The 72,089-nt window shown below is 38.5% G+C and overlaps 3 protein-coding genes and 1 long non-coding RNA gene across 9 annotated transcripts; 2 read left to right on the top strand and 2 right to left on the bottom strand.

Moving 5' to 3' along the window:
• The first annotated feature begins 28,031 nt into the window (after positions 1-28,031).
• LOC140789551 (uncharacterized) lies at positions 28,032-38,270 on the top strand. Its single transcript, XR_012109206.1, has 3 exons — positions 28,032-28,306; positions 28,410-28,552; positions 38,084-38,270. It is a non-coding gene; the product is annotated as an uncharacterized lncRNA (long non-coding RNA).
• On the bottom strand, positions 31,748-32,839 carry LOC140789045 (brassinosteroid-responsive RING protein 1-like). The gene has a single exon (XM_073138638.1). It carries the CDS (start codon positions 32,423-32,425, stop codon positions 31,913-31,915), a length of 513 nt encoding a protein of 170 aa, XP_072994739.1. The 5' UTR covers positions 32,426-32,839; the 3' UTR covers positions 31,748-31,912.
• A 16,884-nt stretch (positions 38,271-55,154) lies between the features above and the next one.
• LOC140788049 (phosphoglycerate mutase-like protein AT74) lies at positions 55,155-62,532 on the top strand. Of its 4 annotated transcripts, none has more exons than XM_073137143.1 (5): positions 55,155-55,839; positions 57,057-57,176; positions 57,259-57,502; positions 62,002-62,082; positions 62,205-62,532. In XM_073137143.1, exons 1-5 carry the CDS (start codon positions 55,362-55,364, stop codon positions 62,281-62,283), a joined length of 1,002 nt encoding a protein of 333 aa, XP_072993244.1. In that variant the 5' UTR covers positions 55,155-55,361; the 3' UTR covers positions 62,284-62,532. The 4 variants fall into 4 exon arrangements, with proteins under 4 accessions (XP_072993244.1, XP_072993245.1, XP_072993246.1 ...); XM_073137144.1 differs by having other exon boundaries at positions 55,230-55,839; positions 57,289-57,502; XM_073137145.1 differs by lacking the exon at positions 62,002-62,082 and having other exon boundaries at positions 55,230-55,839.
• Positions 62,533-63,549: 1,017 nt separating this feature from the next.
• Positions 63,550-67,697, bottom strand: LOC140789277 (homeobox protein BEL1 homolog). Of its 3 annotated transcripts, none has more exons than XM_073138918.1 (5): positions 67,445-67,697; positions 66,307-67,035; positions 65,458-65,840; positions 64,722-64,782; positions 63,550-64,561 (listed from the first exon to the last, which is right to left on the bottom strand). In XM_073138918.1, the coding sequence occupies exons 2-5, from the start codon at positions 66,952-66,954 to the stop codon at positions 64,007-64,009; spliced, it is 1,647 nt and encodes a 548-aa protein (XP_072995019.1). In that variant the 5' UTR covers positions 66,955-67,035; positions 67,445-67,697; the 3' UTR covers positions 63,550-64,006. The 3 variants fall into 3 exon arrangements, with proteins under 3 accessions (XP_072995019.1, XP_072995017.1, XP_072995018.1); XM_073138916.1 differs by lacking the exon at positions 67,445-67,697 and adding an exon at positions 67,118-67,301; XM_073138917.1 differs by lacking the exon at positions 67,445-67,697 and adding an exon at positions 67,159-67,269.
• Positions 67,698-72,089: the final 4,392 nt, after the last annotated feature.

Consider the following 72,089-nt stretch of genomic DNA (forward strand, 5'->3'; position numbering starts at 1 on the left):
ATTGTGTGCCTAGTGAAATTGTGCTATTGTGTGCATAGTGAAATCCTTATACTGACAGGTCATGTGATGCACCGCGTGGGGGGATTTACCCACGCGGTTTACACGTGTATTTGGAGGTTTTGGTGTTTCAACTTGGTATCAGAGCCTAGGTTCACCATAAATCCGGCAAGTCTTCCTAGATATCATCCAAATACATAGGAAATGAATAATAATAATGAATAACTAGGAGTAATGAATACTAGAGTCACTCACGACTTTTGATTTGATACGATTCGGACTTCACCGACGTCGTCTCGAGCATGGATTCACTTTAGGAGTGTTTTTGCTTCATGTTTTAGTGTTTAATTTCCATTAAAATAAGTTTTCTGTAAGTCGCGTTCGAACGCGGGTGGAGTGAGTTCGAACGCAGTTTGTGAACGGGGTTGTGAACGTGGAGAAAAGAATGTACTGTGCGTTCGAACGCACTGTGAACGCCTGCATCGCGTTCACAAATACCGACAGGCGCGTTCGATCACGCGTTCGAACGCCTGCATCGCGTTCGCAAATCCAGAAGAGCTAATTCGGTGCATTCGAACGCGGTCGGGCGAGTTCGAACGCGGTCGGCGAAAATTGTGTTTTAGGGTTAATGTGAGTTGTTGGTTAGCCTATAAAAGGATGTGTAGGGCAACCAAGATTATTATTGATTATTGAGATTGAGTTTTGCCTTGCCTCCTTCGTCTTCTTCGCTCCCGTTCTCTCAATCCCCGGTGACACCGCTTCTAACCTCCCTCGTCCGGCTAATCACCCTAGTCCCTTAGGGGTGGCCCTCTTCTCCCCCTTTGTCCAATCTATCCAACACTTGCCCTAATCCTTCCATCAACCACAACCGTTCCACCATCACTTTTCACCGGTGCCACCACATTAACACCGGTCCACCACCATCCACCATTACCTAGGATCTCGTGCCTCCATCCACGAATCCAAAACAGAGTATCCTGACGTTCATCCACTAAACTAACGATATCTCGAGATCCCCAACTCCGATTCGCCTGTAACTAGATTTTTTGGAAAGCTCTTTTACGAGGCTACAACATATCAAAATCTCACGTCGATCCGACGACAGCATATTTTGGGATCTAATTTCAAAGTTCCGTGCCAGATCGTAACAAGCTGGTATGAGAGCCTTATTCCCAAAGAGAAGATCGTATCAATCTGGTATCAGAGCCTTAGCCCCAAAGAGAAGATCGTATCAAGCTGGTATCAGAGCTCCTTAGCCCCAGAGGTGTGATCGTATCATGATTTACTTGTGAATTAAGAACTAAATTGCTTTGAACTTACCAGGAATGCCGCCTAGACGTGCTCGATCTGTCCGTAGGACTGGTCGTGGACGGGCCTTCAGCCCCGTTGACGAACCAGCTGCCGGTACTTCAGCTAGCATTGAGGCTCTGGGACAGCTTATTAGACAGCAAGAAAGGCTCATTGAAGAGTTAGTTCGCGAGCGCACGGCGGCCATGTCTGGGATGCACATATTGAGGGAGCCGTCAGGGCATTTTACTCCAGCTGAGCAGATTGGAGGTGGGTCCGCTTGGTCGCTGAACCGGTTCATGCAGCTTAACCCCCCTTTGTTCAGCGGCACGACGGACCCCATGGAGGCTAATAGGTGGATGGTGGATGTGCGAAAGATCCTGACCGCTTTTGAGTGCCCGGAGAGTCGTCAGGTGACCTTTGCCACTTTCCTTCTCCGTGGGGAGGCGGAAGAGTGGTGGAGAGTCACTGAGCGCATGATGCCGGATTGCCTAGCTGGGGAGTACATCTCTTGGAGGGCTTTTTCGGACTCCTTCGACCATAAATATTTTCTGGCATCCCTACGTTTCGAGCTGACGAGGAAGTTTACCCAGTTGAGGCAGGGGGATATGACAGTGGCATAGTATGAGGACAGATTCAATGCCTTGTCCCGCTTCTGCCCTAGAGTTATACCGGACGATACTGCTAGGGCTGACCAGTTCAAGATGGGCCTCCGAATCGAGATCCACAAGTAGGTGAACATGGTGAAGAACCTGACATATGCAGAGCTGGTAGAGAGTGCGGGGATAGCGGAGAGGGACTTACCTGAGGAGCGCTCACAGCATCAGGAGCGGGCAGCGGGCCGTACCGGCCGCTTTGATGGGCGTCCGCGTGGAGGCCATTCTGGTGGGACCTTCCTGCGACCGAGGTGTCACCCCTATGCGGGTGGCGCAGGATCTAGTGCTACCCCGAGTAGACCCAGCCCTCAGGGTTTAGGCGGGCCAAGTAGGGCTCGACCTTCTATTGGTGGCGGGAGGTCAGTAGCAGTCTCGAACAGTGCGGGCAGTGGTGGTTTTGCACGGCCGTTTGCCCCTGAGGGTCGGATTTGTTTTGCTTGCGGCAAAAGGGGTCACATATCTCGTGACTGCCTCGGTGCTCGCGTTACCTGCTTCTAGTGTGGAGAGTCCGAGCATATCCGCACACAGTGTCCCCTGTTAGGTAGAGCTCCAACCACTCCTACCATGCCTGCTATATCTGGAGCATCGGGAGCCAGTACTGCCGCGAGTAGGGGTCGTGAGGGCACACGATCGAGACCTCCTAGCAGGGGACGGGGCGGACGTACCGGCCGGGTTTTTGCTATGACCCTACGGGATGCTGAAGCATCCAATGACGTGGCCACAGGTAATCGAGTAAATTAATCATGTTTTAAGTTTTACGTATGTCCTGTTCATACATAATATTAGATTCTCGTTCCTAACCATGTGCAAATTTACATATTGTGGAAAATGTGTTTCCTATTTTTAGTTAAGGCTTATATACGTAATGACAGGTACTATGACTTTATTTGCACACACTGCTAGGATTCTATTTGACCCCGGGGCCACCCATTCCTTTATTTCTACATCCTTCCTGGAAAATGCGAATGTGGCGCCGGGACCTCTTGTGGAGCCCTTAGTCATAGCCACCCCCACTTGGAGACTTCCTGGAAGTCCGCCATGTTTATCGTTCTTGCACCTTGACTTTTGGCGAGTGGGACTTTCGGGCGGACCTCCTACCCCTCGAGATGAAGGATTTTGACCTAATCCTGGGGATGGATTGGTTAGCCGCCTACCATGCCAGTATTAACTGCTACAGCAAAGAGGTCATCTTACAGCTTAATGATGGCATTGAGTGTCGATTGTGTAAGGATCGACAGGTGGACCATTTACAGTTGGTGGCGATCATGTCTATCGAGTCAGCTGGGACCCAAAACCTGACTGACTTACTAGTGGTGCAGGAGTTCCCAGATGTTTTTCCTAAGGACATTCTAGGGCTTCCCCCAGATAAAGAAGTTGAGTTCATCATTGACCTGATCCCGGGGGCGGGACCAGTCTCCAAGGCACCCTACCGTATGGTTCCGAAGGAGATGGAAGAACTGAGAGACCAGATTGATGACCTACTAAGTAGGGGACTTATCCGACCTAGCTATCTCCTTGGGGCGCTCTAGTCTTGTTTGTGAAAAAGAAGGATGGTACCCTCCGCCTTTGCATCGATTACTGGCAACTGAACCAGCTGACTGTGAAGAACAAGTATCCATTGCCTCGCATTGAGGACTTGTTTGATCAATTGCGTGGAGCGCGCGTCTTCTCGAAGATTGATTTGAGATCTAGGTATCATCAATTGAGGATTAGGGAAGCAGATGTCCCAAAAACAGCTTTCCGTACTCAGTACGGGTTGTATGAGTTTTTGGTTATGCCTTTCGGCTTGACCAATGCACCAGCTATCTTTATGGACTTGATGAACCGAGTCTTCCGCCCTTTCTTGGATCGGTTCATGGTGGTATTGATTGATGATATCTTGATTTACTCTGCCTCAGAACAGGAGCATGAAGAGCACCTTCGGTTGGTACTGCAGATGCTAAGGAGAGAAAAGTTATTTGCTAAGTTCTCCAAGGGTGAATTTTGGCTGGAGGAAGTGGTATTCCTTGGGCATGTGGTCTTAGGAGAGGGCATCCGGGTTGATCAATCCAAGATCACCGCTGTTCTCAATTGGAGGCAACTGAGTACCATCTCGGAGGTCCGTAGTTTCTTGGGTTTGGCTGGGTATTACCGGCGCTTTGTGGGAGGATTTTCGAAAATTGCCAGTCCCCTCACTAAGCTAACCCGGAAGGATCAGTGTTTTGAATGGACAGCTGATTGTGAGGAGAGCTTCCAAGAGCTGAAGAGGAGACTTACATCTGCACCTGTCCTTGTAGTGCCTCGCAGTGGAGGAGGCTGGCTACCAGGTCTACTATGATGCTTCATACTCGGGCTTGGGCTGTGTCCTCATGCAGGAGGGCGGAGTTGTCACTTATGCATCTAGACAGCTCAAGAACCATGAGCGAAACTACCCTACCCACGACTTGGAGCTAGCAGCGGTAGTGTTCGCCCTGAAGATTTGGAGGCATTATCTTTACGGGGAGAAGTGCGAGATCTTCACTGACCACAAGAGTTTGAAGTACCTGTTCACCCATAGGGAGTTGAACATGAGACAGCGCAGGTGGCTTGAGCTGGTGAATGATTATGACTGCACCATTAACTATCACCCTAGGAAGGCAAATGTGGTGGCGGATGCCTTAAGCAGGAAGTCCATGGGGAACTTGGCTAGTTTGATTACTTAGCAGCAGGACATCCTACGAGATCTGCAGAAGATGGACGCGCACATCATAGCCAAAGATGTGGGTGCTAGACTGCTGGCCCAGTTAATTGTGAGGCCGACTCTAGCAGAGAGGATCAGAGTTGCACAGGCAGAAGACCCCTATTTACTGCAAGTCCTCCAGCAAGTTCGAGACTCAGGTAAAAAGAGTTTTTGCCTTGATGGATTGGGAACCCTGAAGTGCGGAGATAGATTCTGTGTACCTGACGTGGGCAGACTCCATCGGGAGATTTTAGAGGAAGCTCACCAGACATCTTACAGTGTGCACCCTGGGGAGACGAAGATGTACCATGATGTTCATAGATACTTTTGGTGGCCAGGATTGAAGAAGAGCATTGCAGAGTTTGTAGCTCGATGCTTGATTTGTCAGCAGGTCAAAATTGAACATCAGAGGCCGGCTGGGACACTCAGGCCATTACCTATTCCTGAGTGGAAGTGGGAGTATATCACTATGGACTTTGTGGGGGGTCTGCCGAAGACCTTGAAGAAAAAGGACTCTATATGGGTGATTGTGGATTGATTGACCAAGTCAGCTCACTTCCTCCCAGTCAGTACCACTGATTCTATGGATCATCGAGCCACTTTATTCCGGGATGAGATCTTTGCTCGCCATGGGGCACCAGTTTCTATTACTTCTGACCGTGACCCTAGGTTCACTTCTAGGCTGTGGCATCATTTTACTAAGTCACTGGGTACCAAATTGCAATTCAGCACTGCATATCATCCTCAAACTGACGGTCAGTCAAAGCGGACAATCCAGACCTTGGAGGACATGCTACGTGCCTCAGTTGCAGACTTCAGACTCAGTTGGGACTGACACCTTCCCCTAATTGAGTTCGCCTATAATAATAGTCATCACTCCAGCATTGGGATGCCCCCCTATGAAGCTTTATATGGACGGAAATGTCGGACACCTGTCAGTTGGGATGAAGTGGGGGAACGGAAGATAGAGAGCTCAGAGCTGATACAGGAGACCGTGGACAAAGTACGGAAGGTACGGGAACACTTGTAGGTCGCCCAGAGTCGACAGAAGAGTTATGATGACCGTCGACGTTGAGACCTAGAGTTTCTAGTCGGGGATAAAGTCTTCCTCAAGGTCTCGTTGTGGAAAGGGGTATTTCGGTTTGGGAAGAAGGGCAAGCTGAGCCCTCGATATATAGGCCCTTATGAGATCTTGGCACGGATAGGACCGGTTGCTTACCGGGTGGATTTGCCATCAGAGCTATCTCAGATTCATAATGTATTCCATGTGTCAGTGTTGAGGAAGTACCTGTATGACCCATCACATGTTTTGAGGGAAGAACCTATCCAGCTGAGAAAGGACTTGTCCTATGAGGAGCAACCAGTACGGATCATTGATAGATGCGTGAAGACGCTCCGAAGAAGAGTCATACCTCTGGTCAAGGTCCTTTGGTGGTATCATGGAGTAGAGGAAGCTACATGGGAGCCTGAGGAAGAGATTCAATCTACCTACCCTCATTTATTTATCGATTTAGGTGCGTAATTTCGAGGGCGAAATTTCTTGTTGTTGGGGATAGTTGTAACACCCCAAATATTAAAAATAAAATAAAAAAAAATCCTGTGACGCACGTCACAGGCGCGTGCCACTCTGCCCCCCTCATCCTCTTCTTCTTCTTCTTCCCCTTCCCTTGCCGAGCACGCCATCTCTCTCTCATCTTCTTATCTCCTTCCCATCACCGCAGCCACCTCGATCCTCCCCTCCCATTTTTCTTCTCCTCCACCGCATTGCCTCTCTCCCTCTCTCTCGTGGTTGCCGACGCCGGAGCCGACAACCTCGGAACCGCCGAAGCCCGGACCGAGAGCCTTCGAGCTTGCCGACCAACCCCTCTCTTTTTCGTATTAACACCGCGTGAGGAGGATTTTGGGATTCCGGAGGAGCCGGCTAGCTGACGAGTTTTACCATACTGTGGAGACCCCCCAGGAGAGTAGAGTTATACAAATCTAGAATAATATAATTACAGTTATTATACCTATCATGACACTGTAGGAAATGTCGGTATTAATGCATGCAGTTAGTACACCATGTTATATCTTTTGCATATGTAGTTATTGATAACTTGCTCATCATAATATTATGAGAATTTTAATATAGCATAAACATTAGTGTGATAATGCTTTACGTGTGTCCTATATGGTATACCATTGCATAGATGTATGATTGCTGTGAATATAGAATGTAATGATAATGATGACTATAATATGTTTTATACACTCATAAACACTGCACCACTTCCACCTATCATTAGTAGTCGAATTCTGACTAGGCAGTACCCTTACTCACTCAGCCCAGGGTTAAGGGTAGAGTGTATCTTATATGACTATACTATTAGCGACCTACACTTGAGGTCGGGAAGCCTATGTGACATTCAGGTAGTTATACTACATAGTTAGGACTAGATTATGATGATAGAAGAACATGATTGTGAGGCGGGGATATAACTCTAGCGGTACCCGACAACGTAGGGTTAGGGCGTCTGTTGATGAGCTGAGGGCTCCCGATTCTCCCGCTGAGGGCGGTGATGATTTAGAGAGAGTGAGATATGGGCTTACGACCGGGGTCCTTAGTCTGATGGCCACAGACAACCGGTCACATGTAGTGTCGCCATACACGTGTAGGTGACATTACCGCAAGATGTGTATATATCCCCCTCGATGGATGATTATATGATGGATGATTGTTTCTTGAGAGTATTTACCCTATGTGGTGAATAGCTCGGTGAGCGATGATAAGTATGATTAATGCTTTGGTAGGCGTGAGATGACTAAACTGCTATTTTATTGCTATGCATAACATGTAAAACCTATGATTGAGATGTGTACGAATAAGAGATTGTATCAAGCTTTATATCTGTGTGAACTTATCATGATACGTTTAGGAACTAGCACGTTCCAGGATAGTGACTGGTAATCTTTATCGATTGCATTGATTCAGTAAATTGTGGTAAGTCTTTTCAATAAGCATATCGTTATCGTTAGCAAATATAGGCATACATTGGACATACACATGTGATTTCATTATTTTTAGATTATATGGATCCTACTCGCTGGGCTGTAAGCTCACCACCTCGTGGTGGTATTATTTTCAGAGCTAGGGGACGCAGGTGTGGGTAGCGAGAAGTAGCTGTTTTTCCTTTCCAGTAGGTTTGTTAGTTGTGTTAAGCCCGTGCGAGGGCGTGATGATGATGTTGTATTTTGGACTTTAGCATTGTATTTTGGATGTATGTTTGGAAGGCTTATTTTGGCCTGTGGACTTGTATCCGGACTCTTATAATTGAGTTTATTTATGGTGAAATTGTGCTGTTGTGTGCCTAGTGAAATCCTTATACTGACAGGTCATGTGATGCACCGCGTAGGGGGATTTACCCACGCCCTGGAGAGTTGGTTTGTACCGAGAGATCCGGATGCAAGCTCTTGTTGCTGACCGAGTCTTGACCTCACTCTTGTCTCTCGTTTACACGTGTATTTGGAGGTTTGGGTGTTTCAGTAAAGCTATGAAAGTTACTTGGGATGACTCAAATGAATCTGATGATGATACTGGAAAAGACGAAGAAAACTTTGTAGCTTTTGCCTCTTCTCTACTTAATATTGATTCTGTTGTTGATACTGATAGTACAGATGATCAGGATATGTTACCAGCTGAGGAAGATGAATCTGAAACTCAAAAGGCATATAATGACCTGTACCTAGAGTCGTTTAAACTCAAGAAAAGCAATCTTAGACTACTTCAACGACTCAAGCTAATCGAACTAGAAAGAATTCAATTTGAGCAGAAGTACAAATTTGAACTTGAACGTGTCAAAGACCTTTCTGAACAACTTGACAATGCAAAAAATAAAATGGAGGCTGATGAAATTGAAATAGATCGACTGAATAAGAAAGTGACATTTCTAAAAGGGAAGAACAAACTTAATGAGACTCTAAAGGCTTAGATCTCTGGAAAAGACAAGTATAGTGTTGGATACACTAGTAATTCAAATAATAATAAAACTGTCTTCGTTTCTGCAGGTATACAAAAGGAAGAATATCTAAAGTCATCAACCGCATTTACAAAGCAATCCTGGATGAATGCTTCTAAATTGAAGTTGAATCTACAAACTGGTGAATCTTCAACGGCAGCAAAGGTAAACTTTAGTCACACTCCTCGACAAAATGTGAGTACAAAAGGGTTTGTTCCGACATGCTATCATTGCGACATTCTAGAGCATATTCAACCTTATTGCAAATTCTTGTAAAAACTAGAAGTGCTTTCATTTATGGGATGAAAACAAAGGCCATATGGGTCAAGAAAAGTGATTTGAAATATTATGTTGTGCATACAGCCTTAAAAGCTTTAAATTCTGATTTGTGGTATTTAGACAGTGGCTGTTCAAGACATACTTCTTTAGGGATTTGTGCTTTGGATTGATTTTTTTTTTGTTTTGGTTTGTGAGTTTTGGTTTGCGTGTTTCTTTTTATTTCTTTTTAGGTTTTCTTTACTCCGAACTTTTCTTTGGTTTTAGTTTCAGATTTGTCGAGAGTTTTTTTTGTCATAAAAAAAAATTGATGCACCCCTAGATTCAATAATATACTCTTGACATATAAATATAATTTTTCTCTTGATTATGAGTAATTATAGTCAATTTTGTCATCTTGTAGTATATTGTATCATTTTTGGCTTCTATGATAATTAAACTAAATTTAATGCACTCATAACATGTGTATATTCTTGAGTGAGTATGACATCATGAAATTTTTTTTTAAATAGCTCACTATTGACTTTGATTTGCACAGTTTGACCTCATGCTTAGTCATCACAAATGTGTTCATAAAAGATCAATGAAAAGAGCTACAATGAGTTAGTGTGAAAGCCATCTTGTTTAGAGTCTAGTTTGACTTAGTACATTTCTTGCAAATTAAATAAATTTTTTTGATATTTGTGAATATCTTTTTGCACATTGTTTGATATGTATTATAAGAAAAATGCTACGTACTCATGTGTGAAAGCCATCATTGCATCTATATGGTTTATGTATAACAAAAAAATACAGGAAAAATTCATGTTCGGTTATGGAGAATAAGTCGAAAAGTGCAAATTTAAATACTAAGTCAATTTGACTACTGTGTTATCATTGTTTAAATAGGAAAATTTCATGTTATCTATGCTCAACTTGCATATGCATATTGTTATGATCAATCAAGATTAATTTAATTTTGAGTGATGCATTAGAATTGATTATAATATGCTTTTGATGATTTGATTGATCTGCGTATGACTTATTTCATTCGATTGTCATATTCTATGTAATCTATTTTGAATTTCTAGAAGTGCATCTCCAAAAAGAGCTTTTGATTTTTTCTTAGACTTTTTACTTAAAAAAAAAGGCGTTCGAACGCAAATTTTTGAGTTCGAACACGGTGACTGGCACGTTCGAACGCGCAGACTGGTGCATTCGAACGCACTCAAGGATTCTTTATATATTGCGTCTGAACCCAAGGTTTTCATCTTCCATCTTTCAAACCCTAGAAACCTTTCATTTTCTCTCTCTCAAATCTTCAAGATCTTAGTCTTTTTTATCAAATTTCTCACTACAAACCCTTTTAGAGGGTAGTTCTCTTCCGGATCTAGCGTCTTTCGGTCGAATTTCTTAGTTTTTCTTCACTTTTACGAGGTATGATCATCCATCAATTTTCCTATTTTTTATTCAATTAAGTCTTTTGATCTTGATTGCGTTTTCGAGTTTTGATCACGTTAAAGTTACTATCTTGATGTTTCTTGTATGATTGAACGTGATATATTAGCATTTTCAAGTGGATTATGGATTTCATTTAGGGCCTTCATGGTTTCTTGAATTTTTTGGATTTCTTGCTATCTTTCTATTGGCTTTGGGCATGTATTGAATCTTACATCTTGTTTCTTTCTCAAGAATGCCTAGAAAAGCTGCAGTTTCTAAGAAACCAAGGCCGCCTTCATCGCCTACTTCGGCTCCCAAGTTTTCTTCATCTACGGCTGCAAGGCGATACAAACATAATTTTGGCACTCGACCTATTATCTGTGAACGGCCAGTGGTTATTTCTGATTTTTCTGCCTTAGGGATCGAAAAAATCTTTACTGAGCGAGGATGGTTATCCGTGTGTCGGATGAGCGGGACTGCATATGTGAAAGTTGTTAGGGAATTTTTCAGTAATGCCACGTTTTAGAACGTTGTATACGTTCTATTGTTCATGGGGTTTCGATCTACTTGGACTCCGATGTTATTCGTGCAAAACTCCAACTTCTTGATGGTGAGTTCCAGTATCCATCGTCTGCTCCACTTCCTGATGTCAATGAATATGTTGGTACTGTGTTAATCCAAGGGGAACGTTGGAAGAGAAACATGATGCCTCATGCGAAATTGACATCAGTGGCTCGCATGCTTCACCTGCTTTGTCTGTACAACGTCACCCCCAAGACTCAACATTCCAGTATTAGTCCGGATCGTGCATTCCTCCTTCATGCGATGTTGTCAGGAGTTTCTGTTGATTTGGCTGCGGTGATCTACGATTCCATTCTAACAGCTGCATAGAAAGAAGCGCCTCATGAAGGGTTGCCGTTTAACATATTTATTACCAATTTGTGCACTCAGAGTGGGGTGCGAGTGGATGCCTCGGAACCTTCCATTACTTCGCAAAAACTATTGGATCGGATAACTCTTAAGCGGAGTCAAGCTCATGATCAGTCGTCTCCTCTCAAGCCGTCCTCTTCCGCCGTTGGACGTTCATCACACCTCGATATTTCTGATGACAGTTCGGACGATGACTCATCTCACACTGAGGGGGAGTTACCACAGTTCTTTGACCGTTTTGATCAGCTTAGCACTCAGGTGCAGGACCTCCATTCGGTCGTGAATGATTTACGAGCTGAGCAAGCTCGTCAGGGGACCGTACTCGACTCCGTGTTGTCGATTTTTCATCGTTAATTCCCTCCGAGTTCCTAGTCTTTGGCATTTGTGTCAAAAAGGGGGAGAGTGAGTGTGAGTTTAGATGTGTGTTTAGAGTTTAGGAGTTTACTGGTGTAGGGGGAGTACTAGCGTAAGGGAATTTACTAGTTTATGTTTACTGCATATTGCGTGAATACCTGTGAACTTTGTTTGCTTGAGTACTTGTGAACTGCTTGCTTGATAACTTGTGTTTGGATTGTTATTCATTTCAAGTTATTTTCACTTAATCTTAGTTTGGTATATTTTTATTTGTAGGGATTGATGTGCTAAATGTACTAGACTTGTTGAATGCTCATTTTGAAATCTTTGTAATATCTTATAATCTAGATGTTTTGTCACAAATTGCTAAAGGGAGAGATTGTTAGTTTTTTAATTATTGGCAATTGTGTACAAAATATTCTAAGTGTATTTTTACATGTATATGAGCTTTATACAAGTCTAGAATATCTCTGGTTTGAAGAATTGCAAGATTATTGGAGAAAAGCTGTTGAGTTCACACCGCGTTCACAAATGTGTTCGAACGTAGGTACTTGCGTTCACACAAACCGAGGGCTACGTTCACAAATGCGTTCGAACACGGGTACTTGCGTTCACACAGACTGAGAGTTGTGTTCACAAATGCGTTCGAACGCGGGTACTGCGTTCACACAGACCGAGAGCTGCGTTCACAAACGCGTTCGAACGTGGGTACTTGCGTTCACACAGACCGAGAGCTGTGTTCACAAACGCGTTCGAACGCAATCTGAAGAATTCAAATTGTCGCTTCGAACGCACTCGGGCCCGTTCGAACGCACCTGAAATCAAGTCATGTCATTTGAACGCACCCGGGCCGCGTTCGAACGCATCAATAAAGTTTGAAAATCTTGAATTCTCGTGAGTTCATATAAGACTTGGATTTGACTCTATCTTGGAGATCATATATAAGGATTGTGATGCCCTATCTCTAGGGTGGTTGAAGAAGCATTATTGAAGGAGACTTCTTGAGGCTACATCGGTTCTTCAACTAAGAAGATTCCACTCATCTACAAAACATAATATTTCATCTTAAGGACTATCTAGACGAAAGATCAATCTCGAGGGTTACTGAGATTGGATTTCAATCACGAGAAGTACTGAATCGTGGGTTCTAGTGAGCAAGACTAAGAGGAACAAAGTCGTTTGGATCAACGGGTTATTTTGTGAGTCAGTCTTGTAACTGCTACTGTACTAGTGATTGGTTTTGATCCGAGTTTGGATCCGTGGTTTTTTTCCGTTTGGGTTTTTCCACATTAAAATCTTGGCGTTCATCTCTGCTTTCATTCTTAATATTTCTATGAACTTTTACTTAAGCGAACGGGTGATATCAGTGCCTAATATTTATATACATACTTGTGTCTAGGGGTTTTTTTAAGGTTGGCAAGTGGCAATGTTCTGCTCATACCATGGTCACGGCCGTGGTGATGACCCCCTTTAGCCCATGAGGCCATGAAATCCCCAATTACTAGTGGTTGTAGCTCCTAAAAGAGAAGAGAAAGATGATTGATCCAAGAGAGAAGGAAAACAGTAAATATGGTGGCCGAAGAAATGCCAAGAAGCTAGCTAGCAATGGGAGGTTTTGAGGTGTAGCCTCCACCGAATGCCTAGAGTACCCAAGAAAGGTACCTAGGGAAAGAGGACATCGATGGGAGAATTCTCAAACCGACACAGGGAAATATGGGGTTGCCGATCGGCTGATTTTCTAATGAGGTCGAAACACAAGAAAAGAGAAGGGGAAAAGCTAGTTAAGCCATTAAACTACAATTAGCTTAAAGGAGAGGGAAGTAATGACTCGTTGACAATTTGAACCATGGGGTTAGTGGGCTCTGGCTGCGGCTCGACGAAATAATATGGGGAAAGAGGGGGCTATTGGGTGGAGAAGGAAATAAGAGAAAGAAGAAGAAAAAGGGGGAAAGATTAGGTTGCACACGTGTGCTGGATTTTATTTGTGGGATGTTACAACTAAAACAAGTTCAGATTGTTAATTTTGTTTTCCTATATTTGGTTGTTGCATAAGTATGGAATAATTTATTGTTGGTATCCCCAAACCGAGCAACTTGAGCTTAGCGTGTTGGTACTTGTCGGCTAGAAGGTGAAGTAGGATTTGAATAAACAATGGCAGAATTTATGAGAAAAGATTGACCTTTTTAAAAACATACATAAGGCTAATGGGCAGAAAAACTCGAGTCAAATGATAATAATACCTAATAAGACTATAGAATTTTGATGAGAGTTGATCATAAGTACAAGATATACTTATAACCTATCCCACCTCTCGACACGCACAACTAGGGGTGTAAACGAGTCGAGCTTGATCGAGCCTAGCTCTAATCAAGCTTGGATTGGAATTAATTTTAAACCTATTTTTGTGATCAAGCTTGAGTTAAAATAATTTTAATCCGAGCTTATTTCGAACTCGAGCCAATTTTGAGCTTAAACGAGCTGCTCAATTAGCAATTTCAAGTCTTATCAATTTCAAACCATTTTTGAGCCTGACCAAGCTTGAATTAATTTAGGCTTGAATCAAGCTTGAAATAAAACATAATTCAACTATAAAGATATAAATATTACCAAAATATAAATTACAAGCAATAAAGATAAATGGGTTAGAAAACTACAAGCAACCAAAATATAAATTACAAGTTACAAAGATAATTGTGTCAAAAAACTACAAGCAACCAAAATATAAATTACAAACAATAAAATAATTGTCTCAGAAAATAATGGCTGAAATTCTGAATGGTGAAAGGGTTTTGATCTGATGGTTCATATTAGTTTGAGCCGAGCTTGATCGAGCATTATTGAGCCGACGGCTTGATTATTTTGACAGCCCTACGCACAACTAATAATTGAAATTCTTCTCACCAAATCACCAACTCCACTAGAATCCATATGTTTAAAAGGGCCACATCTTAGAAGTATTCACTTGAGACGCTGATGTTAAACTTTCAAGATCTTCACATTGTATCTCCAATGACTAAATAGATATTGGACTAAAACAATCTCTTCTCGATAATTTCTCTTTGGTGGCTCCTAAGGATTTATATGGAAGAGATATCCAAAAGCCTTGTCCAACCGTCATCTTGATCTCTCGATCTCACAATTTATCTTCTCTCAAGGATGACGTAAGTCTAGATTAAAAGTCATTTATGTACCACCGTCGCATAATATCGAAAGTGTCCTCAACTTTGCCCATCGTTCTCAGAAAAAACTTCTCGCTGCCCGAGCGTTCGAATGACATTGAGTGTAGTGGAATACTCGACTAGAAAAACCAGTTCTATGAAAATCATACTGGAAATTTTGAATAATATTTCTCCACTCTGAGTTCTATTAGTTTTGTACAACCAAAATTTCTACACTCTAACTTCTGTCAAAACCGTTTAGATAGAGTACAAACCCAATTTTGCTTTCTACGAAACACTCAAATGAAGAACGGAATGGAATGATCTTTCGAACGCTCCGGTTCGAACGGGGTGGAAAACATGATTCAAAGTCGAGATACATTTCCCATTCGAACGCCCCTCGTTACTATGCATATGCATGTTTGTTATGATAGATGTGTTTTTGTCCGAGATGTCCAGATTGATGCAATTATGCAAAGCAGTACATGATTTGGCTTGGATTTGTATACCTTTTGGGTACATCCAACTAACTCTTGACAACATCTTCCACGATGCAACTGATCAGCAAGCTGTAAGCTGTCCATCCAACAAGAGCAACTGGCCTGCCCTACATTGCTCAAGTGAATTGGACAAAATTATAGCCTAGAAAGCGAATTCAAAGGCAGTTCATTGGCTTGATCGTTTCCTAAAAAATTTGAAGTTGAGTTTTGTCCAGGTGCATTCCAGCATGCGCAGGCCTTACCAACAGTCAGTTCATCTCCAAACTTTTTAATTTTTATCATTTCTAGTGATTAGAGAGGTATAGTGTTAATCCAATGGACTCTAATAAAACCATCTTTGTTCTGAGCTTTTATAGCAGTTATTATAGTATCAAAGTAAAGATTCCAAGTTAAAATTCAGTCAGTCTTTAACTTAAAACTTTTAGACTAGTTTGCTGAGTATCAGAAATTCCACTTCATGACACCAATGCTTTGCCACTAACCTTAGCTACTTTCACTCCGACATAACAAGTCATTACAGAGCATCACAAGGCACTGACAAACCCAATGGCCCAGATCAGCTAAAGCTAAGGTCATAGTATATTTTTCGTGACCAAGCAGAACATTTGTTAATGCCTAACTGCTGTTTGAATCCTTCCTCTCCGTACAGGAAAGGACCAGTAGGGGAAACAAATGTAACATGATTGCCAGATCAATTTGACATGCTATGGTGCAAGAACTTTAGCTTAGTTTTTTTTTAAAAAAAACTTTCTTGACAGGAATCTCCTCTCTGTAGAAAGAAATCCCACACAAGAAACACATTGGGAGGCGTGATGTCTTGCTACTAGGGAGAAGGGTGAGTGTTTCTAGGTTGTTATGTCTCAGTACTTTGTTTGTATTAAAATAATCTCTTCAGGCAATGACAAGTTGAGTCCTTAATCTAATCTGGTACTCCTTGGATGATACGAGTGATGCTTTCCTCTTAATCTTGGTTGGCTTGATTCACATGGAATTCTTGCCGTTTGCCTCAACATTCCATAGCAATTTATGACAGACTTAGCTGCCAATCACTCACTCGTTTCATCACAAGAAAACTAATCTGCAAGATTCCAAATACCAGGTTAAGCAGTTTCATTTGTAGTTGTTATTTTATTGTTAGTCCCCTTATTTTTTGGTTAATGTACTATGGATGGTGAATAGGAAGCTACATCTCCATTTTTTTAGTCCCACTTAGTTCTAGGTCATCTTTTTCCCTATTTTAGATTAAAGAACACTATTCTAGATTTATAAGTAAACATTTACTCAAAATTAAAAATATTATTTAAATTTTCACACATAAGCTTAATTTTAGTTTAATCCGTGATTTGATTAAAGCTATTTTAAAAATTCTGTTTCCACTCTTATACTATTCATTTGTCTTATTCCATAAATTAAAGATTTTCAGGCAAATTTTTTGCCTATTTCTCATCTTATACCAACTACTTATCCCATTTCTTACTAAGTTTGCATAGTATGATTTTTAATAGTGAAAATCCATAGACAAGAGCAACAATTCATTAATTTCAATGGATTACAAGAAAATAATTGACACACAGAAAATAGACGAGATAGAGCACAATACTATAACACAAGTACCACACTTGATTTATATTATATAGCATTACAAATAAAACAAAGTATTAGTTCTAAGGGCAGATATAAATTTCAAAATGAGGCACACAACCCTACCTGATTTATAAAGAGCCTTGAGCCAACATGCGGTTTCGTCGTGATCAAGCAATCCAATACACGACCTTATGAATTTTTGAAGGCTCAAAGATCCAAAATCATCCACTTATAATAGACAGGGAAAAAAAACTTATACCACATGAAACCATAGAGAATGGTAGAGTAAAGAAAATCAAAAGCAAGATCCTATAAAAGCATGGTATCAGAATCCTATTGACAACAATGGGGCAAGCGAGAAGCGGTAGGTAGTGGCAGTGCTTGGTTGTGGCGGAGACGAGAACGGGGGAGGAGTTATCAGATTATGTCACCGCGCAATACAGGTTGTGCATGAGAGAAGTGAGGGAGGTGGAACAAACTCATTGCTATTCTAGTGTATGTATAAGAGATAAGGGTGTAATTAAGCTGAGCTTGCTCAAGCCTAATTTTGATCAAGCTTGAATTGAAATTAATTTGGAGCTTATATTTGTAATCAAGCTTGAATGGAAAGCATTACAATTTGAGCCAATTTTGAGCTAATTTTGAGCTCGGGCCGATCAATAAGCAATTTCAAGTTTTAATCAATTCAAGTCAAATTTTGAGTGTTTTAAAAATATACGCTAATATAATCAAAATTTTGAACTAGAGTCTATAAGATCAAAGCACATAACAATCTATTTAGGTAAATCTTAGAATATAATAAAATTATAGTATAGTATAGAAAATATTACTTATATTATATATGTATTATTTAAGCTTATTTAATCTAGCCGGTTCATGATCAAGCTTGGTTTGAAATTGTTTTAGAGCCTATTTTCAAGATCAAGCTCGGCTCAATTCATTTTCGAGTTGAGCTTGATCGAGCCTTATCGACCCGACTTAATTATTTTGACTACCCTAACAAGAGAAGAGAGGAAAGGCAACCTGAGCAGAGTTTGAGCTATGTGTAGATCAACTCATAATCCAACGCCGCACAAAAAAATCCAACTGTGAAGTTGAAAGGATCCAAGAAGGCAATGTAGAAGAGCCAACTTGATGAGAAGGGTGCTAGGAAATAGAAGAGTCCTAGTGATGGGTGTTGGGAGATAGGAGAGTCCTAGTCTAAGTGAACTTGGGTTTGATACAAACTTTAAAACTCAATTTATCCAAAAAGATTAAGTTATTAGACGAAGAACCATGTATCTATATAAAGTTTTTCACTTTTTTTCTCTTCTATTAATATGGTATTAAACTCTCTTATGTGATACTCAACAAAAAAGGCTAACCACGGCCATTCGTGCTGCATCTGGAAACACCTCACCTTCCCCAATAATGGAGAAAGAGGAGGCTCTGCGAATGGGCTTCAATGTATTGGATGAGCTAGGATTGAGACTAACAAGAAAAAAAATGAGGAGTTGCTCTTGCATGATGAATTGGGATGTGAGAGAGAGGGCCAAATAAAGAATGATAAAAGAGAAATGAAGAGACAAAGGAAGGAAAGGAAGGAGGGAGGAAAGAGGAAGGAAGAAAAAAAATGGAAGAAGAGAAGAAATGAGAGAGGAGAAACCTCCTAAGGGAGGAGTAAAAAAACCCTCTCGTGTCTGCTGCCAAAGGCTAGGGGAGGGGAGATTAAAGAGACCACTGTAGCCTACATTAGGCGGGAGAAACCTCACATGAGGGAAGAATAAATTTTGGAACCCTAACTGAGCTAATGTATTGGATACTTACAAATATGCATTACATACAAGAAATAACAACATTTTAATTTTAATTTAATATCAAATCAAGGATATTTAAATAAAGTTTTACTTCTTATTTGTATTTTTACCTCAACTTATACACCGTTGTTCTTATTTACAATCAATCATCAAATTATTCTACTCTAGATTAGATGTATAATTTTAAGAGAGAAATTAGAATAAATACGCTAGATTTTCCCATAACCAGAAACCAAACGAGACCTTTAAGATTAATTACTAATATAATTATTTTGTGTAATTGGTAATTTGTAAATAAAACTAAATTATTGTGGAACAAGTAATTATCAAAGGTTGACAAGATTTCACGCTGAAGATTTGGAGATTGAAGGATCAAAGTAGGGCATTCGAACAATTTCAGTGGTTTTCGAATCACCCAAGGGTGTTACATGGTCATCTAAACTTATGCAGAAAAAGTTTTCTATAAAATAACCATTCCATATTCATTCAAATGTTGTTCAATGGATTTCAGCATACTAGATGATGTTCATCTTATGTTTGAGCAACACAAAAATTTTCACCGGGCGTTCGAATGCTCGATAGTCTTTTAGACACCCGATTTATTAAGAAAAGGTTTGGGCTGTTTATGTAAAAATTTGAAAGCCATCTTTGGAAAGTTTTGATGGAGATTTTGGGCAAATGAATCATGGAAGGTTTGGAGCCATTTTTGAAAATTGGACACCAATGCATAAACAAAGTTTAGAGGCCACTTACATAGAGCTTTGAAAGAGATTTTCATAAGACCTAGTTCTATTGGAAGAATGGTTTTTTCCTTTAATGAAAAATTTTGGAAGATCTTGTCTTATTGGTACAAGGGGTCATCATTTATATACATAGACAATCCTATAGTGTTTAACAACATGAAGGTTCTATAACTGATCATCTATATTAGCATCTCACGATAGTACTAAGTCAGCATTTTTTGACTCTGGATTTAAGTAGAATTAGTGATCTAGTGCAAAGAGAGTACTTTATAGTAGGATCTAGCGAGCAGACGTGCAACCCGAGCGATAGGACATATTATAAGTATATCTTATATCTACATTTAATATTGTATTAGTTTTGATTTGTGGATAAAAACCGTCGTTTCTTTTCTCGTTGTTTGATGGGAGGATTTTTCACATAAAAAATTCTTCCCTATGTTTACATGAATTTTGTTTTAGTTTTTCTACTTAGTTTATTATTATCTTCACTTAAGATTGTTTAAATTGACTTAGGAAATTTTAATATCCTTGATCCTGCCCCAAAATTATTTTAAACTACATATTCAACTTTGAAGCAAAACTCATGACATCGTACTATGAAAAATAAAAGTGTACAATTTCTTTCCTAAACTTTTAAATGGTTATAGTTTTCACTCTTATAGAAGAGTTCACTATTTTAAGTTAATTTTAGATAATATAAAATGAAAATTGTATGCTTTATTTAATCAGGCGCATAAAAATTTATTTTGCTAAAATCATAAAAACAAGATTCACTTATAAGTCCTTCTAGGCAAACAGATATCTAAGTATCAAAGTCCGTCACTTGACTGCACTTTGTCGTAATTAAGTATTTTGTGAAACTTCATTGTCTTTGATTGATTGTCGCCCGATTGTGGATCACGATTTGCCTCCTTAAAAGTAGGGGTGTATTTGCAAAAGTTTCAGCTCCTCAGAATATAATACAAGCACTCGCATAATTAATCTTGAAAAAATAAATTTACGTGAATCCTTAAGTACGCTATAATACCAATTAAAATATATAATAATCACCTTTGGAGATAAGATCTATCACACGCTATCGATAATAAAATATGAAAAATAAAGTGTGAGTAAAAAACAATCGCAAACATAAAAGTTTTTACGAGAGAAACCCCAAACTGAGTAAAAAAAACTATGAATGCAAACCTTGATCAAAACCAATCACTAAATTTATAGCAGTTAACAAAAAGCTTACAGATCATCTGACGATCCATACGACTCAATTTGTACTAATCTTGCTCGCTAGACCCTACGATACACTATTTTTCGATATAGATTTCTAAACCCTACTGACTCTCAAGATTGATCATTCTATCTCAGTAATCCTCGAGACGTAGTTCTTCCAGATCTGAGATATATAAGTTGCGATTATGATGATTCTGTAGATTCAGTCTAAAGTTGAAAATTGATCTCCAAAAGATGATCTCAAGATGGTTGAAGAGCGATCCAAAAATATGATCTTTGCTAGAGCTTCAAATCACTTCTTCAATTTTCTTATCCTCTTCTTGGGTTCAAGAACTTATATAGGTTTTCAAAATAGACAAGAAAACCAATAAAAATCAGTCCAAGAATTGTGTTTTCTACAAAGTCGTTTAAATGTATGAAATTCCTTTCGAACGCCCATAATAAGTCGGGCCAAATAGCCTTAGTAAATAGTTGTGTTTTAGAATTCCGCAAGGTTTGTTTAAATGCATAAAAGTCATATTTTCTCTTGGGCAAACGCGTTCGAACTCCTAATAGTCTGTTTGAACGGCTGAGTAAATAGTTAAATACAAATTTATTGTTCCTATGTCCTTTGGTATTTTTTCATACTACTTTAACCATCATGACATCGTTTGAGCACTTCAATGACGATTCTAAAATCTTTTTGAATACTTTGATTTTAAAATCTATGTTTCACTCTAAATATTTCATAACTTGTTATGACTTGTGCATATGCTTATACATAAAATTTAAACATATTACATAAATAAAAATTATGTTTTAAAACACAATTTGCTAATTACACTAGTACAAATAAAACCTTATAAATCTCCTCACACAAATATGAAAGATAACTCCTTAAGGAACTAGAACTCTCCAATTGTGTTCTCTAGATTCCCTCATGCATCTTTAGACTGAGGGATGATCAATTCTAGTTCAGGCAAGACAAATTACAAAAGAAAACCCCAAGTTTTGAAATAAATTCTAAACTTCAATTATGTGCGATAGGATCGAATCGATCTAATCCGGTGCAAAATGAACTTATGTGGTGCCTTCTTCGGTCATCGTCAAAATTGTGTTGTGGTTTGAACTGACCAATAATGATTTAAACCCTTTATGCATGCTCTATTGAACTTTTCTTTTTACTACTTGAATATTTAATTTCTTCACATCTTAACACTCTTCAATAAATAGTGTATCTTAATGAAGCCCTAGATTATACAACATGAATACTATCAATTTTATTCACAAATTTGCCGTTACAAAATAATTGCACCGACAATTTCATAAAAAAATATTAAATTTAAACATATCTCTAATGTTACAATTAAGATAACGCAATGACTTCAGATCAGTCAAGTTTTGGCAAAAATAAAAACATCAGAAACCGTGAATGCAGTTGTGTAAAATAAAAGTTAATTTATTACACGATTTTCAATTTAATCCAAAATCAAATTTGCATTCTTTAATTTCAGAAATTAAATTCCAACAACGGATAAATTTTATGCTTTCAAACATTTTCAATAGCCTTAAAAAGCATAACCAAGTCGAAGCAATTTTTATAAAGCACAATATCATGTCAAGCTTCCATCAATGTCAAGAAATATCATGCATATCATGGCACAAGTATACATGACCAAAATATCATACCAAACTAAGCATGACATAATACATAACGCAACAAATTGTCAAAAAGTCAAATACATAAACCCAAATATGCTCAATAAAAATTAAAACACTCCCCCTATATCGTATTTAAAAATTAAAGTTAAATTCAAAGTCAAAAATAAACTCGAAACAAAGTAGAATATGAAAATTAAATACATCTCTAAGTATAAAAACTGAACTCAAGTTAGTGTAAAAAAATTGAGTAAGGGTAGAAAAGAAAACTAGGAACCCACACTCAAAGCTGATTAATCTTATTTAACAAGGCGATAGAAAGAAAGACTAATTTGTAATCCCTTCCGACATTCCAATATCATAGTATTCAAGTAACTTTTTGAATATGAATTGCATGATTAATTATTATTGTGAAGAAAATCACATCTCTTTGTTAAGTACCCTAGTGATGGATCGATGTCAACTAATAATTCAACTCCATGTATACGAATCATACTCAAATGTAGCTCAAGCAATAAGACATGTGATGTAGATCTTCTTACACTAAATAAGCATATAGCTCTGTGAAGGAATTAGAAAACTCTTCTAAGATGAGATTAGAAATTTCTACAGTTCTCCTATAAATCACATGGTGCATCAATCTCGGACTCTCAATGCCTTAAATACACAAGAGAGGAATATTCATGGCTTGTGCTAGGATAAACTAATAAATGAATTTCCAAAACTATTTTTGATTCTAAATTTTCATTTTCTATCTGGCGCATATTATCTGAAAGCTATTTATCAAGTTTGGATACCACTTAAAGTTTCTTAAGTGATTGTATTCCGACTATATTGAATGCCCTCAGCCCCATTTGGACGAAGGTCCTAAAACCTGCATACTGAATTTTGATTTCTTCTCATTTTGTCTTAATTTTTTTACACAATCTGATCTTTCATAAGTTATATAATTTGACCATATGCTTTAAACTAACTTGTACAACATGATTACATGTAGCTTTGTCTAAGAGTTTTCTATTACAAAATATTACATTTACAATTTCAATAATCTTCTATATGTAGTGTGTCTTAATTATACATATAATTCTAAATTGAACAAGACAAATTCTAGCTCTTTTGTCTTACAAGATAATAGCACTAATATGAACCCTTCCTATTGATGAGAATAGCACTCAGTTGGTCGTTTGAATCACAGAGACATCAGTTTAATTAAGAATCCATCTACTCTCCACTTAATTCTCTTAAAAGGAATTTATAATCAAAACATTTTTTCTGTGTGTCCATCAAGCATCATGAATCTTCATTATCCAAGCATATAACACACTACTTATTCACAAACAAGGAGGCCTTATTTGGTTGAGCTGGTCCCTTTACTTAATGATCTTCCCACTCAAAATAATGAAAGCTTTCCATCACCAAATGAACAAGATGTCCTCATTTTCCTCAGCCCCTTGTGCTTGGCACATATGAGAGAATAAGATGCCAAGCAAACAGAACAGACCTCACCCCCATTTCAAGCCACCTACCAAGATGGACCACATCCAGAGAAGCTACATTCATCTCATCTGATTCCTTTTCTTCATTCTATCCTCCCCTTACTGTGTCTACTTACAGGTAAGTCATTCTCCAACGCCTCCACCATTTCACATCACCATTATTGCTCCCTGGTTCCTACTCCTAAGATTTCAAAGTTGAAAACCAACATGAATTTTTTTTTTCTTTACACCTACCTAGCACACCACAAGATCTCTTTTGGACGAAAAGAACAAATTATAATTCTCAGGGAATTGTATAATTTATATCCTAGTTTTTTCTTTCTTCTTATTATTATTGGCATCCTATCATATCATATGGAGTTTTATTAACAATCATCTTTTATTGCTTCATAAATACTCTTGACTTAAATTTGACCTAGAAATAATCAACAACATAGAAAATGTTCGATCTCTTTCAACATTAAAAAAACAAAATATTAAAGTTAGCAGTCTATTGATCTTCATATTGTTCCCCTCTCATAATTTTGCTCTACCCCTTTTGTAACCTTAGTGACATAGTTATTAGACCTGGACCGAACATAATGTTCAGATTAATAAACCAATGGACATGTTGGAAAAGGACGTTATAAATCGGTTGACTCACTAGTTTACTAGTGATCCATTAAACTGAATGTTACAAATCGACTAAGTTGCTCGCTTTTTCAAACCTACCTAGTTGTCCTCAATATTTGATTAGTTTATTATGTACCATCAGGGTAGTCTAATTCTACAATTAATCTAATTATTCCGTCTTACTTTTTTTCACATTAAATTTATAAAAAATTTATAAATCACACCCTATATTTTACCTATTTTATGATTCACCCCTGTCTTTTGAGAATTTTATAATCCGACCCTTATTTTTCTCTATAATTTTATTTAACATTAAGATATTATTTTGACTAATTAACATTAACCAAATTATTAAAATATCCTAACCTCTTTAGCCCTCTTCTCTATGCCTACATCATCTTCCTTCATCTTCCCTTCAACTACCTCCTCCCATGGTCATCGTAGCCACCATCTTCCCTCATCTTCTCCCCTGCTCCTCCTCCTCCTCTTCTTCTTCTTCTTCTTCTTCTTCTTCCTCCCCCTTCTCCTCTTCTGCCAATCTCATAAGAAAGATGCGAGAGAATGAGAGAATGAAGGAGATATGAATAACTTGGATATTTTATAAAATAATTAGTATATTATAAATAAATATTTCTTTGTTGGTACCATTTATGTAAACCTAGGGTATTAAATAAAAGTTATAGAAAATAGAAATGGCCGGGTTATAAAATACTTAAAAGATGGGAGTGTGATTCATAAAATAGATAAAATATAGAGTGTGATTTCTAAAATTTGTATATTTATTGAGAAAAAAATATATAAGAAGGGAGGAGTATAATGAGAGGAGGAAGGGGAAAGAGATTACAGAGTAACGATTATAGATAGCTCATCAAAGGATGTTAGATTTTTGTATTGGCAATTCATATACAAAAAAATCTAAAAATCTATTTCGATGTATTTAGAATATGTTATAAAAATGTGACTACAGAAAAAGAAGATTAAAATTTGTACTTATCACACACTTTACAAGAGTCACAATGAGTAAAAGATCATTTGATCATTGGAAGGGCTTTGAACGTTATTGTGACATTTTAGATAGTACAAATGCCTTCTTTGAAGTGTTCAAATGGTTTCATGACATTTAAAACAGTACAAGAAAAACCCTTTGGGTGTTCGAATGACCACTCTACGTAACACTCGGGCATTTGAGTGGACACTCAAGCATTCGAACGACCAGGATGAGGAGGTTGAGTCCTAGTTCGACTTCAAGTGTTCTTTTTTAAAGTCTTTTTCTCTACCTATAGAAACTAAACAATCTTAGGTCATGGTTTAACGTCAACTGAAGATATTTGGAGCACTAGAAAGTTTGCTATTGGAGCATTCTTGGAGATTAGAAATATTAGAAAAATATAATTCATTTGGATATATTGATCAATTATTGCTACTTTATTTTTTGGATCGAGTTACTATCTTGAGGATCACTAAGATCAGTTGATCAACCACTTGAAGCAATTAATCGCTAGTTCTAATGAATAAGAAAACTTTAAATAGAACTACTAGATTCAGAGGGTGATGTTTAAGTGGTTCTTGTATTTGCAACTTATTAATAGTTGATTTTATCCTAAAGAAAAGGTTCCATGGTTTTTATGGATCGGCTTTGTAGGATTTTCCATGTAAAAATCTTGTGTATTTGCATTTATTGGTTATTAATGGTAGACGGTCGTTATCTTCTAAGTTAGGGTTAGAAGGTTTTGACAATTAGTAAGCTGAGTATCGAGGAAGCGCTTGTTGGTAAGGATGTCCCTACTCCCTAGTATATTCAGTTTAAGAATAACCAGTCAAAGACATGTCTTCACTTTGGAATTCAAGGAGGTCTTCCAAAGGCTAACCTCTTAGAATCAAGTAGGAGAAGAGCATGCCTGGAATTGGTAGAGAAGGACATCAAACAAGAGAAAAAAGAGAAGCAATGCTAATCCACAATAGGGAATGCCAGTCGAAAGGAATTCTAAGGAAGACCTTAATCCAATAGAATTAATCTTTCTGATAATTCGAGGCCTAGAAGACCAGTAAGCTAGAAAGGTCGACAAAATCACTTTCACTAGAATCTTTCTAACTTAAATAAATACAAAGTGTAATTAATTAAGAACTACCTATATATTATTTAATATTATAAAATTTTAGATAAACTAGTGGTTCAATATAGTGATCCACTTACTGAAACAATATCCCAATGGTCCTACCACTACTTGAGTCAACATCTAGTCTAGTTTTAATAAGTATGCTTAGAGGTATTAAATTAGGAAATTTTTATTTAATACCCTATATTTTTATGTATTTGTGATTTACACTAACTGAATATTTGTAGAACACATCCTACTATTAGATTCATAAACTAAACTTAATTAAACTTTCTAAGTTAAATTAACTACATTAAATATATTATCAAAATACCCTTACTCGACCTAAACCCAACTTCACAGTAAGAAACCCATCTCCTCTGCAAACCCAAAACAATATAATCAATAATCATTAACATGTCAAACAAATAAAACCTATGACTAATTCCTTGGTCTTCTCGTTTTAATATTTAGCCAAAGGGAGAGAATTATAGTGCCCTAAAAGAAAAAAGACAAGGGAAAGGAGGAGGAGGACAATTTAGGCATGTTAATAGAATGAAATATTTTTAACAAATGCGGGTTTATATTGCACATATTTGATAGAACACAATCAACACATGGTGCAATTTATAAATATTAAAGATGTAAAATGTCAACCATAAATATGGGAAAAGGTAGGATATTAAACGTAGATAACCCTGTGAAATTTATTTATTTATAACAAAATTATAAGAGTCGAATCATATAATTTAAAATTCCCTAGTTCCTAAGAATTGTTAACCCCTTGAACTAGTCGATGTGGAATAGCTTCCACATTTGTGGTTCTAATAAGAAGATAAGTATCAAGAAAAAGAAAAGAAAAAAAGAGGGGGTAAGAAGAAGTAGTGTGGGGTTGGTCATCATCTTTATCATTTAAGACATGCCCTAATAATCCAAAGGAAATAAAGGGACCATCATGGCACCCAAAGCAGCATGGAGATAGAATGGAAGCCATCAAACCAATCAACTTCCTGTGCTCTTCTTGCTGCATTCATTGGGGTCCCATGTCTCGCCTTGGCTGGGCTTCACCAGACACGGCCCCCACCTCTCCATGTATGTTTAATTACTAAGACCTAAGAATGTTCATTTGAAAAGTATATATATATATATATATATATATATATATATATATATGTGCATTGGACTTTGATACGCAAGATGTTAACATACTATGACCTTTCAACCATCGACATGACTATTTTCCATTTTTTTCTGCAACATCAAAGGACCATTAGTTTTGTTTTCTTATAGGGCTAGAGTGAGAATTCATTAATATTTTAAAAAAGTTTGAAAAAGAATTGTAGAAAAATAAAATAAAAAATGGTATTTCTTAGATTATCTTTTTTGTCAAAAAAAAAGGTAAGTAAATAGTGTGCATGTATTAGTTTCGTAGACATGAAAAATTAAGTTTCGTAGACATAAAAAATTAAGTCAAGAATGGCGAAATCTTTTATAGGAATTAATGGAGAAAGTTCCCAAAGCTGCAATATCTCTAGAACTGGCTTGTTCCAAAAGCTATGGAGATGGAGCAAACATCGAAAAGGAGCCGCTTGATCTTAGATCTCAAGGTCTTTGCTAAGCTAAAATCGCTTAAGCACTAGAAGCTCATGAATGAGCTAAATAGACTCAAAGTGTCTGAATCCTCAAGCGTCAGAAGAGTACTCCTCGCAAGCTTCCGGCGGAAGTCCTTAAAAATACTATTTTGGTTTCGGGAATCTCGGCTTCGGCCGAGCAGACTGGTCTCTCTAATACAGTTTGATTTATGCATATTATCTATTGGAATATTATGGGTCTCTCTAAAAGGGAAGGTTAGCTTCATCTTTTTAAATTGTTAAACCTTCATTCTTCATATCTACTTGCTCTCATAGAAACGCAAACTAACCCCATGGCCTCTAATGCTTTTATTCGTAGATTGGGTGAGTCTTGGAGTGGCTCTTACATTCCAAGGACAGGGGCAGCAAGAGGTATCATGATATGCTGGCCCCTAATGGCTGTCAAAGTCTCAGTTCTTGGTTCATCAAAGCAAATGCTCCATTGTACTATTACCATGGAACGTAAGTCTTCCCAACTCTTGAAAGTGTATGCTAGCACTATTGCAATAACTAGGAATTGGTTATGGAATGAGTTGAGTTTTATGTCACCGAATTTACCTTTCATTTTAGTTGTTGAATTGCTTACCTATTATCGGGGGACATTGTCCCTTTCTCCTTTAACAATGAGGTTCAAATTAGCCACATTATGTATTCGGATGACCTTCTCTTAGTCATTAAGGCTTGTCCTATCGCTTGCTTACAATTAATATATTTATTTATGAAGCATGAGACTAGTACTAATATGAAAATTTATAGAGCCAAGTCTAAGGTGTTCTTTCCTGATGAGATCCTTGGTAGTATCCGCACTACTATTCTTAGTTGATTAAACATGCATGTTGAGATGTTTCCTTTTAAATACCTTGGATAAAAAATTCCTGCTAATAGAATATTAATTAGGGATCATGACGAAATTCTTTCACAAGTTGAGAATAAACTCGGAGGTTAAAAAAGCGCCACCCTCTCCCAAGCAGGCATAGTTGTTTTTATTAATTATATGTTGAACTCGATGTCTATACAACATTAACAAAACTTTAAAAAAAAATTTGTGGGAAAAAGGTGAAAATAAAAAAGGTCTTCACTTGGTTGGTTGGGACTAGGCCACCCAGCCTAAGGCAGTTGGAAGCCTCGGGATTAAGAAGTTGTGCCTCACTTGGTTAGCCATAATAGCTAAGAATGTAACTCATGTTCTTAACGAGTGTGGAGGTATATGGGCTAATCTGGTTAAGGCTAGATATGATGTGCTTTATCGTTAGTTTCGTAAGAATCCTAGGCGTTATTTGTGGACCTAATGGCTCTTTGTTTCTGCTATAGTTGAAATTAGCAAGGGAACCACCTTAAGGTTATTTGCAATTATAGGACTATGAATGTTTGCTGAGATCCATAGATCTCGTTTGTTCCTATAGACAAATGGCATGTTTTTAAGTAAAGTGGCTAATCCAATTTATGTTAATTAGTGAGATGTTAAGCTTATCAATCGATACTTTGGGCCCTCTTTGGCTAACTCTATTTTCAAGATTAATCTCCCTATGTAGGACTGGGATGATCTGTGGATCTTGAGAGAACACACCTCTAGGATTAAGACAAGTTATTTTACAATTCTTTGCTTAACCCTGGTGACAGAGGTCACTGTTGGAATTGTTGGAAGCTAATTTGGTCTCTCAACATGCCCTCTAAATTAAAGTCTTCTTATGGAAATTATGTTGGGGAAGATCTCTACTAAGAGCTATCTCATTTCTATTGGCCTCTCTTCGGATACTATTTGCTCCCTATGCTCTCTTGCCAACCAAAGCATCCCACATCTTTTCCTTCGCTATAGAGTGGTATATACCTTACGGGGGTTTGTTAGAACCTGCCTTTCAATCCATCTCAGCTTCTAGGACAATTGGGATCAGGGGGGCTAGCTCTTTGAGGGGGAGAACCTCCTTAGTACTCTGGGGCATGAGTCATTGCTCTAATTATCGTTCTTTTGTGGCGAATTTGGAAGAACTGAACAATTTTATCTATAATAGCCAAAGGGAGGATTTTGAAAAGGTTTGGACTCACTCCTTTCACATGACTAATGATTATGTGGATGATAGGTTCTCGAACTAAAGATAGGTTACACAACGATTCCTTCAAGATCTGAATGTATTACAGAAATCAGTCCGTGCAACCATGGGAAACTATTCGTCAAATATACTCTGGTAGTCGAAAAATTATAAAACCAAGTGGAATAGATCTGTAACTTCCACCCTCCTCAATTTATCCTTTTACCAATCTGAACTGCAACGAACGAAAACACGGAATAACGTAGGTGATGGTGGTGGTGACGGATGGTGTGGATGTTAGGATTATGGATGGGTATGGAGGTGAAGGTGGATAGTGGATGTGATTAAGGGATATAGACGAAGGAAACGAAGTGGTCGAGATCCCAAAGAAGCGGGGTGACTCGACAATCGAGGGAGATTAGAAGTTAGGAGAAACCTTGGCAACGATAGAGGTGAAAGGATGGTGAAGAGGGAGGAGGGAAATTAGGGTAGATAGATGATAGAGAGGCAAGAAATCAATATTCCAATAGTATAATGAAGTTGGCTGTCATCTATATATTTCTAGAGGCTAGCCAATAAGTCCTAAAACAATATGTAACCCTAATTCTAGAAGATTTCCATCTATCGCGTTCGAACGGGCCTGATCGCGTTCGAACGGGCCTGATCGCGTTCGAACGGGCCCGATCATGTTCGAACGCACCAAAAGACGTTCTCTGTATGTGCGAACGCGATGCAGGCGTGCGAACGCGATGCAGGCATTCGAACGCGGGTGTTTGAACTCACCCGACTACGTTCGAACGCACAATATGTGTTCTCTGTATTTGCAAACTTGATGCAAGCGTTCGCAAGGGCATTCGAACGTGACCCTTCCTGCGTTCGGACGCGATCTACAGAAATTTTATTTTAATAAAAATAAATAAATTAATGTAATAAGAAAATATCCTAACTAAGTGTATCAGTGAAGAACACTTTCATCGGTCACACAAAACTGGTATCTTCCAATTGTCTGGTTTGGTAGAAACCTCCATATCTTTAGTGATGTAAGGTCTACACTAATGACTCATTTTTGACTAGACAGAGCTAGCAGGGGCAGGCTTCATGGCTTAATGGACAAATTGTGCTCCTTTTTTTAGTAGGGGTGAGATGTGGAGTCTAGCATATTTGGGTGGTGTCTGACTCACTGCTCTTGGTTCATATGGTCAATCATCGATGACAGCCTTCTTAGACGGTAGAGTCTTTAGTTGATGACATTATTACTCTAACTCATAATTTCTAAATTACAGTTACTTATATTTTGAGGAAAATCAATTATGGTGCTGATTGACTTACAAATTAGAATAGATTCTTAGAATATAAATGTACTGGGGATAGAGATTTTCCTTCTGATTTAGTCCAGCTTTTGATCTCGGAATCTGAGGAGCATTTTGTGTGGCAATTGATTTATAAATACTTCTCCTTATATATATAATTAGCTTGCAAACAAGAATAAATTTTTAGGATATGAATGTACTAAGGATGAATTCCTAGTGAGTCTAGCTCGATATATATATATATATATATATATATATATATATATATATATATATATATATATATTTAAAACACTTGCAATCATCATGGTCATAGCATATCAAGAAAACTGAAATGCAAGCAATCCAATCCAAAACAACAATTGAACTCGGAATCTGTACAAAATGTGCTTTCACCCTCCTTTTGGGTTTCAGCAAATCTATCTATCATCCACTCTTGTAGTCTATGTACACTACCAAACTCATAAACCATCTACTAATTGCCGCTAAGACGAACGAAATTGGAGGGGGAGGAGGAGATAGCCTTCGTCATCGCGGTACCCGTCGACAGAGCGCTCCCCCGCCGGCTCATCCGGCGCCAGCGGCGCGCGGCAGAGGGGGCACGTGCGCTGCCCGTGTTCGGCCCAGCGGTCCAGGCAGCCCCGGTGGAAGACGTGGCGGCAGCTGGTTGGCCGCCGGACCTCCTCGGGGCCCTCGAAGTCGTGGAGGCAGACGGCGCAGCTCTCCGGGAGCTGGCGGCCTTCGAGGGCTTGCAGCTCCTCGAATCGGAACAGGGGCGCGTCTCCTTGGGTGGGCTGCGATATACGGTGGTAACGGTGCTGGCTGTTGGAGTCTGGCCACTGGATTTGGATGTGGTGGTCGGAGTCGGAGTCGGAGAGGAGGCAGCCGAGGCCGAGGGAGTTGAAGGCCCAGGTGATGAGGCGCCTCATGTGACCCAACAGGAAGAGGAGGTGGAGGAGGAGCCTTGGGAGCTCGGAGTAGCCCACGGGGAAACCCATCCTTATCAATTACTTCTCCAAGATGTGCCTCTCTTTCTCTCTATGTCGAGGGCTAGGCAGAGACGATGGTTAATGTATTAAGTAGAGGAGGAGCTACAGCGGTTACAGCTCATGGGGGGGGTGTTCTGATTTTGCTCCAGAAATGTGACAGAGATCTCCCCCTTTCTCTAGTCTCTATACTCTAGTCTCTAGTCTCTACTCTATTCCTACTTCTCTCTCAGGTGGGTGCGGGTGTGGCTCTCACTTGTTAAATATATATATATAGGCCAATTTTATTCAATCGTTTTATAGATAGAAAGATTAATATAAGATATTTGCAAGGGGAGGTGAATGAGGACAAGTGCTTTGTCCTCTGTCCCCCGCCCCTCCCACTCCATCCTCTCTTTGTGGAGAGGGGCAATTTGACAAAGAGGACTCCCATGTGACTGAATACAGGCAGCTTGTGTATCTCCCTTTCCCCTATGGTTATTATATTGGTAACTGTTTCTTTACTTTGGTATGCCATCTCATTAGCATGGATTATCTTTTGGTATGGAATGAGTGGCACCTCAGTGTGACACATCCTCCCATGAAAATTTTGAGGTATATGGCAGGAAACCCATGTGCATCAATCCAACATACAATACTTAAAAAACAATTCACATTTGAAGTAAAGGAGCTCTCTGGAGAGCACAATGTCGGGTCCCTCATGAGCAAGCATACCAACTTAAGAATATTCATCCTTCTCCCTAATAGCGAGACATCAACACACCTCCCAATGGAGTAGTGGAGAGTAAATAAAGCCAAGCCAAGATTAGAAGCTAGAGCTCTCTGTCTAAATAAAGTTCACAAAATAGCATGCCGAAATGATCTGGCTTTCATGTTACCTATCTGTCCCTTGATGTACGGAGATCTTAACAAAGCCCCCTCTCTTTGTTATTTAATATTCAAATAAAGCTTTGTGCCTGAGCTGATCTGGGTCATTGGCTTTTGTCTGGGCTTCGATCCTCTCCAGTCCAGTCTCCTGTGATTGTACAAGTCCAAGTCTTTTTTTATTAACAAATAAATGCATCTCCTCATCAAACAATGAGATCACAAGTGCAATGACATTTACACTGGAGCTTTTTAGACTCTTCCACTAGCCTAGCCATGTGGACTCAGCATGCCAAATTTAATGACAAGGAGGCAATTGCCTATGGGTCTTGGTCCTCTTCACTCATGCATGTACAACTGGAATGCTCCTGGCCAGTTTCAAATTCGAGCAAATTGTCTTTTAATGTACTTGTCGGAGTTTGATTTGGTGTCTATCTACTCGACCAACTATAGTCTTGCCGGCGGCGTACCAGCATGTGGCATGAGAGGTACTATATAATATCTCTCATAGTAGTTTCGCTGATCACATTTGCTGCTCGATCTCACCATCATCGTCGTCTTCGCAGCTCGACTTTGCAGCCCATCGACCTCTCATCGCTTGCACTCGTGCCCTAAGCTGAGAAGGAAGAAAGGGGCATCAAGTTGGGTCAAGTTAAATGAAAACTTAAGTTGTGGATCACCTCCTTGGGTTAGAACATGGGTGTGAGTGATGAGAGACTAGGTCAGCAAGATGGTGAGGTCAAGGTGCAATGGTGAGGTCAAGCAGCAATGGTAAGGTCAAGGTCAAGGTCAAGGTCGACGACGAGTGGCAAAGAGTGAAGGTGAGTAGTTTCTCTTGTCTTTTTCTTTTCTTCTCTTGCGGCATGGCCATCCTTGCACTTAGACTATGTTGGATGGGGATGATGTTCATGTTGAGTTCTGTGCTTTATACTAAAACCATGGGTAATCTGCATTTAACACCACAAATAGATGAAAACTTAGACTATTAAATGCAAATTTTCCTAAACTTATTTATGGAGATCCTATATTGTAAGTTCAAATTGCACTATGTAGTTTCATTCTCTAGCCCAGTCCAACCCAGCCCAGACTTAGGTTGGCTCAAAGACAGACCATGACAGGAAGAACAAATAAAGTTCCACCTAACTTAACTCAGAAAAGAGTGGTTCGAACTGACCTAACCCAATGTCAAGCCGAGGATTTAGTTGGGCTCAATCTATATGGGTTGATTTCATGTGCTATCAAATGTGCGGCAATGCATTCGTCGTGCACATCTAATGACTCAAATTACATAGAAAAAGTATATATGTGAGGGTTGTAGAGTTTGATTGAGTATAATCTGAGTGGTTAATTACACATAGATGTGTTAGTACACATTAGATGACACAATCCAAACAAACTCCCACGAGTTAGCCAGTAACAAATTCCATTCCCAATTATCATGACCATTAGTTAGATGTCTAACCTTAGAAGGGAAAGGCAAATTTGGAGATCAAACCAGATGGAATTAGGGGAGACAAAATTTGACCGGACCTGACATGATAACCTAACTCTTAATTGAGTTTAGATTTAATCTAGTTGGGTTTAAACATAAATGGGTCAACTCGCCTAATTTATTTAATAATCGGCTCGTGTTCGGATTTATACTACTAACTCATTTTGACCCATTTGACTGATTTTGACCTATTTAATTCGTCTTAGTGATCCTCGAGCAATATTTTTTCTATATCTAATGTAGATGTATAGAGTTAAGAGCAATTTAGTATGTTCCATCTAAAATTGGGAAGTGATCTCCAATGGCCTCCAAAATATGATCTCTAGATAAAGATAGATAACCTCATTAGGGTTAGGATTAAATCCTTTTATATACCTCTAAGAGATAAGGTATTAGAGGTATAAATACCTCTCAAAAGATTCTCTATGAATTCTAGGAATAAGGTAAATATCTATTAGATATAAGACAAAAAGATCTCCAAATAAATTTTATGAAGTAACTAATTTTATGAAGATTCTCAATGTCGTAACACAAGTTCACTCCGTTCGAATGACCTAACTTGAGTCTTTGTATCTTCAAACGGCTTTAAACAGCTACTAGGGTGCTTTGAACGGTTTTTTATGCGTCTCTATAAATCCAAATGACTACTAGGGTGTGTTCGAATGGCAAAGTGGACAGTTAAATGCAGAGTGATCATTTTTGTGCTCTTAGGTATTTTTCATACTATTCCAACCGTCATGACACCATTTGAGCACTTCAATGACGACTTTAAAATTATCCCGTACACTTTGATTTTAAAATTACTTTTTTACTTTAATATTTTCTATTAAACATATTATAACTTGTGCATATGCTCACATAAAAAATCTAGATACATTACATGAATAAAATTTATATTTTGAAATATAATTTGCCAATTACATAAGTATAAATAAAACTTAACAATTTCCTCTTTTAGTATTTTATGACAAAATATCTACACATAACAATGTATATATTATACTAAAGTATAGCAAAAATTTTGTTTGCTATCAAATACCCTACACAACTTCAATATTCATACCAAATGGCATGCATGTGAGGCTATAAAACTAAATTAACCAATATGATATGTATTCATAGCAAACTAATCCCAAATAATTATGATATTATATATCACTCTTTCGATTGTTGTCATAAATTGACAAAGAATGCAACCAATACAAGCAAAAAATACTAAAGCACGAAAGAGAATATATCACCCGAAATTCTATTTGATTCATATAATTAATCAAAGACTGTTGCTACTCAAAATCATAGTCTATTTCACATCAAATTTTAACTAATAAATTCTAAAACTGCACAAAATAATTATAAGTTCCAAATCCAAATTCTTAGAATTCAAAGTCAAAAATGGTTCACAAATCAAAATATTTAACATTTTAGTTTTCATATCATATTCAAGTATTTTTAGTTGATGCACTTTGGAATTTCAAGTTTAGTTAGTCTCTCTTGCTTCTTCATGACCTCGATTGCAAGTTGGTCATGGCGAAGACTCTTGCATTAGTTTTACCTCCCACTCTACGAGAGAGACTAGGTTGTGAAAGCTCCTCATCCTTGATTCACTATAGTGGTCACTCTTAATGCTTTAGAAATGGCAAGGGTGATTGGGGTAGAGGGATCTCCTTAGAGTAAAGGGCACCACAAATGGATATGCCTAGTCTATCCCCAGTTAAAATAAGTTGGATTGTGAGGACTAGGACATATCAGGATAGGTGACCCTCCAAACCACAATTGAAGTGGATCTTTTTACCTAGTTGTGGTTGAGATGATCTGACATCGGTTACACTTCTAGAGCTCACTCCATACCCTCTAATTCTATCTTACAAATGGAACCCACGTGATACTCACAAGAATCCAAACTTATCACAGACCGCAACAAGTATGTATATGTATATAACATATCTAAATAAAGATAAATACCCATGCAGGGGCAACTTTGCTAATACAAAAAAATTAAATAACAATCTAGCTAGTTTGACTTATTTTCTCATGACCTCGATTATATCTTTTACTATAAAAAATATTCTACTAATGGGTGATGAGTATAAAGCCCAATAAGTATATGCCTCTACAATATAAGAACAGTATAAAATAAAATATAATAATATAAATCATGCATAAATGACAATGTATTAAACTCATCAATTTAATAACAATGGTTCATCGATAAAACAAGATCATAACTCATAGCAACATACTCTCTCAGATTCTCAAGTCCATTGCAATACCACATGCTCTACCAAAGCCTCTATTTCATAATAAATAATAATATCACGAGCTCACCCAAAGCCTTAATCAATGAGGAGGGATAGATATCTAGCGGCAATATTGTCTATACATGCCTGGCGACGGTTTATGTTATCTTAGACTAAGGACTCTGATTATAAGTAGGGGTGGCAAAAATTGACCCGACCCGATAACCCGACACGATAACCCAGCTGTTAATCGGGTTTGGGTTTAGTCTAATCGGGTTCGGGTCATAAACGGGTCAACCCGTCTAACCTGATTATTAATTGGGTCGTGTTCGGGTTTATACCCCTGACCCGCTTGACTCGTTTAACCCGTTTAAGTAAACGAGTCGGGTCAAGTCAGGTCAACCCGACAACCCGCCAACCCACTATATATATATATATATATATATATATATATATCTAAGTTTTTCTAACCCTAAGAATCTATGAATTGAGCGCATGAATTAAATTACCCAACCCATGTGACAAGTTCCTACTCGGCCACTCCCCATCTCCAAGAGCCAAGCACTACCCCCTACCCCTCCTCATGCCGTCTTCCCCTACCCCGTGCTCCTCACTTCGTCGCCCCTTACTCCTCGTTCCTTACTCCTCATGCCGTCACCCCTTACCCCTCACTCCTCACTCGTCACGCCGAGTAACGCCGCCGGATCTCCTCACGCCGTTGGATCTCTTCGTCACTCACGCCGTCAGATCTCTCACTCGGTCACTCCTCTGATCGCCGTCGGATCTCCCCGTCACTCTTGAATAGTGAACTTATATGGTTTTTGCTTCTTTTACTGTTTTCTTCTTCTTGGAGAAAATCTCAAGGAAGATGAGGTGAAAGGAGTATGCCTTATTGTTGATTATTTGAGAAAGTCTATGGATAACATTGCCAGATCTTGTGGTCAATTTCAAGAAATATAGGTATGTTTGTTTGCCTTTTTTTTCAATATTTTGATAGATTTGAAAGCTGAATTTAATGGCTCTAATAACTTTTTCAATTATGAAAAAACTGATTTCTTTCTTCATCGATTTTTCCAGATCTCATTGAGAAGGATCCGGACAGTATTAAAAATCCCCCAAGTCAATTTGTTTCTTTTACTGGTTTCTTATCCTTTGAGAGAAACTCGAGGAAGAGTAGGTAAGAGGAGCATGCCTTGTTGTTGTTGACTATTAAAAAAAATCATGGAAAGCCTGAGCAGATCTTGTGATCAAATGCAAGAAGTATAAGGACGTTTATTTTGATAGATTTGTATTTATGCATAAAGAGAAAGTTGAATTTTGGCAACTCCAGTTGTAATTGTTATTTTTCAATTATGAAAAATGCTTTCTTTCTTTCATCGATTGCTTTTAGATTTGGTTGAGAAGAATTTGGGCAGTACCAATTATACTCTATATCAATTTGTTTCAAGAAGGGAAAGATGTGAATATTACTCTAATGATTCAATTAAATAGTTGGCTTTTTTACCCTCTTCCTTGCCTTTTTTTTCCTCCAGTGAACATAGATGTAATTGTAAAGATATTTTTTTTAATTGCAATTACCATTAAGTTGTTACTTCCTAATTAGTTGCAATCTTGCAGAGATTTTTACATACCAATTTACAGCTTGCTTCAATTAATTTAGCACGCTTGGTAAATTGCAATAATAGTACAAATTTTTCGATGTATATTAATCAAAAGCCTAATATAAACTTTAGCCATAATCAAAATTAATGTTGGAATATTATTTTATTCTTGTATATGATAAATTTGTAAATATTATATATATATATAATATTTATATTAAACGGGTTAGATGGGTCGTGTTAACGTGTTGGGTTAACATGACTCGTTTAAGTATATGGGTTAGACGGGTCGTGTTAGCATGTCGTGTTAAACCAACCCGTTTATTAAACGGGTTAGGCGGGTTAGATCATGTTACCTGTTTATTAATCGGGTCGTGTTCGTGTTTACCAAATGCGACCTGTTTATTAATCGGATCGTGTTCGTGTCAAGGTAAAATTGACCCGACCCGAATCTGACCCGACCCAAACCCGCTTTAACCCGACCCGATTGCCACCCCTAATTATAAGTCTATCCTCACACTCCTCACCGCACCCTATGCGGGAAAATCACAAGAAAAACGTCTTAACCCTACATCATCGGGTACTGTTAGAGCTATAAACTCTACCTCACAATCATCATTTTTATAATCAACAACTGTCCGACCTCCATACTCTGTAGTAAATGCGCCTACTCAAACCTGACGTACAATTTACCTAATTATCCTCTAAGGACTGATGACCTCAGGCGTGGATCAATATATATAAGTAATATATACACACTCTACTCCTAACCCTAGTTGAGTGAGTACAAGAATACTGCCGAGAAAGGATCTAACTACTCAGTGATACATGTACGTAGTGCAATGTCTAATACACATAGCATGATTATCATAGCTAAAGCACATACAATATGTTAATCATGTATTCAATCCTCAAAGTAATATTGCATAAATTCTATAAATAATACATGAATATTGATGTCATAATATTACTACACTATCAAAATGCTAGCTTCATCACATCATGTTTATACTATCCTTAGATTATAAAGGAGTCACTTGCTCAAAATCACTCATAGTTATTTGCTCAAAATGAGTCATTTGCTCAAATATAATCACATAATAAGTATAATATTCTATAACATAAAACTATTTAATTAATATCATGAACCTTTCGTCACGGCTTGGGTAAGTTCAATTATATGTCTAGTCTAAATAACTATAATAAACCCAATAGTTAATATAAATAAATAATTTAAATAAAATATTATTCATAATTACTACAGTTATATTATCATTTTCTAATAATTAAATTTATATGACTCAAATTAATAAAATCAAACTACAGAAAGTAACTAAAATCAAAACAAAACAAATTATTTGGGCTGGCCCATAGCCCAAATAAAGGGATGGGCTAGGCACAGCCCACCCACCAGCTCTCGAGTTAGGCCATAGGCTAAGGGTGGCAATCGGGTCGAGTTAAGCGGGTTCGAGTCGGGTCAAATTTGGGTTGGGTCAACATTACCTTGACACGAACACGACCCGATTAATAAACGGGTTGTATTTGGTAAACACGAACACGATCTGACTAATAAACGGGTAACACGACACAACACGACTAACCCGTTTAATAAACGGGTCAAGTTAACATGACACACTAACATGACCCGTCTAAACTGTATACTTAAATAGGTCATGTTAACCCGACACGTTAACACAACCCATCTAACCCGTTTAATATAAATCCTATATAAAATTTAATATTTACTAATTTATTATATATAAATGGTGTATTACACAAATAAAATAACCTATTTTTAACTCAAAACTCATACAACATCAAAATTGCAATCCTAATAATTCTTCATAACAAAACCCATATAATAGAGTTTAGAACAAAGTTTCAACTCTCAAAAAGTGTATCATACATGACAAACAAAATAATACATTTCCAACTCAAAACTTATACAATATTAAAATTACAATTCTAATAATTTAACATAATAAAAGTCCATATAATGGAGTTTAGAACAAAGTTCCAACAAAGTCCATACAATTTCATGACAATTAGAACAAAATTTAAAGTTTACAATCCATTATAAATTATAAATAGTTTGAAATATGCAAACATTATCATTAAGCTCCCTATCTCCAAATATCACGACCCTGCCATAAAGAATAAAAAGTAAACATCTAAAATATAAGATATATACAAAATTTCACTTACATTAGTCAATGAACATTCGCCGGATTTAGATTTATGCATTTGAGCAATCACCAAATTCTACAACTTCACTTGTATTAGCCATTAAGTCCAAATTTGTAATATCTTCCGTTAGCTCCTCCAATGCTACCAAATTGTCTATCATAATATGATAAAATAATTAGTAGACTAAACTTTTTGAATATTTATATAAGAAAACAGTAATATACTTACCTCTAGTATGAAACAACCAATCTCGAGTACAAATTAAAGTTTCCATAGTTTTAGACTTTAAACCACATCTATATTGATCAAGTACTCTACCACCAACACTAAAAGTAGATTCAGAAGCACCTGTGGAGATAGGAATACTTAATATATCGCATGCCATGAGAGAAAGATCTGGATATCGAAATTGATTAGATTTCAAATAATTAAGAATATCCAATTTAGAACTTCGGTCAATTCGAGGCTCTTCAAGATACAATTCTAATTGTGACTTTTGTGATTTACTCACAAACTCAAAACTCTCAAATGAATCAATCTCATATATAAAAAAAAATTATTATTCTGAATATAGAAGGAACATTAAAAAAATATAAAGATAAGAACATACTAATGGTACTAAATTACCTTCATCATACAGTTGTTATCTTCAGTATTTGAAACTTTACATAAAGTAGCTGAAGATGTCACATTGGAAACTTTAGAAGTGTTCTGAACATAATAATAAAAAAGAGCAAACAACTTCTTGCGGATCTTTATCATCTTATAAGAAGAGCCATAAAGTTTGTTGTATAAGAATTCCACAAAATGTATTTTGAATCGTCGATCTAGGATTATAGCTATCGCTAAAATAAGTAGTATTATTTCCAATATTTTTCAAACTTCACATTCATCTATGTGGCTATATGACTAATAAAATTATCTGAGCTTCGCATGCCTTCCATTATATTTAATTGGATCAAAATCACCTTAGGAAAGAACAAATTTGCTACAAGATATATAGATCCATAAATTAGAGATGTAACATTACAAAACAACTTTAAAAACTTGCAAATCTTTTCAGCTTTACCCAATTCTTCTTGTGATGGACAATACTTGTAATTTGAATCACGCAATTGTAAATGATGCACGACAATATATAATAGCACTGTTAAGCATTAAGTAAGTTGAATTCCATCTTGTAGGCACATTTTATCATAATCCTTTACTACTATTCAAAGAGACTTGTTTAACACATTCAATAAATCTCTGTTTTCTGACTTGTGACCCCTTAACATATTTGATGCTCTCTCTGATTTTGAATACAGAATCATCTATTTCTTTCAGACCTTCTTGCACTATTAAGTTAAGAATATGAGCACAACAATGAACATGAAAGAAATCACCATCACATAATAAAGCATCATTCAACATAAGTTGGCTCCTCAATAACTCAACAAACAAATCATTTACAGATGCATTATCACGTGTTATAGAAAATAACTTTTTCTCTATACCCCATTCAGTCAACAATGTATAAATCTTATCAGACAAAGTTATTCTAGTGTGTGGGGTTGGCATTGCATAAAAATTTATAATTTTATTTGCAATACCCAATTTTCATCAGCAAAGTGTGCCGTGAGACATAGATAACCATCAGTGGTTATGGAGGTCAACAAGTCAGAGGTTAAACTAATTCTTCTAGGAATAGAATGTAACCAATCTTTGAGTTTATTCTTCTCCCTTCTGTACATTTTAAAAATATCTACCTTTGCTATATTTCTACTAATATGTTTGACCTCATCACATAAGTAACTGTGCAATATTCTAACTCCTTCATAACCAACAAATTGAAAAGGCAATTCATGCTTAACAATTGTCATTGTCATCAATTCACGGTATTTCTCCTGATCAAACTTAGAAACTTGTAAAGGCATTGATCCTTCTAATTTGGCAATGAATAATTGGCCTATATCTTTAGTTTTCAACTTTGGGCATGTAGGTATATGACGTTTCATATTTTCAGTCCCGTACTTACTATCTGATATGTATATTCGGCTCTCTTTAACCTATCTTCTCCTTTTGGTGGCTCCATAAACACTTTCCAAACACTAGATGTTTGTTTTCTTTTTCTTTTACTACTAGAATTCTCTCCACCTACTATGGGAGGAGGAACTTTCTCAGAAATATTTTCTCCATCTTTAGAAAATATCATCACAATATCATCACCCATTACTGAAATGAGAGCAAGAGAAATAATATCATGACATGGAACTAAAACTATGAAACTAAATTAAATTGAACTAAAATCAAGTGAGATGGACTTGACTAAATAGATCTAACAAAAAATTAAAAAAATAATACAGTAAAATAAGTAACTAAACAATAATCAGTAATTAAATACTTCAAACTAATTAAAAAGTTTGTATATAATTGATAAAAAGGCTAATGGATAAGACATCACTATAAGATTAGTCAGATATTTAACAAACAAATCTAAGTAAAAAACACTCATAATTAAAATGAAAGCAAGAGAAATAATATTTTGACATGGAACCAAAGCCATGAAACTAAATTAAATTAAACTAAAATTAAGTGAGATAGATTTGACTAAACAGATCTAACAAGAAATTAAAACCTCAATGTATAACAAAAGTATAAAGCAGACTGGTAGAAATTTTTTAAAGAATAGACCCTCAGTGTCCATTGATAAATTGATATGTATATTGATCTAACTAGACGGAATAATGCCATGTAGATTTGGTTATATAAAATATACCTCTACTTTAAATCAAATAATTGGTCGGGAGCTTGAAGAAGATTATTTACTAGTACCAAAAAAGAAAAATGGCATCTAACTACTGCAAATTATAAGGGCGTAAAGTATGCTAGTCATTGTCAGGTCTGAATATGTGGTGACAACATGCTTTTATTTTTGTAAAAGCTAATATCTATTAGCAAATGCAACTGGCTTGAACTGGGAAGCACTTCTCAAATGGAAAAAAATGGTGAACCTCTTGTCCAAAGTGAATGGGTGGTGTGGATGGTGAATTAAAGATAAAACTTTGCCTTTTAAAATTAAAAATAAATTTGAAAAATATCATGACTAAAATTTATTAGAACCTCAATGTATGAAGACTGATCCGGGTGTCCGGCGGTGTGAGGAGATTGAGTGTCGACGGCGTGAGTGAAGGGGATCGTCAGATCGGTGAGCTCGGGCGGCGTGAGGAAGCGTGAGTGAGGGGGATCGATGGCGTGAGTGAAGGGGATCGCCGGATCGGTGAGTGAGGGGGATCGACGGCGTGAGTGAAGGGGATCGCCAGATCGGTGAGCTCGGGCGAAGATCCGATGTGAGAAGCTCCAGTGTGAGTGAGGGGGGAAATCCGACGTGAGGACTCGACGGCGTGAGGACCTCGATCCTTGGGCGGCGTGAGAAGCTCGGGCGTCAGCAGTGAAGAGATGATGTATCGATGTTACTTGGTGTGAAGAGTGAGGAGGGAAGGGGCAACGACAAAGTGGGCTGCGGGCATGGGTAAAGGAAGGAGGTAAGGGAAGGGGGCAAAGGCAATGGTGGCTGGTGTGAGGATTGAGGAAATAAGTTTGGGTGACTTGGGTCTTAGAGTCTTAGGGTATTTGGGTCAAATTAGAAATTTAGAATATATATGTGTGTGTGTGGCAGGTTGGTAGGTCGACCCGACTTGCCCGACCCATTTAATTAAACGGGTTAAACGAGTCAAGCGGGTCTGAGGTATAAACCCGAATACGACCCGATTAATAATCAAGTTAGGCGGGTTGACTCGTTTATGACCAGAACCTGATTAACCTAAAACTAAACCCGATTAATAGCCGGATTATTGGGTCGGGTCTGAAAAACCCCTAGACACAAGTATGTATCTAAATACTAGGCAATGATATCACTTGTTCGCTTAAGTAAAAGTCCGAAGAAATATTAAAAACGAAAGCAGAGATGAACGCCAAGATTTCAACTTCAGTTTAGAAGCATTCATCTAGGATTGATTTGTAAATGCGGTTGATGACTTCAGATATTCTTCCTTTTGTATACCTACAGAAACGAAGACAGTTTTGTTATTATTTGAATTACTAGTGTATCCAACACCATACCTGTCTTTTCCAGAGATCTGAACTTTTAGAATCTCGTCAAGTTTGTTCTTCCCTTTTAGAAATGTCACTTCCTTATGCAATCACTCTAGTTCAATTTCATCAGCCTTCATTTTATTTTTCGCATTGTCAAGTTGTTTAGAAAGGTCTTTGACACGTTCAAGTTCCAATTTGTACTTCTCCTCAAATTGAATTCTTTCTGGTTCGATTATCTTGAGTCATTGAAGTAGTCTAAGATTGATTTTCTTGAGTTTAAACGACTCCAGGTACAGGTCATTATATGCCTTTTGAATTTTAGATTCATTTTCCTCAGCTGGTAACATATCCTGATCATCTGTACTATTAGTATCAACAACAGAGTCAGTATTAAGTAGAGAAGAGGCAAAAGCTACAAAGTTTTCTTCGTCTTTTTCAGAATCATCATCAGATTCATTTGAGTCATCCCAAGTAACTTTCATAATTTTACCCTTTCTCTCAAGACGATTAGGGCATTCTTTTGCGATGTGTCCAAAACCAGAACATTCAAAACATCGAACTTTATTCTCAGAATTGGTCAACATTCATAGAATCGATGTCCTTACTCTCCTCAATAGCTGTAACTTTCGCCTGAAACCTTTCTGGAAGAGACCTAAGGATCTTACAAACAATTCTGATTTTAAGAATTTTCTCTCCTAGGTTAAAACTGGAGTTGACTATATCACTCAGCTTTGCATAGAACTCATCAAATGTCTCATTCTCCTCCATACGTAAAGTTTCAAAACTAGTAGTCAACGTTTGAAGTTTTGAAAGTTTTACAGCCATAGTTCCTTCGTGAGTAGTTTCTAATATCGTTCAGGCTTCTTTTGCTATCTCACAAGTAGACATTCTTCTAAATTCTTCCGAGAAAACATAACTAAAAATTGCATTTATTATTTTGCTATTCCAGCCGACTTTTTCATAGTCTGTCCTATTGATACGATCACACCTCTGGCTATGGAGCTCTAATACCAGATTGATACGATCTTCTCTTTGGGGCTAAGGCTCGATACCAGGCTTGATACGATCTGGCACGGAACTTTGAAATTAGATTCCAAAATATGCTGTCATCGGATTGACGTGAGATTTTGATATGTTGTAGCCTCGTAAAAGAGCTTTCCAAAAAATCTAGTTACAGGCGAATCGGAGTTGGGGATCTCGAGATATCATTCGTTTAGTGGACGAACGTCAGGATGCTCTGTTTTGGATTCGTTGATGGAGGCACGAGATCCTGGGTAATGGTGGATGGTGGTGGACCGGCATAATGTGGTGGCACCGGTGAAAAGTGATGGTGGAACGGTTGTGGTTGATGGAAGGATTAGGGCAAGTGTTGGATAGATTGGACGAAGGGGGAGAAGAGAGCCACCCCTAAGGGACTAGGGTGATTAGCCGGACGAGGGAGGTTAGAAGCGGCGTTACCGGGGATTGAGAGAACGGGAGCGAAGAAGACGAAGGAGGCAAGGCAAAACTCAATCTCAATAATCAATAATAATCTTGGTTGCCCTACACATCCTTTTATAGGCTAACCAACAACTCACATTAACCTAAAACACAATTTTTGCCGACCGCGTTCGAACTCGCCCGACCGCGTTCGAACGCACCGAATTAGCTCTTCTGGATTTGCGAACGCGATGCAGGCGTTCAAACGCGTGATCGAACGCGCCTGTCGGTATTTGCGAACGCGATGCAAGCGTTCACAGTGCGTTCGAACGCACCGCGTTCGAACGCACAGTACATTCTCTTCACCACGTTCACAACCCTGTTCACAAACCACGTTCGAACTCACTCCACCCGCGTTCGAACGCGACTTACAGAAAACTTATTTTAATGGAAATTAAACACTAAAACATGAAGCAAAAACACTCCTAAAGTGAATCCATGCTCGAGACGACGTCGGTGAAGTCTGAATCGTATCAATCCACCACGCTTCCGCAACCTTGTCCTCAAGGTTTGAAGTTCGGAAAGCGATCCATGATATATGAATCTAGCTCCCAGGTAGACTCGTCAGTAGGTTTGCCCAGCCACTCAATTAGCACTTCAGTCTCTAATCTGGTCCCATGGCGTCTTCTCCTGCGGCCTAATACTCGGACCGGTTCAGTGGGGCCATCTTCCTCCATTAGTTCGAGTAAGGCCGAACCCACCACATGGTTAGGCCCAATCTGTGCCTTCAATGCTGATACATGGAAGACTGGATTTATCCTGGTTCCTTTAGGTAGGTCCAATCGGTAAGCTACTGGACCGATTTGTTGTAGCACTCGGTACGGACCGTAGTACTTGTAACCCAATTTTTGGTTCAAAATCGGTCTCAATGTGGATTGCCGATACGGTTGAGCTCGAACGAACACCAATTGATCCACCTCAAATTCTCGCTCACGTCGGCCTTTGTCATGAGTTTGCTTCATACGGTTTTGGGCCGTCGCTAGGTGAGTCTTGAGCCGTCTCAATGTTTCATTTCGATCAGCCAGCTCCAAGTCAAGCTCGGTCCTATCCGCCGCCGCGAGTCTATCATAGGCACGCAAGACAAGGGGAGTGCGCCCATAAACCGCCTCCAAATGGTTCATCCTTAGTCGAGCTTGGATACTTGTACTCCAACTAGTCCAAGGTGAAATTCGGGTCCATCTACATTGAGTCCACTTGGTCTCGGGTGGTCGAACCAATTGACTCAATGTCAGTTCAGCAATAGAAATCTGGTGCATCCGATTGCGCTCGGGAGGTCGAGTTAGATGTAGTTGGTGGATCCAGATTAGGTTCTCCCAGTGACTCAAGTTAGGTTCAGCTAGCCAAACGATTGTTGGTTGTGCTCATAATCATTCTCGCCCACTCCATGGATTAGGATCCGAGTCAAATGTATCTGGTATAAGCAAACTCGTCTTAAGTCAAGTAGAGGGTTTCGATCATGTCCCTTATTTGACTTAACTGAGTCCCGAAGTCCAGAGATGACTCCCACTTGACTTGACCCTTTTGGCTCTTAGGTCCAACCCAACTAATGTCTAGCAATTCCACCTGGTCAAGCCCAACAATGTAGCCTTCTTGAAATTCTAACCACTTAGAGTCTTCAAAAAAATTTGAAATCCCTAATCTTTCTCTCTTAGTTCCATCTCCATTAGCCATTGCCATAGGAGTTGCCTTAGCACGTGGCAGCCTTGGCTGAATAGTAACCACCTCCAGTAGTTGCTCAAGTAGGGTTCCCGACGGTGTGGCAGTAGTCGGCGGCAATGGAAGGCCGATGTTGGCCCAAAAAATAAAATCTCCAGGTCCTTCTCTGTCCCGTTGCAGCCATGGCAAGGAGCCTTTGGTCATCCAGAATACTAAAATAGTTCTTTGTGAGGCCCCTCTTGGGGTGGCGACGGTTGGCTAACATGGGAAGGCCGAGGTTGACAAAAACTAAATCTTCATCTCCTTCTTCTTCATTTTGTCGTAGCCATGGCGAGGGAGCTTTCGACCATTGGGGTGAGAAAAGCATTAGCCCACAAGGTCTTTACGAGGCCGTCGAGGGCCGGTGCCGTCGTGGTTGGAAGATTGTGGCCTTCTCCTTCGAGTTGTAGCTCGGTGAAAAGCTGCAACGTTATCGCCGGTGATGGCGCTATCGCGGTCGACTTTCGATTGACCGAGGAGAAAGGTGGAAGGTCATTAGAGGCCATACATGATTTCTTCATAGTTGCTGACTCGCTGTGGTTGCAAATGAAGGTGGTGTTAGGCGGCCCAAGTGCTAGAACTTGCGGTTCTAGATCATCTCCCTCACCACTGATGAGGATTCCTGATGAGGAATATCCAGCGGTCACGTGTGGTCTTCCTCCATTCAATAGTGGTTCGCACGGTTGTCGACTCGTCGAAGAACTCCGTTCTGACGTCAAAAGAACATTTCCAACCGTTGAGCTTGCCGAAGGAAACTACTGCCTTGAAGCTAGACTCCTCGCCGTTTCTGCAGGGATCGGGAATGGTGTAGCCAGCCCTTCACAGTTTGTTGACGAGGTCTCTGGTGCATGGGAAGATGTGGACGTTCCGAGGGCTGCTACAATGGTCGAGGATCCCATTGTAGCGGACAGCCGTTCATTGCGGCTAACCATGGGTCGAGGTGTAGAAGCTCGATCTTGCCTGATAGCCGAACTCTCCGCTACTTTTGTGATGAACGGGGAGGCCGTGGAGGATGTTGGGTATGTTGCAGAGGGTTCCTCATGCTGCCTTGTGATTGCCCTGCTTGTTGAAGAAGGTTTCGGCCATGCCCGAATTTCCCGCAGCATCTCCATCATCTTTTGATTATTGATGGCCAATTGCTCTGAAATAGACCCCAACACGGCTTGAACGATAGGTTCTTCCGTATTCTGATTAGATCGGGCGGTTCCACGGGTGGAATTCCTTGCAATCGTTTCTCCCTCCTCTATTGGGAGAATCTCTTCTTCATCATCTCGTCGTGCAGCCATGGATCTGGTTGTCGTCATTGGAAGCGCTTGTCCGAGGAAAGGTGGCTCTGATACCAGATTGATACGATCATACCTCTGGCTATGGAGCTCTGATACCAGATTGATACGATCTTCTCTTTGGGGCTAAGGCTCGATACCAGGCTTGATACGATCTGGCACGAAACTTTGAAATTAGATCCCAAAATATGCTGTCGTCGGATCGACGTGAGATTTTGATATGTTGTAGCCTCGTAAAAGAGTTTTCCAACAAATCTAGTTACAGGCGAATCGGAGTTGGGGATCTCGAGATATCGTTCGTTTAGTGGACGAACGTCAGGATGCTCTGTTTTGGATTCGTGGATGGAGGCACGAGATCCTGGGTAATGGTGGATGGTGGTGGACCGGCGTAATGTGGTGGCACTGGTGAAAAGTGATGGTGGAACGATTGTTGTTGATGGAAGGATTATGGCAAGTGTTAGATAGATTGGACGAAGGGGGAGAAGAGGGCCACCCCTAAGGGACTAGGGTGATTAGCCGGACAAGGGAGGTTAGAAGCGGCGTCGCCGGGGATTGAGAGAACGGGAGCGAAGAAGACGAAGGAGGCAAGGCAAAACTCAATCTCAATAATCAATAATAATCTTGGTTGCCCTACACATCCTTTTATAGGCTAACCAACAACTCACATTAACCCTAAAACACAATTTTCGTCGACCGCGTTCGAACTCGCCCGACCGCGTTCGAACGCACCGAATTAGCTTTTCTGGATTTGCGAACGCGATGCAGGCGTTCAAACGCGTGATCGAACGCGCCTGTCGGTATTTGCGAACGCGATGCAGGCGTTCACAGTGCATTCGAATGCACCGCGTTCGAACGCACAGTACATTCTCTTCTCCACGTTCACAACCCCGTTCACAAACCGCGTTCGAACTCACTCCACCCGCGTTCGAACGCGACTTACAGAAAACTTATTTTAATGGAAATTAAACACTAAAACATGAAATAAAAACACTCCTAAAGTGAACCCATGCTTGAGACGACGTCGGTGAAGTCTGAATCGTATCAATCCACCACGCTTCCGCAACCTTGTCCTCAAGGTTTGAAGTTTGTGAAGCGATCTTTGAACTCTGGCTTAAGTTCCTCCATGGTATGATCTTCTGCATTGGTTCCCCACATATCTCGAAGATATAGGAAATGCTTGGTCTTGAAAGAGCGGCAAGCTCACTTGTGTCCGGTTGGCGCGAAAGAGCATCGGCGGCTCGATTTTCAATCCCCTTTTTGTAGACTAATTTGTAGTCATACCCAAGGAGTTTCGTGACCCACCGTTGTTGGGCTGGGGTGTGCACACGTTGCTCCATGAAGTAGGGTAAGCTACGCTGGTCCGTGCGGATAGTAAATCGTTGGTCAATCAAGTAGGGTCGCCATTTGGTGACGGCATGTAGAATCGCTAGCATTTCGCGCTCGTAGGTAGATAGCTGTCGCGACTGACTTGACAATGCTTTGCTCATATATGCCACGGGTCTGCCCTCTTGCATCAAAACTGCTCCAATGCCCTCACCCGAAGCGTCGCACTCCACCACAAAGGGCTTGCCGAAATCTGGTAGTGCTAGAACCGGAGCTGTAGACATAGCTGTCTTCAAGGCTTCGAAGGCCTCCGTTGTTTTTCCCGTCCATTGAAACCCACCTTTTCTGAGTAAGGAGGTCAGCGGGGCAGCAATTTTGCCATAGTTGGCAACAAATCGCCGGTAGTACCCTGTCAATCCAAGGAATCCCCTCAATTCCCTCTGATTAGTAGGAATCGGCCAATCCACCATATTCTTGATCTTGCTTGGGTCGGCTTCCACTCCTTTTACAGAGATTATATGCCCCAAGTACTCCACTCTTGACTCTCCCCAAAGACACTTGCTCATCTTAACTTTTAGTTGGTTTTGTCGCAAGATATTTAATACCTCCTGCACATGCCGCAAGTGCTCACTCCAATTCCTGCTGTATACTAGAATATCATCAAAGAAGACGAGCACGTACCGACGCAAGAGTGGGCGGAAGAGGTCATTCATCAGTCCTTGGAAGGTGGCTGGTGCATTGGTGAGCCCAAACGGCATGACTCGGAACTCATAGTGGCCATCGTGAGTTCGGAACGCCGTTTTGTGTACATCTTCAAGGTCGACTCGGATTTGATGGTATCCCGCTCTTAAGTCAAGTTTGCTGAAGTAGGCCGACCCTGTGAGCTCATCTAGCAACTCCTCGATCACCGGTATTGGATACCGGTCCTTGATAGTAATTGCATTCAAGGCTCGGTAGTCGACGCAAAAACCGCCAACTCCTAGTCTTTCTTCCGAACCAGCGACACCGGCGATGAGTAGGCACTTCTACTCGGTTGAATAATCCCTTGCTCGAGCATTTCCTCCACCAATTTACTGATCTCTTCCTTCTGGACATGCGGGTACCGATAGGGTCGGACATTCGCAGGTTCAGCCCCTGGAATGATTTGGATGCGATGGTCATGACGACGGTTCGGCGGTAGTCCTCGGGGTTCCATGAAGAGATCCTGAAACTTCTGCAGCAGCTCTTCCATGTCAGAGGCTACTTTCTTTGGTGGTGGATGTTCTGGTTCAACAACAGCCATTTGCAATAGTGGAGCTCGGTCCCCTGCACAAAGAAAACCCACAAGTGGTTGCAATGTCGGCCCTTGCCGCGGTTGATTTCCATCTAGAAACACCCTTCTTCCATTCCTCCGAAATGTCAGTGTGAGGTTTGAGAAATCAAATGTTATGGGCCCCAAGCTTTGAAGCCATTGAGTCCCCAAAACAATATCGGCACCTTGCAAGGCCAACGGATAAAGGTCCAATGTGAAAGTTTGGCCTTGCACCTTCAATTCCACACCTCCACAAATAAAATCTGCTCGCAATGTGGTGCCATCTCCGATTGTCACATCGAACCCTTCCATGGGTTCCGACTCGAGCCCAATCTTCCTAAGGAGCCTCTTGTCAATGAAGTTGTGGGTGGACCCGCTGTCAATCAAGATTCTCACTGTGGTTTTCTTGACTACCCCGTTTACCCGCAAGGTTTTTGGCGCAGCTGTCCCCGAATAGGAGTGGAGGGAGATTTCGGCTATCATGTCCTCCACGGGTTGCTCCTCAGTTTCTTCTCCTTGATGTCTAGCCACATCTGCACCTTCAGCTGCAAACTCATCCTCCGCTTCCTCCAATCCATCGATTAGCATCACCGATCCCATCGGTTTAGCGCAACGATGCCCGGGTACAAACTTCTCATCACAACGGAAGCATAGGCCCTTGGCTCTTCTTTCTTCTACTTGGGATGGCTTCAAGGGTGCTCGAGGAGGTACCACTATAGCAGCAACCCTTGGTACTCCGATAGTATTTCCCGCCGCTATGTTTGGTTGAGCTTGATTGCGGCTTCCTTGGCTCATCCAACTCTGTTTCAAGTGTATCTTCATGGCCCTATGTTTGTCTTCCATAAGCACCGCATCTTTGAAGGCCTCCTTTAAAATTCTAGGCCTTAAAGCCCTCACATCGGCTTGTATGTCACCTCGCAACCCGAGATGAAGGTCTTTGCGAGGTTTCTTTGATCCGTCCATGGTGGATGACATCGGCTACTAATCTTCTCAAATTCTTCTTGGTATGACCCAACCGTGGTCTTTTGCACCGTCTTTGAGAGGAGAGCATCAAAGTCTTCATATCCCGATGCTCCAAATTGCCGTGTGATATCGGCGCAAAATTCAGCCTAAGTTTCGATAGCCTCAGTGGCATTGGCTGCTCGAAACCAATGAAGCGCCGCATCCTCAAGGTGGAAGCTCGCAAGCGTCACCTTGTACTCTTCCGCCGTTCCTTGGTATGCAAAGAATTGCTCCGCCCTATACAACCAATCGATCGGGTCGCCACCTTTGAACTTGGGAAATTTGAGACGCACGACTTGTCCACGGATGCCATTGTCTCGTTCCGGATCATGTCCTTGTCTAACCGGGGGAGGATGCACCATGAAGGGTTGATGATCCCTCCTTCGGTTTTGATTAACTTGTTGTGGTTCCGGATCGTATTGACCCGCCCACGGATCTTGATCTCCAAGGCGGTCTCCATAGTGGTTCACCCGTCGGATGGGTTCACTCGCAACTGGGACCTGGTGTAACCATCCTTGCTTGCCTCTGCCCATAGGGTGGTGGTAGCAGCGGCTCTTGTGGTTGCAAAGGCTGAACCGGTGGCGGTGGGTTCAAGGGGGTGGACTCGCGTCGTGGGGTCGATGGTGCTTTCCCGTTTGCCCGTAGTTCCCGCATCATCTCCATCATCATCTGGTTGTTGATGGCCAATTGCTCTGAAATAGACCCCAACATGGCTTAAACGCTAGGTTCTTCCGTATTCTGATTAGATCGGGCGGTTCCACGGGTGGAAGTCCTTGCAATCGTTTCTCCCTCCTCTATTGGGAGAATCTCTTCTTCATCATCTCGCCGTGCAGCTATGGATCTGGTTGTCGTCATTGGAAGCGCTTGTCTGAGGAAAGGTGGCTCTGATACCAGTTTGATACGATCTTCTCTTTGGGGCTAAGGCTCTGATACCAGCTTGTTACGATCACACCTCTGTGCTATGGAGCTCTGATACCAGCTTGATACGATCTGGCACGGAACTTTGAAATTAGATCCCAAAATATGCTATCGTCGGATCGATGTGAGATTTTGATATGTTGTAGTCTCGTAAAAGAGCTTTCCAACAAATCTAGTTACAGGCGAATCGGAATTGGGGATCTCGAGATATCATTCGTTTAGTGGAAGAACGTCAGGATGCTCTATTTTGGATTCGTGGATGGAGGCACGAGATCCTAGATAATGGTGGATGGTGGTGGACCGGCGTTAATGTGGTGGTACCGGTGAAAAGTGATGGTGGAAGGGTTGTGGTTGATGGAAGGATTAGGGCAAGTGTTGGATAGATTGGACGAAGGGGGAGAAGAGGACCACCCCTAAGGGACTAGGGTGATTAACCGGACGAGGGAGGTTAGAAGCGGCGTCACCGGGGATTGAGAGAACGGGAGCGAAGAAGACGAAGGAGGCAAGGCAAAACTCAATCTCAATAATCAATAATGATTTTGGTTGCCCTACACATCCTTTTATAGGCTAACCAACAACTCACATTAACCCTAAAACACAATTTTCGCCGACCGCGTTCGAACTCGCCCGACCGCATTCGAACGCACCGAATTAGCTCTTCTGGATTTGCGAACGCAATGCAGGCATTCGAACGCGTGATCGAACGCGCCTGTCGGTATTTGCGAACGCGATGTAGGCGTTCACAGTGCGTTCGAACGCACCGCGTTCGAACGCACAGTACATTCTCTTCTCCACGTTCACAACCCCATTCACAAACCGCGTTCGAACTCACTCCACCCGCGTTCGAACGCGACTTACAGAAAACTTATTTTAATGGAAATTAAACACTAAAACATGAAATAAAAACACTCCTAAAGTGAACCCATGCTCGAGACGACGTCGGTGATGTCCGAATCGTATCACTCTATCTGTTTTATTAGTTATTGAAGCTCTCTTTTGTTCTTTCTAATATTGTCATTATCTTTGGACAATACAAAGAGATCTTAATATTAATGTTTGCTTATTTCAAGCTATTTTTTTTGTTTGTAAAGGATTGTGAAATTTAATTTATATTCTAATTGTCATGAGAATATTAAATTTGAGAATTGAAACTAAAATTAGTATTTAATGTTGGATGTTGGCGGTTGACCCGATCTAAATCCGAGGATATTGAATATCTCTTTTTTTTTCAGTACGTTGGCACTAAAATCTGTTGGGAAGTTTTTAAATATTCAGTTAGGCATATCGTCGAGCATAGGTCGAGCAGCCTAATCGTTGTGATGGCTCCACTTTTATTCTGGATCTCCTCAGTGCTCATTCCTCACCAGGCTTATCTCCTCCTTCCCACCACCACCACAAAACACACACATCTCTCTTCTTGTCTCTCTCTCTCTCTATGGCTATATATGAATCACAAAAAAATCTAACGTTAATTACAATAAACCCGGCGATCCCCTACAAAAATGCTCTCTTTCGCCTCTCCATCTCTTCCCTCCTCCTCCTGCGCCCGCTTCCGCTGCTGCGAGGACACCCTCGGCCGCCGCCGTTCACCTCCGGCAGTGGTGGCGGCGGCGGAGGAGGATGCCAAGTTGGCGTCTTCATCGGCGTCGGCCGCCGCGGCACCGTCGCCTCCACCTCGGCCGCGGCGAATCGTGCTCGTACGGCACGGGCAGAGCGAGGGAAACGTGGACGAGAGCGCCTACACCCGCGTCCCCGACCCCCGTATCGGGCTCACCGCAAAAGGATGGCTCGACGCCGAGGAGTGCGGTCGTCGCATCCGCCGCCTCGTCGACGACGGCGCCGGAGAGGACTGGAAGGTCTATTTCTACGTCTCTCCGTACCGCAGGACATTGGAGACTCTCCGCGGCCTCGGTCGAGCCTTCGAGCCCGAGAGGATTGCCGGGGTCCGGGAGGAGCCCCGGCTCAGGGAGCAAGATTTTGGTGCGTTCCAATAGAATTCTTTATCTTCTAATTATAAGAATGAAGATTGAATCAGCATATTGTGCTCCGTATCATTCTTTTTTATTTCCAAATTCCTATAGAGTAGGATCGAAGTCGAGCTAAAATGTTGGAAGTTTCTAGATAAAAGATTATATATAGAAATGCAAGTTTAGAAAAGTATTGGGATTTGTAGTGCTTCCATCTTATTTAGATTAAAAACAAGATTAGGATGGGAATGGAGTAGAGGGATAAAAAATGTGGATAAAAGGGGAAGTGTATGTTGCCCATCTACTATACGTTCATCAAAGAAAAAGATGGTCAGAAGTAGAGGAAGAGATTGGAGACGGAAGAGGGGATTCTGTTCATCATTTTCTGACTCATACCTGGCATAAAAATAGTTCTATACTTTGTGAGTTAATGTGAACTCAATGATAAGAGTTTTGGCTTCATGTTTGTATGTCAATTCCTGGTGTCGTGAGAAAATAGCTATGGCTGATCTGACCCATGGAATAAGGGTAGAATTATACCTTGAGAAGTAACTCTGAGCTTGTTTGCATCTAATTTTAGATCAGCAGCTTACAATCACACTCAGGTTTCCTGAGATTGAGACCCATTTTTCTTCAAAGGACATTTGTCTATCTTAATTCAGTCTGAATTTTCAGAGTTAGTTCCAAATAAGTTGCATTATCTTGTCCTCCAAAAGAAGTGTCGATATCAGTATATTCCTGTGCAGGATTTGATTTAGAAAGATTGGTGCACAAATCCTACTCATTCTCAACCTTAACTCATGATTGACGGATGACACTTAAGACGATATATTACAAAGTGGTAAATTGTGGTGATGTAAGAAAATTTGTTTTACCTTATCTACTTCTGCACCATCTTTTTGTTATAATGTATGTGTGCATATGTGGGCACTGATGACACCAACATAGAGGGTGGTTCATTTTGTGAGAATTGATTAAATATGGAGTGTTAAAAGTTTCTCTTTTGGAAGTAACTGTCTTGCATACAATTCTAGATTGTAATTAATAGACCTTTGTGCATCTTGGTATGTACAACCACTATTGGCAGCATATACTTCTTTTCAATCCTTGCATCTTAGCCTTACATTTTAGTTGGTAGTAGTTCCAACTTGTGGTCAACACTGATCATAATGGATAATGATTTCATTCTGTTAGTCTGATTAACTAATTCTTTTTCTCTGTATGAAATAGGAAATTTCCAGGACAGGGAAAGAATGCGAGTTGAAAAAGAAGTTCGACGTCGTTATGGCCGGTTTTTTTATCGTTTTCCCAATGGAGAATCAGCTGCTGATGTTTACGATCGTATAACAGGTGTGCACTCAAATTTATTATGACAGTTCTAGTATATACAACAGTTATGTTTACCAGTGGACTGCTTCTCTAAGCTCCATAGCTTCATATTTATGCAGTGTTACTGCTACAGGCTTTAGGGAAACCCTTAAAGCAGATATTGATATTGGTCGCTTTCAGCCACCTGGTGAAAGGACACCAAACATGAACATAGTGATAGTATCACATGGCCTGACGTTGAGAGTGTTCCTGATGAGATGGTACAAGTGGTCCGTAGAGCAGTTTGAGGGCCTGAGTAATTTTGATAATGGAGGAGCATTAGTCATGCAAACAGGCAATGGTGGAAGGTACTAACATGTTGATTCGTATGGATTCGACAACTTTATTCTATATTATTGTCATATTCCTTACATTGAAGATACCCCTTACAAATTTTATATTTGCACTAGAATCCCTCAAGGACCATTTTTCAACATTAATGCCCCTCTGGATATTTTTGTGGTCCATTAGTTTGATCTAAGGGATTTTATGGTTAATAAAATAGGAGTTTCCGAGATAGTTTAAATAAATAAAAACTCATTAATTAATATTTCAAAAATAGAACTTAATCTATATTACAAATAATTTACAACATACTTAAAAAACTGTAAATTACTGTTAGAATTTTATATTCAAACTATGAATTTTTTGTTTCATTGTAGATATATTTCGCATCTGAAGAAACTCCGAATATAAAAGTTATAGATTATGATGTCACGGATTTTATTCAATTGGCTTCATAATTTTTAGAAATCAGATGATTATCTTGTAAATATTTTTTCGAAATATGCACAATTGAAATTTCATAGATTAAGTACATAATTTGTTCTTAAACTATGAATTTTATACTTAAACCACAAAATTCTAATTATGTGAAGTGTTAGAAAAATATTAAAAAGATTTCATTTGACGTTAAAAAATTGTGAAACCAATTTAATAAACTCCGTTACATCATGATCTAAAACTTTTGTATTTAGAGTTTATTTAGATATGAAATTTATGTACAGCAAAACGGAGATTTCGTAGTTAGAAAAAATTCATAGTTTAAGTATGAATTTATCTTCATCTTCTATTTTGTATGTTGCTTCTATTTATTATTATAATTCCTTTTTTTCTTCTTTTTCTTCTTCTGTTGGTCATACTTTATTATTTAAAAAGTGATTAAAGATATTTGTATAGAAAAAAAAAGAGAAGGATTAAGAGATAGAAGAAGAACGAGCAGCAGAAGAAGATAATAATAATAATAATAAATAGCAGCAGCATATGAAGTAGAAGATGAAAAAAATAAATTGTTATTAAACTATGAATTCTTCATTTCACTAGAGATAGATTTCAAACATGAAGAAATTCAGAATACAAAAATTTCAGATTATGATGTCACAAATTTTATCTAATTAGTTTCATAATTTTTGGACATCGGATAAATATCTTTTGAATAATTTTTTAAAACTACACAAAATTAGAATTTTGTGGTTTAAGTATGAAATTCATAGTTTAAGTATAAATTTTGTACTTAAATTATGAAATTTTAGTTTTGTATAGTTTCAAAAACATATTTAAAAGATAATCATCTGATGTCGAAAAATTGTGAATAGAATTGGATAAAATTCGTAACATCATGATCTAGAACTTTTGTATTTATAGTTTTTGAGATTCAAAATCTATGATAGCAGAACAAAAAATCTATAATTTAAGTACGAAATTCGTAGTTTAAGTATGAAATTTTAATAGTAATTCATAGTCTTTTTTAGTAGATATTGTAATTTATTTGCAATATGTTACGAACCAGATCTGAACTGATTTGGACGTAAGAAAATTATGATATTTTATGTGGTGGTAGTCCCGTGAGTACAGTTCCAATGGTTCTACTCAAGGATGGCCGTGTCTGTCGGCACGCCTCGTGCCGACTAGCTCTTGCCGTGCCGTGCCGAGCCGTGCTGATCGGCATGTCTGCCGTGTCGATCCATGCCGGTCCGGCACGACCACGTGCCGTCCGACACAAGCTCGTGCCGGTCATATGCCAATGTAGAGACATTTTTTAAAAAAATTTCTATTTCCATCCATTTTTATCAAATCAACTTTACTTATTTTCTTAACAATAACTATGATATGACATGTGAAACCTATTTTTTTTTTAACTTTTTTTTATTTCCATCAATTAACTTTTGTCATTTGTCATTTTTGAAATAACAACTTATTTGTCATTTTTGAAATGACAACTTATTTGTCATTTTTTTAAATTGAAATGACAACTCATTTGCCAGACCTAGACAACCACAAAACTGAATTTATCAGAGACAGAAGAGAAAAAGGGACTATTTCAAGCTCAATATGATTACAGTCAAATAAGAGAAGAACTTGAGTTTATAGGTAGCAGGACATCAGGAGAGGTGCGCCCACAGGATGATATGAGTTCATTATCATTATCATCATATCAATCACACCTATCAGAGCCACAACACCCTTATTATACTCCATATCCACAATTTGTATATGTTTATGGTGTGTCTGTGCCTGTGCCAGTTGTTCCCGTACATATTCAATATTCATATCATATCATCGAAGAATTACAAAATTCTTATTTGTATGAAGACTATGTGAGATGTTATAACGAGTAATATTATCAATGGATGAGTTTTGAAGAATATCGACAGTATTTAACGCAACATTTCGGTGTTATTTTTATGCTAGCAAATGAAGTTTTTGATCCTCCTCGTCATTCTACGTTCAACTAGATATTAGTTTTAATTATTGAACTATTATCAATTATATATTCAATGATCAATTATGTATTGAATGTTATTATGTGTTCAATTATATTATGGAGTATTCAATCATATTATGGAGTGTTTAATCATTAATATTAATTTTAATGAATGTATTCAATCATATTATGTGTTGAATAATATTTATATTTAACTGTTGTTTTATCTTTAATAAAATAGGTTATTTACAAAAATAATCTAAAGATAAAATATTGTAATATAGATTTTAAATTTTAATACATATATTTAGACAAAAAATCAAATATTGACGTACCAAAGACCAAAAAATATCTCTAAATATCTTAAAAAATTTATTAAAAATATTATAAATGTGTGCCACTAGTAGGGGGGCGTGCTGATGGTGGCACGGCACGACACGTGTCATTGGCACGGCCATCACTGGTTCTGCTTTCACAAGAATCTGGCGTCTGGATGAAAAAATATTAATAAAATAGTAGAGCAAGGTTAAATAGGATAGAACGGTAAATAACTAGCGTTATGGCAATCATCAGAAGGTGGTGGACGGCCATGAGATAGGGTGGCTGCTGGTAGAGGAAGATGGCTAAGTTTTGGAAGATCAGAATGTTTCTACGGTTATGATCTACTCCTAGAAAGATAAAGACGATCTAACGGCTACGATAAAAAATAAAGAGAAAATAATAATTTGGCTAAACTCAGATTTATTCATGGATAATTATCAGCACATGTCTACTCCTATTTATAGGAGTAAAATCTCTAGCGGATCGGATCCACATGCGGATTATTCGATTTATTTGAAATTTAAAATAAAAATATAAAGCTAACCAACGATGGTCGTGCCGACCACTGGCCGACACAGAACTGCACGGCATGTGCCGCGGCACTTATCGGCTGTGTCGTAAGAGGAGAGAAAAAGTAAAAGATACTCACCTTGGAGATGTAACAGCTTGATAGATTTTGATAGAAAAAGTAAGAGATACTTATCGGCTGCCCGAGCTCTCGTCAAGTGCCCTAGCCTGAGGGAGGAGGAAGAAAGTATATATATATGTATAAATATATATATATATATATATTTATATTATATATATAAAGAGAGAGAGAGATAGGGGGGATTATCGGTTAAAAACTAACTCAAGTTGACTCAACCTACTCAACTAACCTAACCCACATGATTGGATCATAACATAATATAGATTAGTTCTACTTTTGAAACATTGATTAAAGAATTTTATTTATTAAATTATCTCTAATTAGTCTCTTATAGTATTAATTAAAGAGCGATTAGAGAATTGTATAGAAAGAAAAAGAGAAGATTAAGAGAGAAGAAAATAGTAGTAGCAAAAGAAGAGAAAAACAACAAAAAAAAAAAGAGAAGAAGAGGAGGAAGAAGCAACAGCATAAGAAGAAGAAGAAGAAAAGATGATACTAATTATTTCTCTCTTACATTATCCCATCGGTATTTAATGAGCAATAAATAACAAAAGGGCAAACTTGGAAGAAAGAATGAAAAAATCTCATTTGCAATGGAAACTAAAAACAATCCTGACTCTTAAAAATGAAAACCAAGTGGTTTTTGGTGCAAAAAACCCTTAGTGCAATGTCTTGTCTATATGTTGGCAAGAGATCTACTATCTGGAACCATTTTCACGTCAATTCCTTATTTGTTCATGGTAAATTTAATTGCTGCGTGTTCTTACAATTCCTTACATGTGAGAAACAAATAAAGCAGGTACCCTTCTAGAGATCTATAAGAGTCATGGTGCTTAAAAAATATTGATATTCCTAGGTCCACTCTTATGAGTTCTCTTTTTCTTTTTCTTTTTTTTTTACTTCCTAGATTTGGAATTTAACTTAGAACATAGAAATAAGATTGTTGTTTTAATTTCACTAGTAATCACCATTTCTCCCCTTTTTTCAGTGCGCTATACATGGCTACAATTCTTGCTTGCGTATCTTGAGATGTTTTGCTAGCTATGAGACCTTTTTTGTGGTCTGATGAAAATCATATTTATGTTTAAGTTGTAGAATCATCTCCTTTATATATTACTCTTCTATTTCAATAGGTATAGCCTCCTTGTGCATCATACTGTTGAGGAGCTTCAGGCATTTGGTTTGACTAAAGAAATGCTAGAAGATCAAATGTGGTAGGAGACAATACTTGTGGCTATTTTGGATTTTCTTCTTTTACCAGTCTTCGAGAAGCTCTAGCTATGCTGGTTTTCCTTCAAATATATCTAATTCTTTTTTTATTTGGCTGTCAATCCAGGCAGAAGACAGCGAAAATTGGTGATCTGAATTACAATTTCATGACAAATGGACAATCATTTTTCACACATTTTGGTTAGGAAGGCATATTTCAGTAGAAGAAGGTCTGATAGTTGAATTACTGGAAGCTTAAGCTAGCATTAACCAAACTCTCCATCTACACAGACTCTAAATGCCTTTATAACTCCAGGACATAAAGATACAATAATGAATGCCAGAGATGTGGAAGGAAACATAGTTTGGATTGAGATTTGGAGATGTAACAGCTTGATAGATTTTGTATTACTTTTCTATTCATTACATAATTTGGAGATGAAAAATTCTTTGCAGATGAATCCCAGTGCTTAGATTAAGTAGACTAATTGCTTCACGATCCTAGAATCTCTTTTAGTCCAGACATGACATGAAGACACTTGACAAATGTTAACATGACAGAACTTTGTGCATATTGATTGCAGCCAGGAATTTCAAGATACAGGTTGCTAGACTTATATAGAAGCCTTATGAATCTTTTCCTTTGGGAGTCTTAATCTTTTGTGAGAAACGGTGCAATTATTTCAGTACTGAATGTATATGATTTCAGCCATTTCTTTATTGGCTTGTTGATAAATTCTCCCATCTTTCTTTCCTGGTCCAGGTTTTCATTAATTTTAATTACAAGCAGACAGATCCACAAAATTTGGTAGTACCTTGAGTCTTGCCACTTTAATGATATTTTCTAATTCCTTTAAAATGAGTGATATATTTACTTAACTTATATTCTTCAATGTTCTGGTCATACAAATTATGAGCAATGGTCCTACTGCTACAAAAAGATAACCAAAGAGAGTTCTGTCACAGTATTTAACATAGTAGTCGTGCATTTGTGTGTCAATTTAATGCACTAACTACAGGTACTGGTAGAACTAGTTGAACCGAGCTCTGTTTGTTTAAGCTCGGCTTGAAATTAATTTTAAACTTTAGTTATATAATTAAGCTTAGCTTGTTTTATTTTTATTCGAGCCTATTTTAAAATTTTTTTCGAGCTTGAGCCTAACGCAGTAAGCATAATCATATTTCAAGAAAAGTATAATTCAAAATTAGATTTAAATTGGATCAAGTTCGATTGAGAGATTAATAAACTTACTAAGTGAAAATGCCACCACTATCAATTGATTAATGTCTGGAAGCGGATGCAGTGTTTCTGAAACGATTCACTTAGAACAAAGCAAAAGGAAAATAATTATAAGTGATTAATCCATGTATATGTTACAGTCCTAGATTTAAAATTCAATAGCAGAGGCAAAAAAAAAAAAACAGTAAATGATTTGTAAATTATACCAGCTATTAAGGCTATGGGAGACAAGTTCGTTTAAAGGTCCCGTCACTGGGATCCAAAATGTTCATATCATTTGGCTTTTCCATTTGTGTCCTGGAGATAAGACTAAGAATAAACTTTATGTGACTTTGAATTGAACACATAAAGAGAGAGAGAGAGTATATACCCATTATACAAACTAGTTTGTCTTTTTTCCTAACTGAAAGTTATAAACACGTATATATATATACGCTAGCTATCATATAACTAAGACACCTCACCGTCCTCCACTTTGGACCATTTGCAGCCCATCCCCATGGCCAGTAATAATTCTCCATCCAAAACATCACCAATTAAAGGACAACATAAAGCTCCAACCTCAATACCCTACTCCCCAAAATAATGCAACTGAACAAAAGTATTAATTGATTGCTCATCTACTACTTGTTCTTCTTACTCTTCCTCTACTTCTTGACGTCTAAAGAATGCAAACCTTCTCTTCTTTCCTACCCTGCCAAATCATGCAGCAATTGTACCCCCATCAAGTTCCTATAAGGAAGTGTCTGCTCCTCTCCATCTAAAATGGAGAACTGAGCTGATTGGCCGCCGTCCAAATGCTCGCCGGAGACCAGGAAGGAGTTCTGTGAGGGCGGCGCGTACGAGAGGCTCATGCCGCCTCCACCGTTCTGCTGTAGGCCTAACGACAAGAAGCCGCTGCCGCCTAAGTTTCGGTCATCATAAGTAGTAGTTCGGTATGACGGGAAGTCCATATCAGCCACCGCGCCGAAGTTGTCGGTCCTCTGGACATTGTGGATGTTCTTGTTGTTTATGTTAGAACCACTGTTGATGATGGAGGAGAGGGAGTCGCAGTTGGCGGAGAGCTGCGCTGGTGCTGGCTTCTTTTCAAAGGCAGGGTTGGAATTAGGGTTAGGGTTTTTGTTGGTGCTTCCCTGATGCTCAGATTGGTGATTGTCATAATGATCTTTAATTTCTTCAGAATACATCTCCTCTATCATTGGCTTCCACAACCTCACTCTTGCGTTGATGAACCAATTGGAGACCTATCATGGCAAACATTCTTTTGATAACATACACCTTTTCTTGGTAATAAAATAATTACTTATAGTAATTTATAGTTACAAACTAATATATAATGAACAACTAAAATTTAATTGTGAAAAAAGAAAGAAAGATGTTATGCATATATATATATATAGCTACCTGGCTTCTTGAAAGTCCTGTTTGTCGTGCCAAGATATGCTTATCAACATCACTGGGATACCTGTCGTCGAGGTAATTATTATGTGTGAGATGAATAAGAATTACATCTCTCTAAAAAGAAAAAATAATAAGAATTACATATCAAGCTGAATAAAAAGAATATATTAGTTTATTTACTTATCAGATAACAAATTCTTACTTTCAACTATTTCAGTCAAAAGTCTAATAACCAGGGATAAGTTCTCTTGAAACAGTAACACATCTATAAGAGTTTTAGTTTATTATCGTAGTATTCGATACCCTATGGAATATCAAAAACCATAAAAACTAATCCTAACTAAGAGCATGGTAACTATCTTGTGGCTTTGTAAGTCTGAAATTGGTAATCTCTTTGAGTAGATAATTTGACAACTTCTGTTGGTACTAGTCCTACGTATGTCAGCGAATCAAATAATCTTACATATCCATCTAACATCAGACTAAATTTTCTCTAATTGCTTCGTCTGTACAACTTAGAAATCTAACGATTTGTCCATTGCAAATAGAAAGAAAAAAAACTAATTTTTTTTCTCATTTTGCAAAATGTTACTCCTTTATACGTGTATTTTTGAGTTTCGAAGTTTGTATTTTGTGCTCCTACGTGAATTGTAATTAATTCTAAGGATTCCAAAGACTACAAGTGTTTACACAAACACATGTATGATATATGTAAAGCTAGAAGAGCAGCGAAGGTTACGGGTGAAGGAAATGCTCGAAGAGCCAAGCTCGAAGAACTGAGACGGCGCGTTCCGGTAGGCCTCTCTGAGGCCGCCATGGGTGGCTCTCCGTCATCCCTGTCTGCTGAAATACCTTCTGCTGCCGCAGGCACTGGTCGAGCATTTTCAGCCGCGGAGTCTCACCTCTCGTGGCTCCGGTCACCACCGTATCCTTGGTCCCCAAGGCCTTCTTCGTCTCCCTAATCTGATCGGCAATCGCATCTCTCAAGCATCGGAAGTGCCTCGACATAGCCCTCGATGCCAAGTTTGAGTAGATCGCCGCCGCTCCTCCCCCCGCGACGACCTCAAACGACGATACCACTGCTTTCATCTGCTGGCAGTACTTCCTATATCTCTTATCCACCTAAGGTAATGTAACAAAGAATAGTACTATCAGAAACCTAGCAAGCATTTCTTGATGAAAACTATTGTAGCTAGCTATATACATGCATGTGAAATCCTACGCTTAGGGTATTAGTAAAAAATGAAAAATCACTATAATAAGAATAAAGACAAGTGCAATTACATTGGTAAAGGAGGAGAGGGGGAATATGGTGGGATCCATTTAATGAGAAGGAGTGGAGAAAAAAAGTTGATAGACTGTAGATGCCTAAGTCATGAAAACGAATAGAGGTTTCTAAAAGTAAATGGAGACCCCAAAATCTATCAGTCGTCCCTACACTGCATCATCACAACTGTTTGAGGTAGCTCTGCCGTCTCACATAATTAAGACCCAGAACTAAACTTGATTACCTATGAAAAGAATATGAGGCACTACGGAAACTAAAGATGGAAGGATACTAGCTAATAATAATAATAATAATAATTACCTCTGTTAGCATGGTGAACAAATCAGCCTTTCTCTTTTGGAGCTCTAAGACGTTCATGGAGCTTAGAGATTGGTTCCATGAAGAGGAGGAAGATGATCCTGCTTGGTTTCCCTTGTGGGTAATCTTTGAGCTATTCTCCCCTCCTCCCAGATTGCACAACTCACTCAAGAGCTCCTGAACTGGGATCAAATACTTTGAGTTCCTCAACTGATAGGTGTACTGCTGTTGATAGAAACCCCTCCCTTCTTCCATGAGGAGATGCTCCTGATGAGAATTTGATGCTCTTGAGAGCAACCCATCTCTTGTATTATTCTGCTGAAAGGACTGAGGGAAGCCATAAGCGTTAGATGCTCTGGTATTGGAGAGTGACAAGGAGAGCCCTCCGGTATTGGAAAAGAGAGGCCTTGACACCGCATCGTCGACGTGCCATGGGCTGATCGCCGACGACTCAGTTGCCACGATAACATTCTTGTTAGGTATCTCAGAGAAGTCTCTTGGTAAGAAGCCTCTTTGTTGCTTGGATGGGAACCCTAGCATCTCCATGCCGGCTTGGAGGCCAAAGATCTCGTGGCCCGGTTCGAAACCTTGCATCGCCGGGTGGTGGCCGGAGGAGGGGAATTCGGCAAGGTGGGATTCATGGGCCATCATGTAGAGCCTCCAAGATGCATCACAGACTCGGGATTAAAATCCAAGCCCCAGAAGATATATAAGAGAAAGGGATGATGACTCCTGCATTAAATTCATAAAGATATATATCAGTATGAGGAGTCTCTTATGAAGGATATGGTAGTTGGCTCTGGATTGCTTTTGCCTTCGGAATTTGTGGAGGAGAGAGAGAGAGATAGTGATCACCAAGGAGATATCATTCACCCTAAAAGACTTGCACCCCCTTAACTAAGGAGGAGAGAGAGGAGGAAATAAAAGGAAGAATAGCAAAAAGGAATATGGGATGTCTATTTAATCTCTCATTCTTACTCTCCACTTTTAATTTTCTCAACTCTTCAATAATGGAAAACTATATTAAATTCTTGTTATGTTTGGTGAAAAGGGTGGCTAGCTGCACTGGTATTAATTGACACGAACTCACACTTCTCCATGGTGTTTTTATTTTTATCTTCTTTTTCTTTTCTTTTCCTACCTTCATATCCAACTTTTTCCCAGATGAAACTTTGTTGTCTCTCTCAGTTTCTGCTGATCAATGGAAGACAGAGATGGATTGATTGGCCCTTTGGAGATTGATTTGTGCTCCTGGTGCTCATCCAGCTAGTACCACCAAAAGCAAAACTAAAATTAAAAGCTAAAATTTAGAGAGAGAGAGAGAGAGAGAGCAATATTATTCTTAAAGTAGGTGCTGGGAAGCAACAAAGGTGGGGAAGTGGTCCTATGCTCTCAACTAATAACCATTAAAGGGCGAATTAAAGCAGGCTGAGGAGACGTAGGCATCATGGGACCGCAATCTCTCTCTCTCCCTGTCTTCTTCTCCTTCTTCTGCTGTCTCTCCTTATCTTATTCTTCTCTATGTTCCCACTAAATTTATTCTTATTTTATAATCCTAAGCAGTATTTTACTATTGGAATCAATCCTATAACTCCTTAGTTTTGTCTACCAATTTTACTAGAGTTGGTTGGTATATTTTATATTTGTTATTTATAATACTTACATTTTGGTGGCCCTCCCATGAAGAGCAGATCCTCTGCGGCGCGGGATGCAGGAATATTTTGTAGACAGAATAGTTCACAGTTAGCACTCAAAATTTGCTTGTGTTTTTCTCATTTATTAAATGAGCGAGTCAATCTTTAACGAAATTTTGAACTGAACACGAGTTATTTACAAACAATGAGCCGTTGACAACCCCACTTTAGATGAAAATCACTTTACCTCTAAATTTTATTATGTATAAAACTATATTCTTGAACTTTTAATTAAATTATTATTATTATTAGATTTTTGTCCAAAATTATATTATTTGATATGAAAGTCTAGCAGTTCGAATGGTTTTGTTGTGGTATCCAAACGGCTTGAGTCTGATTTCGTTTAATTTTCATAGTTTGTTTTGGTTTAGGGTTTAATTTTTTTTTTCTAATTTGATGAACAAGATGAAAAGACTATTTATATGGTCTTTTAGTTATGTATTGGGAATTATTATTTTCCAAACATAGTTTGCTTGAAAGAGCTCTTAATCTTAGGTGTATTTCTTCCTTATAATGGTTTACCTAATTTGTATCTCTTTGTATCCTTCATTGAGTAATTAATACGAAGTCATTATGTATCTCATAAGTTTATCCGGAGGGGTGACCGTCTCCATCTCAATTTCCAATGGCATTATTTTAAAAATTAAACAATAATATTATTCTTCTAAACTATTTTTAAATCACCAAACCATCCTAACAGAAATATGATCATTTTACTTATTTTATCATCTCTACACTATGACAGTCTTCATCTCAACATCCGATGGCATTATCTACAATAACTTTATCCTTCTAAACTATAGTAATATAAAATAAAGTTTTAAGGAATAAAATAATCTGCATCCAAATTAAAGGAGGTAACCGCAGAGATTCTAAGCTTTATCTATGTTATGCAGCAATAATGGTGCAATTAATCTTTTTAGACAATCAAGAATTCTATCCAAAATGAAGTGCAATTTACATGAAAACTAAGAAAGCAAGTGTTAATACGACTAGTATAAGTGAATATTATACCAGGCCGTGGCATAGATAGAGTCAAAAGAGTTGTATAGCATAAAGTTTTTATGAAATCTATTTCAAGAATGAGAAATTTCTCTGTTCAAAAGAAAACGTTATATTGCTGCTGTTGCAGAAGTTTCCCTATCGAAAATTGTGTTTATATATACATTATTATTTTTTTAAAATACATATATGAGTAAAAATACTAATTAATCATATCCACAAAGCATAAATAATGCGTATATAACTAATAAGTATATAACGCTATGATAGAATATTTGATAGAATATTTGTTAAATATCAATCCTAAATGCCATGGGAAAATCAAACATTTGACCTCTATCGTGAATTGGTAACACTCAATCATTCAGCTATAATAGTGGCTTCAAATAGTATATTTAATTATTATATTTATGAAGTAGATATAAGCATATGAATGTAGTATCAGTTATATCCATAATTATTTTTGAATCTGCAAGAATTTATGATATTAATGAAATTTATAGTACAATCTACACAGTCGTATCAACATACAAAAAAAATAGTTTTTTTTAAAAGAGATAATTCTACTTAAACTCTATAAATTATCACTATTTTCTACATATATTATCTGAATGTTTTTTTACCACATGCAAACCCTAATCTAAAATATTTTAGTTTTAGAAGTTTGTATACTTACTTTTCTTTTAGTCAAAGGAGGTATATATAGATATTTTCTTATTTTAAGAGAGTGTAGTATGTGGGTAATAAAAAAAAATTCAAGTAGTATATGTGAAAAACAGTGATGTTCAAGGGATTTAAGTGGAATTATCTCTTTTCTTTTTAAAAAAAGGGCTTTCACTCTTTCATTTAGAAAGTTAATTAAACCATATAAGTCATTGTTGCTATGCAAAACATCTAAACCCCAGCAAAAATCTAAAAAATTATATGATCAAACTATTTCACCTACACCCATCCAGAACAACAAACTAAATTACAAAGTTCATCACCACCAAGAATACATAGACCTAACAATAGTTATAACCAAGAACAAACAATCTGTATGAATGATACATTTAAAAATGATAGTTTTAAAAAATAAGCTAAAATAGAAGGACCGCAATCAGATCTTCCATTCAGCATAATAGCACTATTTTGCACAATGTTGATCAGCATCTGCTCCTCAACTAGTAAATCACCATCTAACTCTCTACGATACTATAAGTTCTAGGTAGTACCATCCCAAACCTACTTTAGAAGAACCTTCTCATCCCAAACAATACGAAAAAGCGCTACAGAGTATAATGGCAAAATTACACTCATGCACCCAAATTCCTTCAAGAATTTCATCTTGTCCCCATTGTTTAATATCAAAGTCAAACCTGCTTTGAACACACTATCGACCTATAAATCTCCTTTCTAAAAAGGAGAAATTCAATCAAAATACTTCAACTTAAAAGCTTCTGACTAATGCTTTTTATAATATATATGCATCACCATATCTGGTCACAATTGCCCCACAATTGGTTCTCTGAGTTAACATTCTCCATTACCAATTAACCAACAATGTCATATTTGTGTCATACAAATTTATTATCCCCTCTAAATTTATATATAGACTTGTTCAAGTTAAACACAAAAATAGCCTTTCCTCTCCTCCCCAATTCCTTTCTATAAAAAATTTGATGTGATATTATCAATTCTTTTCCTAACGCCTTAATGAAAGCATCTTCGCCTTCCAACCAGACAATTTTTTTGTTCTACTTTCCCTATGACAGGATACTAATCATACTCCCTTAGCTTTCTATCATGCAAAGACAGTCTAAGATACTTTAATAGGAAGTCTCTTAACATAGCAACTCATAATTTTTGCCAAGTACCTACTTTTATCAGTGTTCTTGCCTAAGTAGATTAAGGAATTTGTATTAAATTTAATCATTAAATTAGAGAAAGCCTCAAAACAAGATAATAGAAATTTTAGAATCGTGACAGCTTTGCTTTCAGCTCTCAAAAAAATGAGTGTCATCATCCTATTATAAACTCATCACACCAATATCAATAATATCATCCCCTAATCCAACAAGCCACTGCTTTTCTTTAGCTTTACAAATAATCCTATAACCATCAACAACTAGTAGAAACAAAAAGGGAGATAACATATTACCTTGTTTAAGACCCTCTCTATATATAAAATATTTGCCTAACTCCCAATTAAACATAACATTAGATGACTAGTTGAGACTGCCTACATAATCCACTGAATCAATCTCTAATCAAATCCTCTCTCACTAAGCACATTGGCCAAGAATCTCGCTTGATCTTTCATAGGCCTTTCCAAATCCAACTTCAATAAAATCCCCTCACGCTTGTTCTTCCTCACTCTGTGAATAATTTTGTGAGTAGTAACTACAATGTCAAGAACAAATATTTTTCTAATAAAAGCACTCTAATACCCATCAATTAAGTTGTCAATAAAAATACATAGTGTATTTGTAAGCACTTTTATGACAAATTTTATAACAACAATTCATCAAACTAATCGCTCTATATTCTTTAACCTCGGCTACCCCAATTTTTGTAACAAGGAATAAATTAAATTTTTGTTCCACTATTTTTATAATATCTCAAACTATATGGGTATGCAAACATTGACTGCAATACGATGTTTTAACCCACATCCATATCTGCATAAACTAATCTGATACATATATAGGTACAAACTCAGATGTTAATATAGATAGAAAAATCTCAACTCATATCTAATAAAAGTCGCATATAGATTTGGATCGAATTGAATGGAGTTGTATCTTATGTTTAATTACATTAACACCCCCTGAAATATAGGCTAATATCGCAGTGACCCTCTAACATTTAAAATGCTATAATTAGACCCTCTGAACTAACAAGGGGTGTTATGGAGCGGATGGTATTAATAAAAATAATAGATTATTCTTTTACCCTTCACTATTAATTGATTGGATATGTTTTAATTGGGTTTTGGTTTGAGGAACAAGAAGAGATTGGGCTTCCGTTGAGGTTGAGGAAAAAGAAGGGTTTGGGTTTAGGTTGGGGTTTGGTTGAGAAAGAAGGGTTTGAGTTTAGGTTGGGATTGGG

Source organism: Typha latifolia, chromosome 5 (genome assembly GCF_019914945.1).
Source record: "Typha latifolia isolate L0001 chromosome 5, TyphaL0001v2, whole genome shotgun sequence".
NCBI lineage: Eukaryota > Viridiplantae > Streptophyta > Magnoliopsida > Poales > Typhaceae > Typha > Typha latifolia.

What these genes read in the sequence shown, in the direction of transcription:
- LOC140789045 (XM_073138638.1), bottom strand. Translation starts at nt 32,425, where the DNA reads ATGGGTTTCCCCGTGGGCTACTCCGAGCTCCCAAGGCTCCTCCTCCAC.
- LOC140788049 (XM_073137143.1), top strand. Translation starts at nt 55,362, where the DNA reads ATGCTCTCTTTCGCCTCTCCATCTCTTCCCTCCTCCTCCTGCGCCCGC. An exon ending in GCTCAGGGAGCAAGATTTTG is followed by an intron (nt 55,840 to 57,056) that starts GTGCGTTCCAAT and finishes TGTATGAAATAG; the next exon opens with GAAATTTCCAGGACAGGGAA. An exon ending in TGTTTACGATCGTATAACAG is followed by an intron (nt 57,177 to 57,258) that starts GTGTGCACTCAA and finishes TAAGCTCCATAG; the next exon opens with CTTCATATTTATGCAGTGTT.
- LOC140789277 (XM_073138918.1), bottom strand. Translation starts at nt 66,954, where the DNA reads ATGATGGCCCATGAATCCCACCTTGCCGAATTCCCCTCCTCCGGCCAC. An exon ending in TGTTCACCATGCTAACAGAG is followed by an intron (nt 65,841 to 66,306) that starts GTAATTATTATT and finishes ACATTACCTTAG; the next exon opens with GTGGATAAGAGATATAGGAA. An exon ending in CAGGACTTTCAAGAAGCCAG is followed by an intron (nt 64,562 to 64,721) that starts GTAGCTATATAT and finishes TTGCCATGATAG; the next exon opens with GTCTCCAATTGGTTCATCAA.